The sequence below is a fragment of the Phocoena phocoena genome, chromosome 4 (genome assembly GCF_963924675.1).
Source record: "Phocoena phocoena chromosome 4, mPhoPho1.1, whole genome shotgun sequence".
NCBI lineage: Eukaryota > Metazoa > Chordata > Mammalia > Artiodactyla > Phocoenidae > Phocoena > Phocoena phocoena.
In genome coordinates this window covers 21,992,589-22,064,677 of record NC_089222.1, presented here as the reverse complement: position 1 = coordinate 22,064,677, position 72,089 = coordinate 21,992,589, and the positions used below count along the sequence as shown (strand labels likewise).

General features: G+C 39.8%; 2 protein-coding genes across 2 annotated transcripts; one reads left to right on the top strand and one right to left on the bottom strand.

Moving 5' to 3' along the window:
* The first annotated feature begins 18,598 nt into the window (after positions 1-18,598).
* COPB2 (COPI coat complex subunit beta 2) lies at positions 18,599-49,479 on the top strand. Its single transcript, XM_065876028.1, has 22 exons — positions 18,599-18,720; positions 22,853-22,990; positions 26,498-26,584; positions 26,793-26,919; positions 27,796-27,944; positions 29,812-29,958; positions 30,885-30,984; positions 31,635-31,777; positions 32,027-32,226; positions 33,546-33,656; positions 36,711-36,799; positions 36,890-36,996; positions 38,061-38,204; positions 38,846-38,976; positions 39,253-39,460; positions 45,276-45,386; positions 46,412-46,626; positions 48,021-48,113; positions 48,202-48,382; positions 48,570-48,638; positions 48,791-48,862; positions 49,115-49,479. Exons 1-22 carry the CDS (start codon positions 18,718-18,720, stop codon positions 49,211-49,213), a joined length of 2,724 nt encoding a protein of 907 aa, XP_065732100.1. The 5' UTR covers positions 18,599-18,717; the 3' UTR covers positions 49,214-49,479.
* A 612-nt stretch (positions 49,480-50,091) lies between these two features.
* MRPS22 (mitochondrial ribosomal protein S22) lies at positions 50,092-69,368 on the bottom strand. Its single transcript, XM_065876663.1, has 8 exons — positions 69,195-69,368; positions 62,583-62,746; positions 61,335-61,499; positions 59,350-59,493; positions 58,959-59,042; positions 57,294-57,439; positions 51,217-51,325; positions 50,092-50,220 (listed from the first exon to the last, which is right to left on the bottom strand). Exons 1-8 carry the CDS (start codon positions 69,364-69,366, stop codon positions 50,125-50,127), a joined length of 1,080 nt encoding a protein of 359 aa, XP_065732735.1. The 5' UTR covers positions 69,367-69,368; the 3' UTR covers positions 50,092-50,124.
* Positions 69,369-72,089: the final 2,721 nt, after the last annotated feature.

Here is a 72,089-nt window from a genome sequence, read left to right as displayed (position 1 = left end):
CTTGTATGTTTATCTTATATCCTGCAAATTTGCTAAACTCACTTATTAGTTATAGTTATATGGAGAACACTTGAGATTTTCTATGTAGACACCCATGTCATCTGTAAATAGGAACAGTTTTATTTCTTCCTTTCCAATATGCATGCTTTTTATTTTTCTTTTCTTGCCTTATTGCATGAGTTAGAACTTCTATCACTATGTTGAATAAGAGTGATGAAAGTCGACATCTTTGCCTTGTTCCTGATCTTAGGGGGAAAGTATTCAATCCTTTGCCATTAAGTATAATGTTAGCTAAAGGTTTTTATAGATGCTTTGTATCAAGTTGAGGAAGTTTCCCTCTATTCCTACTTTTCTGAGAGATTTTATCATGAATAGGTGTTACAATTTGTCACCTGCTTCTTCTGCATCAACTGATACTATCATGTGATTTTTTTGGCCCATTGATGTGGTGGATTACACTTTTTTCAAATATTGAAGCAGCCTTGCATTCCTGGTAAATAAACCCCACTTGGCCCTGGTGTATAATTATTTTTATGTATTGCTGAATTATATGTGCTAATATTTTCTGAGACTTTTCGTTTCTAAGTTCATGAGGGATATTTGTCTGTAGGGTTTTTACTTTTATTTTTGGTACTATCTCTGCCTAGTTTTGGTATTAGGGTAACACTAGTTTTATAAAATGAAGTGAAAAGTTCTCTATTTTCTTTTCTCTAGAAGAGACTGTGTAGAATTAGTGTTAACTTGTCTTTAAACATTTGGTAGAATTCTCCAGTGAAATCACTGGGGCCTGGAGAGTCTCTTTGGAGAGTTTTAAAATTATAAACTCAATTTTCTTAGTAGACATAAAGCTATTCAAATTGTCTATTTCATATTAGATGAGTTGTGGTAATTTGTGTTTCTTTTAGAAATTGACCCATTTCATCTAAGTGGTCATATTTATGTAGAGTCATTTGTAGTATTCCTTTATTATCCTTTTGATGTCTGCGCAGAGTCTGTATTCATTTCTGTTATTGGTAATTTGTGCCTCCTCTCTTTTTTGTTCCTTTGTCAGTCTTGCTAGAGATTTGTCTATTTTATTGATATTTTCAAAGAACAAGCTCTTTGCTTCATTGATTTTCTCTATTATTTTTCTGTTTTCATTTCACTGATTTCTGCTCTTATCTTTATTACAGTTGACCCCTGACCAATGCGGGGGCAGAGGGCACTGACGCTTCACACAGTAAAAAATCCCCGTATAACTTTGCAGTCGGCCCTCCATATCTGGGTTCCACATCCACAGATTCAACCAACCACAGCTCGCGCACATATTGATTGAAAAAAATCTGGACCCACGCAGTTCAAACCCATGTTGTTAAAGGGTCAACTTTTTTTTTCTTTCTGCTTAAGCGTTTTGGGTTTATTTTGCTCTTCTTCTTCTAGGTTCTTGAGACGGGAACTTAGGTAATTGATTTGAGATTTCCTCTTTGCTAATGTAGGCATTTAGTGCTATAAACGTCCCTGTCAGCACTGCCTTAGCCGTGATCCACCAATTTTGATACGTTTTATTTTCATTTTCATTCCTTTCAATGTATTTTTTTCTTTCCCTTGAGATTTCCTCTGTGATCCATTGATTATTTAGATGTGTATCATCTAGTTTTCCAGTGTTTGGAGATTTTCCTGTTATCTTTCAGTTATTGATTTCTAGTTTGATTCAATTGTCATCAGATAACACACTCTGTATTATTTAAATTCTTTAAAAAATTTTTTCTTTAGAATTTTTGTTCTATGGCCCAAGATATGGTTTATCTTGGTGTATATTCTGTGAGCATTTGGAAAGAATGTGTATTCTGATATTGTATGGTAGAATGGTCTATATATGTTGATTAGATACTGTTTGTTGATGACGTTGTTCAGTTCATAGAGTTCTCTTATGTCCTTGCTGACTTTCTGTCTAGTTGTTTTTACCAGTCATTGAGAGAGGGGTGTTGAAGTCTCCAGCTATAATTTGTTTAATTCTGTGTTCAGTTCTGTCACTTTTTGCCTTACATAGTTTGTGGCACTATTTTTGGTACATACACATTTGGGATTGTTGTGTCTTTTTTATTGCTATTATCATTATATAATTTCCCTCTCTGTCTCTGGAAATTCTTTGCTCTGAAGTCTATTTAATATAATATAGCCATCTATGCTTTCTGTTGACTAATGTTTGTATGATATACCTTATTCCATCCGTTTCCTTTCAATCTGCCTGTGTCATTATATTTGAAGTGAGCTTCCTATAGATAACACGTAATTGGGTCAGTTTTTAATCCACTCTGCCAATTCTTGTCTTTTAATTAGTGTATCGATATTCAGACCATTTACATTTAGTGTAACTATTGATCTGTCAAGACATAAGTTTGTCATTTTATTTTTTGTTTTCTATTTGCTCTGTTTTTCACTTCTGTTTCCTTTTTCCTGCCTACCTGTGGGTTACCTAAACTTTCTAAAGAATTCCATTTTAGTTTATCAATCGTTTTTTTAGCATATCTCTTTGTATAGCTTTTTTAGCAGTTGGTATAGGTATTACACTATATGCATGTAACATCAAAGTCTACTGATATTATTTTACCAGTTCGAGTGAAGTGTAGAAACTTTATCACCCTTTACATATTTTCACCCTCTCTCACCTATGATACTGATATAATTGTCTTAAATATTTCCTCCACATTCATTAGAAACATATTAGACAATGGTATACTTTTTGCCTAATTATCAAACATAGTTAGAAAACATAACAGGAAAAGGAAAGTCTATTGTATTTACCCAGATTTTGCTTTCAAGTTTTTTTTTCACTCTGATGTTTCAAATTTCCTTCTTTTATCATTTCCTTTCTGTTTAGAGAATTTCCTTTAGCCATTCTTTTAGAGCAGCAGTCCCCAACCTCTTTGGCACCAGGGACCGGTTTCGTGGAAGACAATTTTTCCATGGAGTGATGGTGGGTGGGGCGGAAATGGTTCAGGCGGTAATGCGAGTGATGGGTAATGATGAGGAGCGGCAGATGAAGCTTTGCTCGCTTGCCGGGTGTGCACCTCCTGCTGTGCAGCCAGGTTCCTAACAGGCTGAGGACCAGTAGCAGTCCATGGCCTGGGGGTTGGGGACTCCTGTTTTAGAGCAGGTTGACTGGTGACAAGTTTTCCTAGTTTTCCTTCATCTGCAAATGTCTTGAGTTTCCCCTTCAATCTTGAAGGTTAGTTCTGCTTGGTACAGTGTTCTGAGTTGACAGTGCCTTCTTTCAGCATATGAAAAATATTATGCTACTTCCTTTGCCTCCATGGTTTCTGATGAGAAATCTGCCATCCAGATGGTTTTCCCCCATAAGTTGCATTTCTCTTGCTGCTTTCAAGATTTTTTTCTTTGTCTTCAGTTTTCAAAAGTTTGACTATGATATAGTCTTGGTATGGATTTCTTTGGGTTTATCATGTTTGGCATTCTCTCAGCTTCTTGAATCTGTTGGTTTATGTCTTTTGCCAAATTTAGGAAGTTTATGGTCATTATTTCTTTGAAGATTTTTTCAGCCTCATCTTCCTTTTCCTCTCCTTCCAGGACTCTGATAACACAAATATTCTTCTTCTTATATATTTTGTTTCTTTGCTGAGACTGTCTTTTTACTTTTCATTTATTCAAGCATGTTCATAATCGCTTGTGAATCATTTTTAAGATGGCTGCTTTAAAATCCTTGTCAGATAATTCTAACAATTCTGGGATCTTGGTGTTGACATCTACTGATTATATTTTCCCCTTCAGTTTGAAATCTTCCTGGTTCTTGGTATGATGAGTGATTTTCAATTGGAATCTGGACATTTGGGGTATTATGTTTGACTCTTTACCTTATTTGAACCTTCTGTTTTAGCTGACTTCCTCTGACACTGCTCTAGTGATGGGGGGAGAAGAGGGGCATCTCATTGCCAGATACAGACAGAAGTTCAGGTTCACTATGTAGCCTCCTTTGACACGTAAAAGCAGGATGGGGGAAGCTCCCTGTTACTGTTAGGTGGAGGGAGGCCCCACTAAGCCTCCACTGATACCTCTCTATCTGGGAGGGGTAAGAGTGTCTCATTGTTTTTCCCCACGTGACCTCCACTAACATCCCAGGGGTGGGGAGGGGAAGGTGGTCACCTTACTGCTAACTCTCCACTGATATCACTCCAGCAGAATGGAGGGGTACCTCCTTACTAACAGGTAGAAGGGGAAGTCCAGGCTTCCCACATTGTCTCCACACTGTGGAGAGCTGGGCCTCCTTATCATCCAGTGGGAACGAAGGATCCAGCTCTGTGCTGGACTTCTCTGACACCACTGCAGCAAGAGGGTTGGGACACCTCATCATAGTCTGACCAGGGTGGAAGTCTAGGCTCACTACTTGGTCTTTGCTGTCATGAGTGGGGTGGGGCAGCATTTTTTTCTGCGGTGTTTGGCTAGAGTTGAGTGTTTATCATCTAAAAGCTTTCTGTCTCTCTAGACTGCCTCTTTCCTGGTCCACTGATTAGTAAGAATAGGCTCTTATTTGGGCTTTTTTGTTTGTTTGTTTGTTTGTGCCCATCAGTGTTTCCAGATTGCTGGCTTCTTCAGCTCCAATTCTGGGATGTATAGTAAATACAAAGAGAGAACCCAGGGAACTCACCATTGTGCCGTTATTTGGGTCTTGGGGTCCCTAGCTGGTGTCTTACACTTAGGGAGAAGACTAGGGAAAAATCCATCTATTTAATTTTCCTGGAAGTGGAAGTCAAGTACTGATATTTGCAAATTTTAAAATATCCAAATTGTTGAGTTCTATAGTCTATGTCCTGTGTCCTTTCTTTTCTCATCTACACCTACTCAGTGACTAAAAGGGACTTCTGTTTTTATACAGTACATCTCATCCCTGTGGTAGTAATCATAGAATAGTTGACCATGAAAAAGAGGATGGCGGTGGGGAATTTTAGCACACACACAAAAAAGGAAAAATGAGGTGCAAAATAAATGAGTTAATATTTTTAAAATGGTATCCTCATTTCAAATATATTATCTTTATAACTCTTGCAGCAATCCATGAGTTAGGTATTATTATCAGTTTACATTGAAAAGGCTAAGGTTGCTAGAGGTGGCGAACTTCCCCAAGTTAAGAGGAAGATGTGAAGAGACTGAGCCAGCTATGTCTGTCCCCTTTATTAGTAAAAGCAAAGGTTTTCCCAGAACCTTCAGAACCTGGCAGACTTCTATTTGCATATCACTGGTACAATAAATATGTAACATGGCCATTCCTCACTGCAAGGAAATCTGGAAAATCTGGTCACTGTTTCAAGTGGATGGCTCTAAGGAGAAGGTTGAGAATGGCTGTTGGATCCACCGCCCTGCAGGTTTGCCATAATCCATAACTGTTAACCAAGGGCCTCTCCCTATGCTAGCTGACCCAAATCTCCAGGGAATCTACTTTATTTCTAAAAGGCCTATTCAATATGCTTCCATATTTGGGAAGTTTTAAAATAAGTGATAGGTTTAAAGAAAATTAAACTTAACATCTTCTTCACATCCGGGAATCTGTGAAAGATGTAATGATCAATATATGGTATGGGAGAATTTTCATATTTAACCAAAGAGGGCATGAATTTAAGCAGGTTAAAAAACATGATATCAGGAAGTAAGCACTATGGGCACTATTAAGAGACACCACCTGTATTAGGGTTCTTCATGAAACAGGACAAATACATGTGTGTGTGTGTGTGTGTGTATATATATATATATATATATATATATATATATATATACATAAAATGAAATTTATTATGAGGAATACAGTTATGGAGGCTTAGAAGTCCTGTGATCTGCCATCTGCAAGCTGAAGACTCAGGTAAGACAGTGGTATAATTCAATCTGAGTCCAAAAGTCTGAGAACCAGGGAAGCCAAAGGTCTAAGTCTCAGTCCAAAAGCAGGAGAAGACTGATGTCCCAGCTCTAACAGGCAGAGAGCAAATTCTCCCTTCCTCCACTTTTTTGCCCCACACTGGGGAGGGCCATCTGCTTTACTCAGTCCAACTCAAATGCTAATTTCATCTGGAAACACCCCCGCAGACACCGCCTCCCCCCAAGATAATGTTTAGTTAAATAGCTGGGCACCCATGATCCTGTTAAGTTGACCCATGAAATTAACAATCGCATTACCCTACCCTGAAAGTTACAGGAACTCTAATAGCCGTATACAAAGATGAATTGACTGCCCTCTATGTCAGCTTCAACACACCTATTGAAAGGGGCCAGTGTGTTCTCTGGACCTGTCTAGAGTCAAGCTGCAAGTTGTCACAAATAGTTGGGTGACAGTGTCACCTGTTTCTAAGGTGCAAGGAAGATCCACAGGGGTAGGGAGAAAAGGAGACACATGCTGTAAACCATGGCCAGGGCTAAGTGCCTTGTTTGGCTTCAGGGTCACTTGGCATAGAGAATAGTGAAGCCCATGATTTGAGGAAAAGCTCTTCTACTCTACATGATTGCTAATTGTCCAAGGAGAAAATCACAGTAGAAATAACAGGCAGATACAAGACTCCGAATGTTGGTGATAACTGTATTTCACCTTTCCTAAAGGAACGTTAGAGAGGCTTTAATACTTTGGTTGGGGGAACCCCAATGTGTGAAAAAAGAAAGAGCAATTGCTGAAAAGTCACTTTCCACCCGAAGGAACCATGCCAGAATCAGTTTCTAATAGGAGGGAAGGGTAACGAGAGTGCATTGTGGATAACAGTCACATTCAACATCACGTTCTACATCTCTAAAAGCTTCTCTGGACAGACTGTAAATTACTCTGACCTTGCAGAAAATGTTCACACTAAGGCTTTGGTTTTTATGAACATTGCACCTGGACAGTCTGACCTGGCTTCCGATAAAATAAGAAACCAACCAAGAAAGCTGAGCCACACAGAGCCGAGGGTCAGGCCTGGTTTGATGGTTGATTCAGATTGTTTCCTTACCACCCATATATCTAAGAGAGAGAAGAGCATAATTTCCATAAATGATAACCAAACCCAGGGCTAATTTGGAATGGCTACTTGCTACCCCAAACTTGCTTTGGCTATTGTTAAAATCAATGTGACATCTGGGGCTTTCTTTCAGGTTTCAAAACTACGGTTGAGAGGACCATACCATCTTTTGTTTGTGGGCAGGTTATTGGACGCTGTACTACGCAGGGCTCTTTATTGGAAACAACAGACACTAACTCTAGGTTTGTATCAGATGCATATTTGCTGGGGAACAAGGCCCACCCATGATTCCACCAAGGATCTGTGTATGTAGCATAGTGCCATGGGCACTGCGTAGGCATCATGGTCCTGCATCCTGTCCATTGGTGCTACTGCAACTTATCACCCTGGACATGCCCGCTATACTGTTGGATTCCACTGTGAATTATCACCAGCTGACCAGTCTCTCAAGATTCAGCTCGGACAGGAACACTCTGACAGTCTGTACTGAGGCCACATGGCCATGCTTAAGTCCAAGCTGCCAGGGGATGGGGAAATACCCCACATGGGAAGGACATACTGAGCACACAAACATCTACTCACTGTAGATGAGTTAGAAAAAAATAAAAATGGCTACCCTCACATGATATCCAGATAGACAGATAGATAAATATATATGGTGTATTAGATATATACCATATATTTGTGTGTGTGTGTGTGTGTGTGTGTGTGTGTGTGTATTTTTTCTGGAAATCAGTCAACAAATATTTATAGATAATAGGTTTAGGTGTCCTCGTGAAGATCTTATTTTCAACTCCTTAGCAATAGAAGACCAGCTAGAAACCTTTACATGGGATTTGCACTGGGTCCTCTTCCAGCCTGCCATGCCCCAATGATTTGTACCAGTTTCCTGCCCTACACACCTCAACCCCATCCTCCAGCCCATTTTTTCTTGGTCCTTTTCTTAAACATTTACTTCTGAGCTAGATGCTGTAAAGAGACACAATATAGAAAGATGGGAAGGGAAGCCATTTTCCAAGTGCTCGTTTATTATTGAGTGTTCTGGGACCTGGTTAAGTTAACATTATCCTTATAATAGGTAGGGCTGTTACCTTACAAGACTCATCTGGATTTGAGGCCCAGCTCTTTCACATACTGTGACCTGGAGCAAGTTATTTAACCTTTGCAACCACCAGATTTCTCATCTACAAAATGGAGATACTTTCAGGATTGCTGGATGAAGCGCCAAACCCTGTGGCAGATGGCCAACTGTTGTTACTAGCCATCAGCTGAAATCTGGACTATTCTTAAGTGTCTCCTCCTCCCAGAAGCCTTCCTCAATCTCCCAAGGCAGATGGTATCCCACCCTCCTCCTTTTGTCTTTGGTTTTCACCTTCTCGGTGAAGCTCAATACAGGCAGTTAAAACTATTGAATACCAGGAATCTTCACCAAATCCCCAGCAGCACCTAACAATGCTTTGCACACAGCAGGTCTTCTATAAAAAGCCATTGAATTGAAATAGTCAAACTAAATTCTTCATGGCAAACTATCCTTTTAGCAACCTAAATGTGCTAGTTAGTTGTCTAAATTGCTCTTTCTCAACAAAAAAAGGAGATGTTTTGCACTTAGAGTCACACCAGCAAGGTTTGGATTCCACATTTAGCATATTATACAAAATCATGACAAAATAACCCTTAAACACATCCTTAGAAAGGAGCCATGCTGGAGACTGACATATGGCCTTTCCATAAATCCAGCATAGCCATTTTCCACTTTGATTACTGTCAAGTACTAGAGGACCCAGATGGATTGCATTTAAGGACAAGTGATAGGAATACCACCTGTTTTTAAACCCCAGGCTCTCATCCAGTGAGGGAACAGGTTCTCATCATGGGCGGTACAAAGGAACTGAGGTGTTTGGAAGGAAAGGCAGATTCACTTCTGGCTTGTGTTCATTCCAAGAGGAGAGAGGTACTGCTAATATCATTTAAATTATTCTTTTATTTCTGAGATCAAATAGCTGAATTTGTATAAATTTAAGTGCGTGATGCAATTTCACTATGCAGTCACAGACTAAGGAACTCACTCTGTCTTAACTCACTGGTGAATCCTACTCAGGGTTTTGTTGTACACATCAGCCTTTCAGCAAATTGCAAAGAAAATGGTAGAGAATAAGACAGAGGGAACACATTTGATCTGAAAATGTTCTAAAGCTGCATTAAGAGCCCTCTTCACTGTAATCTTGACTGTTGGAAGGTGTGGCTAAATTTCTAGTCTTTCTGCCTTCTCCCCAAATATCAAATACAAGACTGATGTTCCTCCTTGTCCAGGGCTCTTAGGGGCTGTGTACACCTTGCATTTCTCGTTGGTGTCCCATGGATGCCCTCTTACCACTGCCATTTGTCCCAGCTCCGTATGGGAACATGGCCTTCCATGTCCAGGGTACAGGGGGGAGGAGCCTCTTGTGTAAGCACTGCTGATTCCTGCAGTGTGACCACTGCACTGTGTCCTTCATTCTTTACTTCTTTAGCCATGTGGCTACAGGCCATTAAAATCTGTAGCTAGCCCGCTACTTTTTCTGCTGTAATTGGAATTTATAGTGCATCCGATCTTCCTGGGTTTGGGCAGGTTTTTTTTAAGCAGGCAAAATAATTGTATAAAGTCCTTTAAAGAGTACTCACCCTGGATATGTTTGTGAGGACAATGTTTTTATTATATTATCACAGAAAGCTCAAGCACCTTTAGGATAGGAATGGTGTCTCTTTTATCTAGATCTAGAACTCTGCATGATTCCTAGCACATAACAGGCCATCAGGAAATGTTTATTGAATTTGATTGCATTGTCTGTATCATAGTCTTGGTGCTTGGAGTTTTTACACGGTTTCCATGAAATCTTGAAACTGTATGAAAAGTACATGTATATATACCTTTTTTCCCCTTGGGAGAATATTCCACTGTAATTTGGGAATACTAGTGACTGCTGTGAACCTTTCCCTCATATTCTGACCCAGGTGAGAGAGGCGGCAGTGGTGGAAAGAATGGAGGGAGAACGTGAGACAGATGATTGAACAGAGGTTGTTGGAGAGTCAAGGCTGAGAGATGCTGGCAGAAAATAGGCACATGAAGGAACATGGGGAAAATTCTTGTCAAGTATGTCAAAATGTTTTCCTGCCACATCACCTATAGTGGGGTCAGTTTTCAGGAGTACTGTGAAGGGTTCTATCTCACCTCCTTTAAAAGCATAGAGTTAGCATATGCTCCCTGCCATTTCAGCCTAGATCTCTTTCCTCCGTTCTAAATTGGGATAATTTCTCATCGTTTTTGTTTTTCATGCCCAAAATGCCTTCATTAAGACCCAATTATAAACTCTCTCTCGAGGCTTCTGGTTTCTGTTAATAGCAAGCTGGTTTACTCAGATCAAAACTCTTGCTGAAAACAACAGTAAAAACTACTGCTAAAATAGATTTAAATAAATACCACTACCTTAAAATAATCAAAGATTTGAAAACACAATAAAGAACTTCCAGGTCAATATTTGGATGAAAGCCTGCTATAGAAATGGCGGGAAGACTATTGGATGATCAAAACCCCTAAGATCATCTGTCATTACTGCTGTGGCCACAACGGGCTAGATGGGCACAAGTAAAGGCCTGGAACCCACAGAAACTGAAGAGTCTTATAGGACATAAGTCTTATAATTTCCCCAAATTAATACACACACAGATTGAGGATAAACCAGATCTAAATCTGCCTTCCCTACCCCTCAACATCAAGGGACTGCAGGAAAGCCTGCCATGGCAATAAGCAAGGCAAAAGAATTAAAAAGAAAAGGGACAAAAAGTCTTCAAGAATTTGTAGCCACAGAATACCCTGTTGTGGGTTTGTACTGTGGGTACACTTAGCCTGGGTGGGCCAGAGGCATTTAAGCCATGAATTCGGTGTGAAGAGATCTAAATTGTTATCAGGTGCCTGGAAAAAACAAAATAAAACCTCTCTGGAGGGGGACACATTCACACTAGTCTTCAGAGTACCCCCCAAAATAATTTAAAGACAGTGACCAGTTATCCAATCAAAGATAACTAAGCATAAAGGGAACAAGAACCAGCAAAACGACAGACAGAAGAAATATACCCACAGAGACTTCTGCTGTTAGAGCCAGGTTTAAAAACCCAGGTTTCCATGTTTATGGAAATGACAACCTTGAAAAGAACTGTAAGGAGACTATGAAAAGTTACATACTATATCTGAAAAAAAGAACCAAACTAAAAATAAAGATAGTAATTGAAATTTAAAACTCAATAATCACGTTTGCAACATACTGACACTATGAGGGAGAAATAATGAACTGGAAGGTGGGGCAGAAGACCTTATACAGCATGCAGGACTGAGAGAAGAAAATGGAAAAAATACACAGAAGTGTGGAGAAGATGTGGAGAATGTGGTACAAAGTTCTAACTTTGGCATGCCAGGAAGAGACAAAAGAGGGAAAAGAGGATAGGGGTTGAGAATCTCTCAGAACTGATGAAAGATACCTATTCACAGATTTAAGACACTCAGGGGATCCCAAGCAGAATAAAACAAAACCCATGCCTCAACAACTCATAATGAAACTTCAGAAAACCAAGACAGAGAGAAAATCTTAAAGCAACCAGAGAAAAAAATTATCATCAAAGGAGGAACTGACAAAGGACTTTTAACAGCAAGTCAGAAAAGGGTAGACTGATACAGCTTTAATGTGCTCAAAGAAAATTAGTGCTAACCTAGAATTCTATATACAACCACAAAAAAAAAAACGCCATTCAAAAATGAATTTGGTCCCCTTTCCTAGAGTGTGGTCCCCTATAAAATTCTGGACACTCTGAGAGAGGCTTGAAAAACCCATGATGATTGATTACACTTTAAAGTGATGGGCTAGGTGATGAGTTTATCAGTCCGATATTTGAGAAAGTCATAGAACAAGTCCTTGTAACCACACACAGAGTTGGTGGGAAAGGGAGAAGAGGGTACCTAAAAGGTTGGAAGTAGCTGCCAAAGACCAATTACGCTTATTTGCCCTACCGTGAAGATAGCTCGTCAGTGTAAAATACCTGCTTTCTCCTTTCATTGATTCCTCAAATAGATGCATCAAGGACCAGTTCATTATCCTTACCTTACAGGCAGGGTTGATGCTCAAAATACTTAACAGTACCCAGGCACCAGCACTCATCAATCAGAAGAGTTGTGTAATATCAGACTAGATGCTGGCTGTTGCACAAGATCAGGGGCCTGGGGGCCTATTGCAGTGTAAATTGTTATCCCTTTCGTGGCCACAATAGGGAGAAACCCAGGGGAGAGACCTGATCAGCTTCAGCTAGGATGGTGGAGTCATTCAAGGTAGCAGCTATCTAATAACTTGTACATGAATACATTTGTTGACATACAAATACATACCTGCTGAACATGAGCCCTTCCAGCCCTTCCACCAGTCTCCTTAGTGGGTCTCATCCTTCCCCTGCTCCCTGATCACTGCCTCACCTTTCTCCCTTGCAACTTTAAACCTTTCAACAAAGCTGCCTTCTTGTCTAGTTTTACCAGGAACACACCTTACCAAAAAAATCCTTTCTCAAAACCCTCAAACAAGGATTGCATATTCTACCTTGGCAACTGTTCACTCCTGGATATGACCATACGATTTTGTTGCACCTCAAATGGGCTTTATAAAATGAAAATCACGATTTATGCAGAAAATAAGAGGTATTTCTTTGCTTTATAGTCAGATTCAAACTAAGCTTCCTTTAAATGAAAAGCTCCTTTGCTACATTTTATATTTGCATAAAGTAATTTATTTTCTTTATTATATATATTATAATATATATTATTATATATTATATTATATTAGATATATATTATTATAGAAAAGTTAGAAAATATAACCAAAAGCACCTGTAATCTTTTTCTACCTCCCTCAGATATTGACTTTACCTATATATGTATGTCTGTATGTCTGTATGAATGGATATATATATATGATCCAATTAACATTCACTTTATATATAAATCTTTTCAGGATAAAGTTATCTCTGTATTCATTGTCACTGTCAGATGCACCAAAGTATGGCCATATTTAGCAAAGAAAACACTTTCTTCTTCCTATATTTGGATTTTAATGACTGGATCAAGCATTATCAATATGAAGTTGCTTTGACATCAAGTGAAAAGTCCTGTAGCAGCACAGCTCAGTATAATTTGGATTATCATCTTCAGGTACAAAACCATATCATGAGTTCAGAGCTCAAGGACTTTAAAACTTGGAGCTTGAACTACATTTGAATTCAAATTCAGTAATGCCCTTAGATCAACTTGGGCTGACAAATTCTTTAGAAGACAGTGGAATAAGGCAATTTGATCGAAATTATACTGTGCAGTGCCTTGTCACTCCAGATATTTCACTTTTACATTAAATTTTTTTTCAATTAATTTAAAGGTAACTGCTATGTGCCAGATATCCAGGCTATTTGTCATTATTATTCATTTATTTATATGCAGCACTATCATTTACAAGCACATAATTCTTAAGGAAACATCATTGCTCTAAACCTCTCAATTTGCTTATATAAAACTTTGTAAAGTCTTTTCTCTGGAAAGAAAGTTAAGCATTGATTGTCAGAGAATGTCCCCCCAGGACCTCTGCATACCATGCACACTTGGGCCTCTGCCGCTGGTCCCCTCACACCCACCAGGCTCCTTGCCCTGAGTTCCAGGACCCTCAAATTTATACAGCACCGTTTCAAGCATAATAAAGCCTCAACAAACATTTGCTGATTTAAGGTGGCTTCCTGAGAAAAAGAGCAATGCATACTATAAAATATGCAGGAAGAACTACTTCACTGGCACATGAATGAAGTAAAAAATGTCTAATATATCCTGCAGCCACTCCCTTTGCCCATTTCATTTGACGAAAATATAGAATCACAGACTCAAAATTCTAAAGAAACTTGGAGTAGAAAGGGACTTTAGAGTTCATTTTTCCAACATTATCTTGTAGGTAACGAAAATGAGACCCAGAGAGTTCATTCCACAAGACAACCCTGAGTCAAAGAAGTCTCCAGAACCTGCTGGGCATGACTTAACCACAGGTTGTCTTAGCACTCCACATGTGAAGAGCTGGATATAGAATGTCCAGGGTGTGGACCATTATGGAGGTCACTAAATGACCAAGTCCCAAAACTCTGCTGCCATATTTACAATGTGTAGCAATTGCTACCTATGAAATCACTGCCTTCATTCATTCAAAGCTCACTTTAAACCCTGCCTCCTCTAAATAGGTTTATTAAAAAGACAAAGTGAATGCCATTTTTAAGAAGGTAAAATATACTCGTGTCAAAAACATGACTAACAATCTGGATATTTACACTTTCAAGTACACGAAAGTGAACATTCCCTCTATCCCAAATCCCACGTCAAACTCACACGGAGTAAATTGAACAGATTTTAAATTCTGAGGACGTAATCATACAAAGTGTACAGCACATTGTAGTTGATCAGTGCTTTTGCAATCCGTCAAAGCTTTGCCTCTGTCAGGCAAGCTTATTAAGCTTCATTCTTCTTGGAAGACAACTCAGTGGTTCTCCAATTCAATTCAGTCTCCTGCTGGTTAGTATGTGATTATGTGGTCAAAACTCCCACTTTCATTCACTTCATGCAGAAATCCAGCTGAGAACCTTAACATTTCCTTTAATAGGGAAAGTAACTGACATGGAATGATGAATCAATACTAGAGCGTGAAGATTACCCTACTTAACATTCTTCAGTGCTTCCCTAGGTCCTTCAGGGTAAAGTCCAGACTTCTTAAACTGGCAATCATGGACTTTCAAGGATCTGAGCGTCATCTATCTTTGTAGTCCCATTTCTCACTCCTCCCCCTTCTTACTCTCTGGTCCAAGCATGCCAAACTACTTTTAGTTCTCTGGAAAAATCGAACTCTCAAGTCTCTCCACTTAAAATGCCCTACATATACCCTCTTGACACTTGTCTGGCTAGTTCCTAACTCATACTGTAAAGGTCCATTCAGTTGCATGCATCCACGTGGAGTGTCATCATGAAGTAATTAACGTCAACTATACCCCAAATATAGGAGCAATCAATCCACTTTCCGTAGGACATCAACATTTGTCTTTCCATGACTAAACTTTTGGTAAAATAGTTTATACCCACCACTTCCACTTCTTTATCATCCAATCCTTTCTTAATCCCTTGCAAACCTGCTTCCCCTAGCATTACTCAACTGAAAAAAAAAATTTTTTTAAGGCTACTAGTGTCCTCATAATCATCTAATTCACTGACAATAGTTTTTTTTTTTTCTCCAAACACCAAGTTTCCTTAAGTTCTCTAAAGCCATCTACACTGCTAGTCACCCTATTATATTCTACCTCCCTTCCCTTCTGTGGCATACAGTTTTCCTTGCTGCCTTATTCAAATTGTTCCTTTACTGTGTCATTTACTGGCTCCACTTCTTCCCCTAATTAAAGATATTCCTCTGGGTTCACTATTTTCAAAACATGAGCATTAGGATGCCTCCCAATTCCCTAACTCACAAAACAAATGCAAATTATTTGTGTACCCTGTTGATTCTAGCTTCTTAGTGAGAAAGGAAGAACTCACAGTCCAGTAAAAAGAGCATTCATTTTGGAGATAAACTTGGGTTCAGATCTCAAGTATGTCACCAACTCTGGAGCAGTGTGGCATGGAGCATATTTGCTCAACTCATTTGGGCCTCAGTGTTTCATCTATAAGTTGGAGAAAATAATGGCTATCTTTCAGTATTACTATATGAATTGCAGTAGGCAAAGTGCATATTTCAATGCTGGGTACAAAACTGGGCACTCAATGAAATCTATTCAATATTATTATTTCCACACCCACTTCCTCCAAACTTGTATAGTATCTCACTGTTCCAATCTATTTCTTCATACGCATCAACAAAAGATAAATCTTATAGAGGGCATATATGAACATGTTTTTTTTCTGGCTTAATTGTTCCCGAGTGCTTACTGAATCAAAGCCCGATTCCTCCCTATTAAAGTAAATTTTCAGATTTTAGCCCCATCCTTCATTTCCAGCCTTCTCCCTCACTGCCATTCTAAATGAATACCATTTTCCAAACAAACTGGATTTTTGTGGTCCAAAGGTCCACCTCAAATTCTGCCTCCCTTATGAAAATTATCTCCCCAGCTGGTTATTTTATCCTGAGTATTTTATTGGTACTTCTTATAAATTGTAACCCTTTTGAAGGGAGAAACTAGGTTCTTATTCATTCTCCTACTCACCACTTTGCTAAGTGATGAGACATGTATATATTTTAAAAATACCAACTAGACTTTTCCTCAAGGAATTATTTTCACTTCCTCAACTTCTCATGAAAGGGTGGGAATAGAATAGGGAGGGAAGGGTGTATGTAGAGTACTGACAGAGACACTGCTGGCTGAACTTCCACTTGGAATTCTCCCAGCAGCAGCAAAAAGGCAGGGTTGAAACAGTCATCCTAGAAACTGACCAGGTAAGACTTTAAGATCTGTTGATCAATTGCACTCAAACTCTTGGGAAATCCTTTCCCAATTTGCTAAGCTTGTCCATATTTCTTTTCTTTCCCAGACTTATTTTTCTACCTTCTAGTCTTCTCTAAACTGAAGAGTAAACAAAAGATTTTATTTTAAACCCACAGTTGAACACACAGGAATATACACACATATATTTAATGTTATTTTATGTATTAGTTCATATTTGAGAATCTTATTTCTTTAAAGTGAAATTTCTTTCAACCCAAATCCAAGACTAAATTTTTACAGGTATAATCTTCAGGCAGCACCTAGTATAGTGCTTTGGATACAGTACCAATTCATTATGTAATATCTGAAAGAAGAATGAATTTATAAGGCACAGCTCCAGAACTTAATGTTGGTTAACTGCCATGGAAAAAAATGAGAAAATATATAGTCAAAGTTAGTGTGATACTACGGGACTCAGCATCTTGGGTGCCTAGCGGTGTACAAAGATTTTTTTTTTTAAGATGAGGAAAACTAAGACCCACAAAGAGGTCACATTGGCAACAAACTCCTGCTAAAGGCAAATTACTGAAGGCAAATTACCTGATGCAGAGTCCATATGTCTCCCTCTGAATATTACTTTCCACACACACACACACACACACACACACACACACACTTTTTTTTTTTTCCCTTTCTGATAATCTAGAGGTCTAAAAACTCTCCAAGGCTACTCTCAGGCTTGAGGTACACGTTTATATGTAGCAAAAGGGCAAGTGTTACTTGGCCCACGGTGTTTAAAAAATAAAATAAAATTTTAAAATAAATAAATTTATTTTAAAAAGTGGGAAGGGATTTCCCTGATGGTGCAGTGGTAGGATCTGCCTGACAATGCAGGGGACACGGGTTTGAGCCCTGGTCTGGGAAGATCCCACATGCCGCGGAGCAACTAAGCCCGTGCGCCACAACTACTGAGCCTGTGCTCTAGAGCCTGCGAGCCACAACTACTGAGCCTGCATGCCACAACTACTGAAGCCCGCGTGCCTAGAGCCCGTGCTCCGCAGCAAGAGAAGCCGCCACAGTGAGAAGCCCAAGCACCGCAACGAAGAGTAGCCCCCGCTCGCCGCAACTAGAGAAAGACAGGGTGCAGCAATGAAGACCCAACGCAGCCAAAAATAAACAAAATTTAAAAAAAATAAAAATAAAAAGGCGAGGAAAGGGTGCGGGTAGGCAAATGCTCTAGCACTTTACTTTGCAACCGCTATGGCTCAGGTCCTTATTCTAGAGTTCAACTACCTTAATGAAGATATAATTTGGTGTAATAGAGCACAGGACTTGGAGGACTTATCAGTCTGGTATCAAATCCTGACTCTACCATTTAGTGTGGCCTTGGCGGGGACCCTTAACTTCTTTGAGCCTTAGCTTCCTCATCAGTAAAATGGAGATAATTCAGATTCGTTGTGAAGATTTGAGAGGAAAGTATTCTGGCACACAGCCGAAGATCAATAAATAGTTATAAATGAATGAACAACGCGGTCGACGCTCAATAGAAGGAGATCCTGCAGGGTCGGATACTCCCATATCCTGGGGAGCTCCAGAGCTGAAGACTCTTCGCAGCCCTCAGACCACCAATGCCTGAAGCTCAGCCCAGAAACCGGCCCACATCCTTCCAGCCTCAATCAGGGCCCCGAGCAGGCCCCGCGGAGGACTCCCTGTGCCTCGTTCTCAGGTCCACCAGAGTACAGTAGGCTTAGAGCCTAGCTTCGCCTTCCCTTCTCTTCCCCGCCCTCTCCTCAGAGCCAGAATCAGAGGAAGCTTCACAGCGCTTCTCAGCCCCTGCGACACAACTCCACTATAGGGGAGTTTCTCCGGCCGTTAGCATTCGGATGAAGCATTTCGCTTTTCCTCATCTCATTTAACTCGCGGTTTTCTGATTCTCGTACAAGCTCAGCAGCCCCAGGACACTGTAGCGGATAGTGGAAGCCACACCCCCACTTCCCCAGCAGCGCCAGGTGGGCTCTAGGCCATTTAGGAGGCCCTGTTGCCTTGGAAATTGGGGCGGGGCTTGGGAAACGTCAGCCCCCCGCGCCGCGTTTGCGCAGGCGCTCGGGCCCTGGACTCGAGTTCTATCGCGAGAACTCCTCCCGGAAGTTCCACGTCAAGCAGTCGGCCGGTCGGCTGGTCGGTGGGTCTCTCCCGGACTGCTTCGTCTGCGCCGAGTAAAGGCGTCCGGGCTCGGACCAACGGAGCCATGGTAGGTCCAGGCCCTGTAGGAGGGAGTGGGGCCCCTGCGGCCAAGGCCAATTCCTGGGACTCCTGGCCTGAGGACCGTAGTCAGCAACGGCCTGGGCTCCCGCTGCGGCCGCCGCCTCAGGCCTTGCGGGGTCTTGGTCCAGTTTGAACTCTGGGAGGGAGTGGTTTGAGGAGGCAGTGCCTGGAATTGAGGGGTCCCTGACTCCTCCGGTGCTTAGGGCGTTTGCCAGAGGTCGTGCGGTCTGCAGCGGGATCCTTGGTGTAGGGAAATAGAAGAGACCGAAAACGTTGAACTCCGTAGAAGGCTTTGGAGAAACTGCCTCATTGTGCCTTTAAAACGACGACAGCTGATTTTGCAGTCATGTTGGGTTTGTTCTGGTGTAGTATGTGCTGACCGCAAACTACGAACTTAAAGAGGCAAGCCCCCCTCCCCCCAAAATAGTAAATAAAATGCATAGAGAGTCAAGAGTGGAATTTCAGATGCTTTGGGACCCCAGCTTAAGTTTCTAGGGAGAAACGAAGAGTTGGGGAGTTGTTTATAAAACTGGTTGGCGTGCTTTTCTTCATTTGCAAATACAGCGGCTGATAAGAATGACAGTCATGACAGCATTTTTTATTATCACCCCCAAATATGCTCTAAAATACTTTTGCACAAAAAGAGTTATAATAGTAAGAAAAACAGTATGATAGTGTGAGAATTTCTTTCCAAAAAGATGTAAGAAATTCAATATTTTGTATTTAAACATTTTCCTGCTTTTCTTCACTTGTTAGGAAGCACAGGTTCAAGGATTTTGGAGCTTGAAGACCGTAGGGATTAATAAGTCCAAGTTCCTCGCCTTGCTGTTAAAGGAAAAAAATAAATAAAAACTTAAAATCAAGTTAGTTTAAGGCTCATTGCTGCAGAGTTTTAACTACAACAAGTTGATTTCCTGGGGAAACTTGTGAACATTATGGATGCTTCCAGAAAAATGCATAGAGAAACACGCTGTGTTTTAGTGGGTTCACTGACAGATACCGCCCCCCCCCCCCCAGTCCTCATCCATGAACTTTATTGGGTTCCCAGGTTAAGAGCCTCTGAACAATACTGAAGTCACTTATTTATGCCACCTCGTGTTACCACCACCTGCTCTGGGGTGTGCTGTGCTTTCAGCACTGGACATTTTTGGAAACAGCCTAATTTAGTTTAGTAAACATCTGCCTAATTTAGTTTTCTTTTGCAATGTTTAAGAGTATTTTTATAATTACATATTTCATTCTTTAACACATTTAAAATCTTTTATATAACTACAAAATGTGAATTTATTTATTCACTCATTTACCATAGGGTGTTTACTATGTGCCATGGATTGTGCTAAACATTTGCCGCCTAATTCTCACAGCAGCTGGGAGAGTGAATTATAAATGCTTATGGAGTGGTTACAATAGGCCAGGCACTGTTCTGTTTAACACTGAATTTAATTCTCATTATGCTAAGCGGTAGATAATAGTCAATGGTTTTACATTTTTCAAACCTGAGAGTTAAGTAAATTTACCCACTGTTGTACGTTTGAAATGAGTAGTGGAACTGAAGTTTGAGTCCATCATGATTCTTTAGACCTCGATTATACTGTCTGTACTTAAACCTCTATACCCAAATATATAAGATGCTGTGGAGATAAACACATGAATAAGCAGTGACCCTGCCCTTAAGTAGCATCTGTTCTAGAAAGCAAAAACAGACATGTGCACAAATGTTAAATGTTAAAATTAAAACCTGTAGGATCCCGTAGGAAAGGATGCTTCTGGTAGGGTAATCTGAAAGATCATAGTAGTGGCAGTAGCATTTAAGCTGAGTCCTAAATGCATCCAGCTTTTGGGAGATATAAGGAGACATTTAGAGTTAAGGCTGCAGTATGAGTACCTTACTCGTTTTGGTATTCCACAGTGCCTAGTACAATGTCTCATTCAAAGTAGGCACTAAAATCTTGGGAGAAATACAGCAGGAGCTCTTGGCTGTACTTTTTGAACTGAGATTGGGGGTATGTAGAGTTATACTGGGGTTGCTCAGTCCCCTGGACCACCTTCCTGAAGCATCACTTTTACTCAGTAATCAAGCATTTAAAATATTTTTAATGGTAAAATATACATAGTTTATAAGTGTACAGTTTCCTCATTTACTAGAGGAAAAAGCCTCCACCGTGCTTCCTGGCATATAATAGACACATAATGTTTGCTGACTCTGAAGAGACCAGAAAAAAATAGTTAACATTTGTGATGATAATTAATGGGACAAAATTCAGAAATGGGTGAAGTAAGAGGTCCTGCTTCAGCAAGGTATGTGAAGATGATGGTTTGAAAGTAGCAAGTTTGAGATGGAGAAGAAGGTAAGACAGTGGAAACATTTTTGTGGCTATTGTAGAGAAGAGCCAGAGAACTCGGATCTTTTAAAGGGAAGTAAGAGGTGTAGGTTGTTGCCAAAAGTGAGGGAGGCCTGTATAGAAGTCAGAGCAAGGTTCGAAGCAGTCAGTGACCCAGATTTGATAGAGATCCAAAACGATGAATAAAAGCCTTGTGAGGTGTTTGCTTTGTCTCAGGAAATTATCTCTGCGGAAATAATGTAGCAGTCTTCATTTGTGTAGAAAAGTAACGTTAAATTTCTGTCCAATTCATTATCATCATGGAAGATCGCAAAAATAAAAATTGGATGATAACGCAACTTGCCAAATAAACTTTTAGGTTGTGTGTAAAACCTGTTGAAGGAGAAATATATTTTAAATCAGTCTTCCTCAGATCTGCTTCCAAGAGAGAATTAAGACTACTGCCCTAAGCCATCATTATATATGATGAGTTAACTTTTCTCCTAGAGAGGTATCCTTGGGAGAATTGAGAAAGTAGTTATTCAGATCATTTTCTTTCTGTGGTTTAGATGAGGAATCCAGGTTGAAGAAGGCTGTTTTAAACTATTAGTATTTTATGACTCGAGAGAGTATTTTAGCTTCGGTTTAAAATTGTAATTTCCGTTTGGTTCTTGTAACTTAAATACGTTAAAACATTATAAACATTACCATTTGGCTCCAAAGCCCTTCGTGGACATGGATATAACCCCTGTTGATCCCACATTACATTGCCTAGCATTTACTGATATTATTGCCAAAATAAATCTAATACTTTTCTCTGAAGAACTCAATTTTTTAAAAAAATAATTGAGGTATAATTGACATATGACATTATATTAGTTTTAGGTGTCCAATATAATGATTTGATATTTGTGTATATTGTGAAACAATCACCACAATAAGTCTAAACACCTGTCACCATACATAGTTACAAAAATGTGTTTTTTCTTGCAATGAAAACGTTTAAGATCTACTACTCTCTTAGCAGCTGTCAGATATGCAGCACTGTATTATTAACTACCGTGCTGTACATTACATCTCCATGACCTGCTTACCTTGTAACTGGGAGTTTGTACCCTTTGACCCCCTTCACCCATTTCTCCCTCTTCCACACTCCACCTCTGGGAGTTACCAATCTGTTCTCAGTATCTGTGAGCCAGGTTTTTGAGTTTTGTTTTTTTTGGGTTTTTTTCATATACATCAACCAAAACAATATATCACAACATATTGAGGGCCGAAGCAGATACGGGAAAACAAATGTCCTCTGTTAAGTCAGAATTTAGCAAAAATGTGAAACATTGCTACTCTTCTCACTAAATTTCTTTTGAAACTATAGTTAGTTTTCATAACAATATCTTACTTAAGTTAACATGTAATGGGTTTAGTTCATTTTTGAAAATGAATTAATACACAAATATTTTAATGTCTCAATTTTACTTTTTAGCATGGTAAATATTAAATATAATCTACCTAAAAAGAAGCTTTTTAGTGTCCTCGAAAATTAAGACTGTAAAGGTGTCCTAAGACCAAAAAGTTTAAGTCCTGCTACAAATTAAAAATTCTTAAATACTCATATTTTTTTGTATATATGAGTGAATAAGTAGGTGCTTTAGACTTCAAATTGTGTCTGTAATTTAGCAAAGTAAAAACTGAATTGTTTTGTAGGCATGTTAATGCACTGTTTTTAGTTAAGATCTCAAGCATGTTTTATTTGGCATAGCAATTTAATGTTAGTTTGTTTTTTATGTTTGTCCTTAGCCTCTGCGACTGGATATCAAGAGAAAGCTAACTGCTCGATCTGATCGAGTTAAGAGTGTGGATTTGCATCCTACAGAGCCGTGGATGTTGGCGAGTCTTTACAATGGCAGTGTGTGTGTTTGGAATCATGAAACACAGGTAGGAATTTTTAAAGACTTTATTAGAAATACTATCTTAATCTGTTTACAATGAAAGAGAAGAAATATAACAGAGTTCAGTAGTATATGCCTACTGCTTTCTTAAATAAAATTGGTACGAAGTATTTTTAATAAACTAACATTTATGAGGGTAGAGCTTGTGGGAAAAACTGTCTGGGCTCATTATATCCAATATTTAAGTGTTAAGTTCTGAGATAGGTAGTATTAGCTCTACTTTGAAGTTAAGGAAACTGACACCAATATAAGATCACTTGCTCTAGATGAAAGTATTTAATGGTACTTAATTTTCCATTCAGTGAGTATTCTAACCATCTTAAGAATGGGATTTTTACTTTTATTAAATTTTCCCCAAGTGCTCACTGTAATGCATGATGCAGGTAACTTCCAGTCAGCCATACAAATTATAGATTATATCAGAGAGAGATTTGTAGTCAGCTTTTCATTACACATGAGAATGTGCCTTTTACAGATTATTTCCCTTAAATGCTTTCATCTGAGTAAATAATAGGTCTTTCAGCTTAGTTTGTCTTATCTTTTCCAGTCTTTGTTGGCCATCCTTAATCTTTTTCTTTCAAAGTACAGAACATATCATAGTTTTGAGTCTATTTATACAGTAATTATCCCCAACATCCAAGGTTAAGTTCTTAAAATCCAGATAAAATTCACATTTGAGGGACTTAAGATGGCAAAAATAGGCCTTAGGGAACCAAGTTCAGGAGTAAACCTAAAAACACCCTTACAGCTTATATCACTCTAATGAAACAGTAAGGACTACACAGTCAGCCAAGTCCCACCAGTGACATTTTATTCACATTAACACTTTGATCTCTGCTGTATCCCAGTGCCTATGACATTACCTGACACACAGTAAGGGCTCAGTAATTACTTGTTGACCTAGTGAATAATAAACTTTCCTTTTATCAGTATATCACTAATTCAGAATTTCTGTCCAGCAACTTCAAATCTTTATCTTGTGAATTCCTTTTGCCTTGATGCGGAGAGTATGCTTGTTAACTGCTTTTGTGTGGGTGGGATCGGGGGGAGGATCTACTCTCTCCATGTGTTTAAAACCTTTCAGATTTTATGCTTAGCAGATACACTGGTACCTGCTCCACCGCCACCTTGCTTCCTGATGCCCCCTGGAGTCCCCTCTGTCAGCTCCATTTAACCATTTCTCAGCTCTGTCATTTCACTATAGTTGTGCTCTAACGCCCTGGTGTACTTCCCTTATCTTTCTCCAGGCTTTACTGTAACATAACTGCTTTATCTGGGTCATCTACTTTGCTTCGTTTTTCTTTCTGTACCCTTCTGTGCCCTCCTGCAGGGCCACCTACTTCCCCTTTCATAATTCATCTCATTGGTAAGTTTTTGTTTAATTTCCTTCTTTCCTTCAAAAATGGAGGTTTTATGAGGACAGGGATTATCCTAGTGTTAATTCCCGTTGTTATTCCAAGTGGGTACCTGGCAGACAGGCTCATAGTAGATACTCAGTAAGTTTTTGTTGAATGGTTGATCTATTTTTGGTTCTTCCTGCTTTTCCTCCTCTTTTTATCACCAACAGAAGTTACTTGCCACTTGTGTATTGAGAGCAAAATTCTTGAAAGAGCCAAAAAATGTTTTTGGAAGTAAATTCAAATGTACTTGAATTTCAAATAAGGAGATATTATACTCTTTGAGGTGATGGGTGCAGCAGTTAAAAAATCAGTATGTTATATATACAATGGAATATTTCTCAGTCATGAAAAGGAACGAAACTGAGTTATTTGTAGTGAGGTGGATGGACCTAGAGTCTGTTGTGTAGAGTGAAGTAAGTCAGAAAGAGAAAGACAAATACTGTACACTAACACATATATATGGAAGCTAAAAAATTGGTACTGAAGAACTTAGTGGCAGGGCAGGAATAAAGACACAGATATGGAGAATGGACTTGAGGACGCAGTGGGGGAAGGGGAAGCTGGGACGAAGTGAGAGAGTAGCATTGACATATATACCCCACCAAATGTAAAATAGACAGCTAGTGGGAAACTGCTACATAGTTTCCCTGCTAATTAAATGATGTGGGCAAGCCTTTTAACCACGTTGAGGCTCGGTTTACTTACCTAAATGAAGATGATATGTTGCCTTCTTCGCAGGATTGTCAGAAGGATTAAATCAAATTGATAAAATTGTGTAGGAGACCTATAAGGCCCCATACAAGTGTTTCTTTATTTTCTTACATTTCGCTGCTGGTTTACATGTTGAGTGTGTAGCGTTTCCTCCTGTTTAGCTTGTTTAGCTTCTGGAGTGGGAAGACCATCCCTTAGGTCATTTGTATCAGCCACAGCACTTAACGTGGACCTGAAACATGACTGTTAGTTCTGTAGCTGCTTTATTTTTTACTGCTCAGCAGATCCCTGAATTTGTTGGCTCCTCACGAGCTTTCGTGGATTTGTCTGTCATCTTATAGGTTGCATGTTCTACCTGTTTGCAGTGTCTGTATCACAGTCAGCTGCTAGTGGTCGTGCAGGTTGGAGCTTGTGTCCCCACTCATTCAGCCTTTGACTGAAGAATCTTTGAAGTCTTGCTCAGGAAGCCAGAGTGGGCTCAACAGTTCTTGTGAACCAGTCCCTATTTTTAAATTTGGTGCACATAGTTAATCAATCAGAATATGCTCTTTTCATTATTCTCTCGTACAGAAAGAGAGATTGAAAAGTGATAGTTTGATTTTCAGAATTTTAAAGAACAAAGCATCAGAGTGGGAGGACAAAGAGATGCATTCATCCCTGCTCTTTCTAGCAGAGTCTCCTAGTTTTCCACCTTTATCCTGTGTATATAATTCTATTCTGAGCAGCTTTAAGGGACATCTGAATCACTGTGTTCTCGTACTTCACTAAAAGGAAATGGCATTTGTATGGAAGCATATTGCTGAACTGTACAAAAGAGTTGTATCTTGTTTATAAATTTATTTTACAGGTTTATGGGTTTAATTTTTAAAAGGAGAAAACTAGGGGCTAATTCATTCAACAAATACTTATTACACATTCATTGTTTTTCAGCAGCTGTTCTAGACTCTAGGTATACAGTGGTGAACAAGATTCCTGCCCTCAGGGGGCTTAGCAGGAAAGATTGACATTAAACACGTAATTATGAAGGTGCTATGTTGTGAAAGTGGAGTATAAGGTCCTCTGGGTGGGTTTTCAGGCGGAGGGAACATGAGCAAAGAAGGCACTGGGAGTAGCCAAGGATGAAGCTGGAGCACAGAGGATGGGGAACTTCATCTTGTTGACATTTGCTTTCTTTTGTCATTTATAAGTATTTGCACTTTGAATATGTTAAAGAAAAGATCTTTGGTCTATTGTTTTCATTTGACTGTTGCACTTTTATATTTTAGCCTGAGAACATTTTATGATTAGTAGTGATATAAAAAATCGGATGTTTTAAATATAACAGGATAGATTTTTCAGTTATTTTCTCATGACTCAAAGTGTACTCTTGTGAAATTTTTAAGACACTGGTGAAAACATTTGAAGTATGTGATCTTCCTGTTCGAGCTGCCAAGTTTGTTGCGAGGAAGAATTGGGCTGTGACGGGGGCGGTAAGTAATTCCCTGCGCTTCTAACCCATCCGTGAACCTGTCAGTGGCTGCTTTGGCGGCGGCGAGTCAAAGAGCTTTGGCTCTTGCTTTGTTTTGTTAATTAGTGCATTGTTTTGGAACCTGGGCTTTATACCCTGAGCCTATAATATACTTTTTTGTGCAATTTACTTCATAACAGTAATGATGGTGTTAAACTTTCCATTTCCAGGATGACATGCAGATTAGAGTGTTCAACTACAACACTCTGGAGAGAGTTCATATGTTTGAAGCTCATTCAGACTACATTCGCTGTATTGCTGTTCACCCAACCCAGCCTTTCATTCTAACTAGCAGCGGTAAGAGATGACCCCTTTTGGTCATGTGCGTCTCTTTGAGTAATTCATTTTCATTCAGTGAGACATGCAATTCTTTTACTGCTGTTACAAGCAGAGTTCTAATTCCAAGCAGCCTTTAAACTATTTAAATCCATTAACGTGCTGTCAGTGCTGCTTACTTTTGTATTTTAATGAATATCAGTTCTACTTAGGATTTGTATAGCAGTTGCTCCAATTTCCGTCAGGGAAGACCTGAAGGTCTAGATGCTGAAAAGTCTGCTGAACAGAAAGCTAATTTACATGCTGATTGAGTGAGTTTTTGGCAGATTGCCATATACCCTAGTCAATTTTATCTTTATACTCAGACTAGTTTGCTCCTTGGTATTATGTATAAAACAGTGGCGCTTTTGGAAGGCATTTAAAACCAGTTGCACTGAACTGGTAATAGCTCTTTGAAACATTTTAATTTAGAGATTGAGAAGTAACTCAGAACCTTTTTTTTTTTTTTTTAACCAATCTTGTATTAAAAGAGAAATGCTTATTTCTGAAATAGTCACTGCCATCATTATTCGTTCATACTTAGACTCTAATCAGACTTGTTCCTCTTTCATCATCTGTAAAGCCCATTGAGTCTGTCCTAAATTTTTTTCCATGAAATTTGTATATTTGCTATTAGTAATCTCTCTCTTTTATCTCCACTCTTTAGAGAGTTAAATTTATTCTTAGAATAAATAAGCATATTGAAAAATCTGTTCAATTCCGATTCTGTTTCTTTAAGACATGGAATATGTGCTTTGTGTTAGATTGGCTGCCTTAAAAGGCACAGAGACTCTGCACCTTAGTTCTGAATGAAAGAAATAGAAATTGCAACTAACTGGAGACTTTCTTTTGGTCTAGATGACATGCTTATTAAACTCTGGGACTGGGATAAAAAATGGTCTTGCTCACAAGTGTTTGAAGGACACACCCATTATGTTATGCAGATTGTGATCAACCCCAAAGATAACAATCAGTTTGCCAGCGCTTCTTTGGACAGGACTATCAAGGTAGGATGTCTGCTGTTGGTGTCAGTTATGATTGTTGGTGACATATAGTTGTGTCAGGTATTTTACTACTGGCTGCCCAGAAAGTTATTCCTGAGAAGTTTCTCTCAAAAGCTCATTTTGAAGCAAAATAGGACTTCTCATTTTGAACCAGAAGGGCATATTCTGTTGAGAAGAACAGTGTGGCAGCTCAGTGTCCTTAATGAAGGAGTGTTTTTCCACGTGGAAGCAATATGGTGTAAGATTTCTTAAACCTCTGCACACCCAGAATAAGAAAATGCCTGTATCTTCTCGAGGTCACTGTTTCCTCTCCTTTAGTATATTTGTTGTTGACTTCTGCTGATTATTAATCTGTTTTATATTTAAATGTCATCTGCCTCCATTCTTTTTCTTACTTCATTTCTCCATACTGCTTCCAGTTATCTTTCTAAAACATGGATTCCATCTTGTCAGTTCCCGGTCTAAGGATAAAGTCCAAATGCCTTGGTGTGGAATACAAGCGTTTCCAGGACTAGCCTTAGCTAATGTTATGAGATATCTCCAGTAACACTGGTCTACTCACCATTTTCTAGAGAAGCCCTGAATGTTCACAGAACCTTACCTAATTCAGCTGGTCCTTCTGCCTGCAGTATTCTTTATTCTGCCATTTTGATTTCTTTTCCTCTGGATAATTAATTACTGATCTTTCAAGGCTTAGCACAGTTATTTACTCTGAGAAGCTCTCTTCAGACATACATTTCACCTCTAGACAGAGCCAGTCATTTTCATCCCGTTCCTTCCATCGCTTTTTTGCCTCTATTATGACCTTCATGTTGAATAACAATGAACGTGTCTCTGGAAATTTTTATCCCTGAAATGTTGACGTTTGGGGCAGGAACTGTGTGTTACCCCCTCCCCCAAACAGACACACGTTAGCAAGCAGCACAGTGCCTTGCCTATACTAGATGCTTAATACATGTTGCAGTGAGTGTAAATACGTTTCTTTTCCCACTGTAGTATTTAAATTATTTCTGTATGCATAGATTTAAAATATACATTACATAAACTTTTGTTTGCATGTATAGGCTTACATCTATATAACATTTTTATTAGTTTTCCTTTAACTTTTATAAAATGTTATATGCTGTTTGTCTGACAATTTATTATTAAATGTTATATGTTGAATATCTTAGGACTTCGGCTTACTTTATTTTTTTTCCTTTCACTGGATTGTCCTTGCTTTTGACATAGGTTGAAACTTTGAAATTAGTTTTAAACTTTCTTCACTAAATTAGGTATGTCTTGAAGACAAAAATTATCCTATCTTTGGCTCTAGTAAAGTTTGTTTACACATCTTTATACTCCCCACGGGGCCTCCCATGTAGTAGGCATACAAAATAAATATTTGTAAAGGTAAAGCTCAATACCAGTGCTGTAGTAATATTTGACTACTTTTCCATACTTTTAATTTTTTGACTAAGCAGTAGTTTTCTCCTTTTAATACGTCCTACTAAGTCCACTTTCATTAGCTTTATATTAAATCTCTCATGAAGTCATTTCCTGCCCTTAAAGTAGTGTTTCTCAAAGTCAAGACACCTGGGGTGTCTGTTAAAAAAACCTAGATTCCTGGACTTCATTGTAGATCCATTGAGTCATAATCTCTGGGGATAAAGCCTGGAAATCGGCATTTTTCAGAGAATGCTATAGTGATTCTGCCCCCTGGAAATTCAAGGAAAGTGAGAAAAAACAAAAACAAGTGGGTGAAAAAATGAGCTTTCTTCAGCCCCGTCCCCCAGCTTTGGCATTTATATGACCTGTCGGGGGTGTGGTGGAGCTGCCTTCTGAAAAGCAAAGCCCCATATTGACTGGCAGATGCTGTTGCTCTCTGAAGGTGTGGCAGCTGGGCTCCTCGTCACCAAACTTCACTCTGGAGGGACATGAAAAAGGTGTGAACTGCATTGATTACTACAGTGGGGGCGACAAACCATACCTCATTTCAGGTGCAGATGACCGTCTTGTGAAAATATGGGACTATCAGGTACAGTTTTTTCATAACTTACTTGCCATATGTTAGATATGCTTCTTACTGTTTCTTACAGGACAGTTCAAACTTGGGTTGTTGAACTCTGTTATAGTGTAATAAGGCATCAGAATTTGCACCTAAAATGTGGTCTCAGACTTTCATTTATATTTGAAAACTAGCAGACAAATGAATAATGTCATGACATCACCATGGTACAATCATTTTGCCACAAAGACTCTTGTAAACCTAGGTATGTTACTATACTTTTTTTTTTTTTTTTGCGGTACACGGGCCTTTTTTTTTTTTTGCGGTACGCGGGCCTGTCACTGTTGTGGCCTCTCCCGTTGCGGAGCACAGGCTCCGGACGCGCAGGCTCGGTGGCCATGGCTCACGGGCCCAGCCGCTCCGCGGCATGTGGGATCCTCCCGGACCGGGGCACGAACCCGTGTCCCCTGCATCGGCAGGCGGACTCTCAACCACTGCACCACGAGGGAAGCCCTGTTACTACACTTTTTATCTCCAAGAGTATGTTAAATTTTTATTTTTTTGTTTCTCACATCAAAATTTCAATAAACAGTTAATAAAATGAGGCCTAGAAACCAGTTGTACTGAGATACTCAGATTTGTGTTTAAATACAGGATAAAAATATTAAAGACATTATCTTAGGAATTTGAGGGAATGACACTTAGATGAAGACCACATCTTTCAGGGGTGTGTTGTGTTTTCTTCTTTAAATGTGATAGTTACATTTACATTTGCCTGTACTATCAAATAGAGAAAATGTGTACACGGTAAGGTGGTTCTATTCCAAAAATCTCTGTATTGAATACTGTTAAGATGTCATAACCACTCTTATTTATTATGTATCTGTGCACTGGGAAAATTAAGGATGAGTTATTGTTTGCCACTAATAAAAGTGTTTTCTGTGTACTGATTACAGAATAAAACATGTGTACAGACACTGGAGGGACACGCCCAAAATGTGTCTTGTGCCAGTTTTCATCCTGAGCTGCCAATTATCATCACAGGTTCAGAAGATGGTAAGTTAGAAATGAATATTTATTCCTGTGTTTAATATCATTACTAAGTGGATATTTAAGCTGGCTAGTGCCCTGCATTTTCATTGGTAGTTTCAAAGGATTTTGATATTTTTATTAGAGTAGAGACTACTTAAGCTATAAAAGAGTAAAGGGGCATTATTATCAGCATCATTCTAATGTGTTTTGACTCTGTTACTTAAATAAGAGGACACCCAGGAGTGCTAGAGAAAAGCTGAAAAAGCCTGTGCTTTGGAGTCTAAAAGCCCGGGGTCAAATTCAGCCTCTGCCACTTCATAGATGTATGGTTTGGGTACATTATGAAATGGGCATAGATATATCTGCCTCATAGGATTACAGTGAAAGGATGTGAAGAAATCATGTATAGAAAGCATCTGGCACATAGTGGGCACTGTACCCAGGAATCCTGTCATTATTTCACACTTAAGATCACATTTCTTAGTTTTAGTTTCTTATAAATTTTCTATTATTTATTTATGTTGCTTTATAAAATCACAGACTATAGATCAAGAAATTAAGCTGTCAGGAAGTGTGTTCTGCTTGAATATAAAGACTTCCATGTGGCTGGTTCACCTCACAGTTCATTCTTGGATGTTCAAATCAAAAGGGCATATTCACATGGTTCTTTTCAGGAACCGTGCGTATTTGGCATTCAAGCACCTATCGCCTTGAGAGCACGTTGAATTATGGCATGGAGAGGGTATGGTGTGTGGCCAGCCTGCGAGGGTCCAACAACGTTGCTTTGGGCTATGATGAAGGGAGCATCATTGTGAAGGTAATCTCTCATTACACTGTCTCTGAATAGATGGACGTAGGGGAAGCAGTTATCTTCCAAGTCACCAGTTTTGTTAAACTGGCATTTCTGTCATTAAGCTCAAGAGATTAGCACCGGAGATTTTAAGTGGAAGAAAGGAGCCCTCCATTAAATGAAAATAGAAAATGTTTATTTTGTCGTGGTTTTATTTTGTTGTGGTTTTATTTTGTTTTCCTTTTCATTGCTAAGAGTCATTTGTCATTCCTCCAGCTTGGTCGGGAGGAACCTGCCATGTCCATGGATGCCAATGGAAAGATAATTTGGGCCAAACATTCAGAAGTCCAGCAGGCCAACCTAAAAGCAATGGGAGATGCTGAAATTAAAGATGGAGAAAGATTGCCACTGGCAGTAAAGGATATGGGCAGTTGTGAAATATACCCTCAGACTATCCAGCACAATCCTAATGGGCGGTAAGCCACCACCAAAATCTCTCTCTGGGCTTCTGTGTATGTTTGCATATCCACAGCATATCCCACCCCTGCCCTTTGGTGGGCATTCCTCATTGAGCTTTTGCCGTGGCCTCACAGTCCTCAACACAGCAGCAGACAGCCATGCTTCTGATTGGGTTGGCATGCAAGGTGAAGTATAGTTGCCTTCCTGGCCTTATCCCACCACGCAGTTTTGAACAGTTGAATAGTTTTGTGTTGACTCTTTATTTCAGATGTGTTGGTATGTGTCCTTCCGCTCCTTCAAGGCATAGAATCATGTCTTATCCTGAGACTTAGTAGGTGCTCTCTAAATACTTGCTGACTCATTGGTCTTAAGAAGAAGAGTTGTGAGGTCTTTGTCTTTTGAAAACATTTGGGGACCGCTAATAATTCTGCTTCTTCTCTGTAATTTGAATCGTCCGCTCTGTTTCTCCCTTAAGATTTGTAAAGCACTGAACATCTTGTGAGAGGAGAGTTTCTAGTACAATAAGTTAAACCTGTGAGTTTTAAAAATTATTTTACAATAGATCTTGGCATTTTATAATGCTGTCCTGAGTATTAAAAAAGACAGAGTATATAAACCAAGTGTGCTGCCTAGTTCAGTAAATGGTATCCATAATTACTTGTAATAAAATTTTCTTATGAAGATTAAGAACGCATTGCATTTTTTCCCCTTAATATCATAAAATGTTTCTTGCTGAAGTTTTACATTTCACCTTTGGCAATCTAATAACAGCCAATATGTCTATTGAGAAAATTTTGACTATGGAACATTCTTTTTTTCTTATATTTAAATGTTAAAATATCCTGTTTGTTTTGATAAATTTAACAGTCATTAAAAACCGGGGTAAGATATCTTTATTCATTTGAATGATCAGCTTTAAAATGAAGATAGTCTTGCAACAAGGTAGTGCCTTCCTATGGTGTAAATGTAATGAGCAAACTGCCAAGCATCTTGGTGCTCAACAGGTGCTCGTTGAATTAGGGGAATCTTCCCCTGTGTGCCTCCACCCTTTCTCATCTTCCTGACCCTTTGTTTGTAAGAGAGGCCACTGCAGTAACATTTTCAGTAGTAACCCCCTCTTCATAATCTGCTTTTGATTTGTTGGGTGGAATATTTATGTCTAGCTCCATATTCAGAGAAATATATAACTTTAAAAGGTAATAGGTTCATTTGTAACAGTCAACTGAAATAACGTTTGTTATTAGAAATATTTCACCATAAAGATGAATCATTGTTACTTAAATTTTACATGTCATTGGTCCTTTGTACTTCCCTCCCTGGGTTCTATAATTTCTAGGTTTGTTGTGGTGTGTGGTGATGGCGAGTATATCATCTACACAGCAATGGCACTGAGAAACAAGAGCTTTGGGTCTGCCCAGGAGTTTGCGTGGGCCCACGATTCTTCAGAGTAAGTTTTGGCTGTGTCATATCCAGCTTGCCCTGATTGCCAATGTGTGTTCTCTGTGCAGCTGTATTAAAGAGGTTTGCAAGGCTCAGTGTAGGCTATTCTTCACCATGTTAAAGAACAGTTCTCACCAGAGCTGTGTTGGAAGATTGGTCAGGGGCAGCTATGCAGCCTGAGCTGCCTCTGCCTTTTCTGTGTTCAGTGTTGAGCGGGCACTCAATCTGATATAATAATCACATTAAACCGGGGACCCAGCACCTATTTCCTTGGTGGAGCCCATGGCAGGGCCTGGTACTTACGGGCTGAAGGCAAAGTAGGCCCTCAAATCAAGACCATGGCAGGCCCTCCCCAGCACCTGGCATCCTGAGCTGCAGCTGCCCTTTTCTGAGCTACTGGGGAGAGATGCTAAATTCTGATGTAATCTTGATGAAAACCTCAATGAATCTTTTTTTTTTTAATATCTTTATTGGAGTATAACTGATATACAATGTTGTGTTGGTTTCTACTGTACAACAAAGTGAATCAGCTATATGTATACATATATCTCCATATCCCCTCCCTCTTGAGCCTCCCTCCCACCCTCCCTGTCACACCCCTCTAGGTGGTCACAAAGCATCAAACTGAATCCCTGTGCTATGCAGCAGCTTCCCACTGGCCATCCATTTTACATTTGGTAGTGTATATATGTCAGTGCTACTCGCTCACTTCATCCCAGCTTCCCCTCCCCGCCGTGTCCTCAAGTCAGTTCTCTACGTCTGCGTCTTTATTCCTGCCCTGCCATTGCAGGTCTGTTTACAATAGCCAGGACATGGAAGCAACCTGAGTGTCCATCGACAGATGAATGGATAAAGAAGATGTGGCACATATATACAATGGAATATTACTCAGCCATAAAAAGAAACGAAATTGAGTTATTTGTAGTGAGGTGGATGGACCTATAGAGTCTGTCATACAGGGTGAAGTACGTCAGAAAGAGAAAAACAAATACTGTTGCTAACACATATATATGGTATCTAAGGAAAAAAAAAGTTCATGAAGAACCTAGGGGTAAGACGGGAATAAAGACACAGACCTACTGGAGAATGGACTTGAGGATATGGGGAGGGGGAAGGGTAAGCTGTGACAAAGTGAGAGAGTGGCATGGACATATATACACTACCAAACGTAAAATAGATAGCTAGTGGGAAGCAGCTGCATAGCACAGGGAGATCAGCTCCGTGCTTTGTGACCACCTAGAGGGGTGGGATAGGGAGGGTGGGAGGGAGATGCAAGAGGGAGGGGATAGGGGGATATACGTATGCATATAGCTGATTCACTTTGTTTTACGGCAGAAACTAACACAACATTGTAAAGCAATTATATTCCAATAAAGATGTTAAAAAAAACACCTCATTTTCTGTAATGTTACCTCCCATTCTTTTTTTTTTTTTTTTAACAATCTTAGGATCCATTTAATTTTATTTAAATATATCATCAACCTCCTTGAGAATCTAAATCAAGGACTTGGGATCCTAATTTGAAAATGAAACAGAACAACAAAGAGGAACCTGTTTCCTCAAAACAGTAATGGGCTTACAGAATGCCTTCTAGGAACTTTACCTAATTAAGTCTGTTCATTCCTTGCATAAACTTTAAGAATCCTCAAATTTTATACATCTCTAAATAAAGTGGAGAAAAGGGGAAAAACCACATTTAGCTGCGTAATTCAAATAAAAGTATTTCTTTACTCACGTCCCATTCTTAACAAATACTGTCAGAATTCAAAATGTTCATAAAATAGTCTCATTAAAAACAGGAAAAATTTACGTCTCAATTATTATAGTCACTGATCGGTTCCATTTTGATTCCTGTTTGGTGCATGTCATAAACTTCGGGGCTTACACGTTTTTTTCAGACACTGAATTACATCTTTACAGTTTTCTTAGTTTTGTTTTCCCCATATTTTGTGTTGCCTCTTCTGCCAGCAGTGGGTAACGTAAGCCTCAGTGTTGCGTAGTAAGATGCATGCTTTTTATTTTTTAACAAAAAGGTTACTGAAAGGTAAGATCTTTTCATAAATTTCCTAAATAAACTCATTCATGCACAGTTCCATATACTGAAAGGTACTTTGTAGGTACTTAGTTACCATCTTAAGCATGGTCACCTTACCTCTCTCAACATACCTCTCTCTCTGTTTTGACAGTTTCCTCTTTTCAGCTTTATCCAGCCCAGACCCTGTTCAGCATCTTTCCCGTCTTGAGCAAAGCACTTGTCAGATCACTTCCTCATATACTCCCAAGTATCCAACCACAGCCCCTTTTCAAGGCAGAGGCCTGAGTATATATGATTTATTAAGTTGTTGCCAAACATGGCTGACTAATGAGCCCCTTTATAATAAAAGTTTTATTTTTTAAGTTACTTTTATTGAGGAATCATTTATGCCAAATAAAATGCACTGTTTTAAATGTATATTTCAGTGAATTTGGACAAATGGATATAATCCGTAACCACCAGCACAATCAAGATATATAGAACATTTCTGTCATCTCAAAAACAATCCCCTTGTGTCCCTTAGCAGTCAGCACCCCAGCCCCTACTCCCCAGTAGATTAGATTTGTCTTCTTTAGGGTTTCATGTCAGTGGAGTTGTGTGGTGTGCACTCTTAGTCTGGCTTGTTTTGCTCAGCATTCATGTTTTTGAGACTCATCCATGTCGTTGCATGGATGGGTAATTGGTTCCCTTTTTTGCAGAGTAGTGTTCCATTGTAGGAACAGACCACAGTTGGTTTAGTTATTCACCTGTTGAGGAACATTTGGATCTTTTCAGCTTCTAAAATAGTTTGTAAGCCCTAGTAATTTGTGTAATAGACCTTGTGAAACCCATTCATTATTTGTCCAACTGTAAGCAGGTCACTGATCTCTCAGGAAAAAATATAATATTGAATTTTCAACTATTTAATATTTTTGCATAATTCACTACTCACATATATTTGAAGATATTTGTAACATTTGGTGGAATTGCTGTTTAGTATATACATAATATGCTATGTTTGCTTTCCTTTTTTTTCCCACCCCCCAGATATGCAATAAGAGAGAGCAACAGTGTTGTAAAGATATTTAAGAACTTTAAGGAAAAAAAATCATTTAAACCAGATTTTGGAGCTGAAAGTGAGTGCTGTTTATATATGATACAATTTTAGAAGCTTTGTAATGGCTCAAAAACATCTAAAGATCTAAATTTTTTTTTGTTCTTTTTAGGTATCTATGGAGGCTTCTTACTGGGAGTCAGATCTGTAAATGGCTTAGCTTTCTATGACTGGGACAATACAGAACTCATACGCAGAATTGAAATTCAGCCCAAACACGTGAGCTCCCTCCATTGCTGTTTTTGGAGTGTACATCTTTGTGACAAGCTCTGAGTCCCTGAGGCCAAAAAACATCCTTATACCCTGCTGTCCCTGTTCCATTGTGCTGGACACAGTGCCATGTACCTCAGGATTGCTTAGAAAAGGAGAGTCGTGGTATTTGAGTGAGGCAGTAGATGTTGGGCTTTTTGAAAAGTATAAAAAGTTATACAAAAGCCAAGTGCTGTTCATATTTTAAATGGCTTTAATGCTTTGAAGATAAGTAGCCAGGGAGTTCTTGACCTGGAAGGGCCTACAACTCTCCCACTCAGTTCAGAAAGCCTTTTCATACTTTACCTGATAATGGCTGTTTAAAATTTAGGTAGCCGTTCTCCAGTGACAAAGTTTTCAACCTTTAGATCTGCCTGCTTCTTTGACAGCTTTAACTGTCAGGAAATTATCTGTGGAGGCAAATCCACCTCCCCAGGGTCCTGGTTCTGTCTTCTAGAGCATGCATTTTCAGCAGGGGGACGTCGTCCCCTAGGGGGAAGAAATTGCCTCCTGAAACCAATTGATGAAAAAAAGTACTCTCTTTATCTACAAAGCATAGATGCTCATATGTTCATACACATTATGTGTTTGTGTACCTTATGTATATGTTTATGTATTAATATATGTATAAACATATAGTATCTGTGATACTAAAACTTCAGGGGAAGATGATTGGGAAAAAAATGCCTAAAAGAAGTTTGGGGTGGGGGTCATAATGGGAAAAAAAAAAAGAGTGAGAAACACTATTCTAGAGCAATAGGGAACAGGCTTGTGCTCCTCTGAATCTCAGCACACCTGGCACTGCCAGCGCTCCTTGCTGCCTCCCTTAGGTCTTTCCATTTCTATGAATGGAACAGTAGTGCCCTGTCCACCCTCCCAAATATGTGTGTATATACATGACAGAATTGTTAAGTGTATACTTAGTATCTTAATGTAGGAAGATAAATCTTGTAGGAAACAAAGTGTATGCAGTTTGTCATACCCACTTAGAAATCCGAAATCATTTATCTGTGTTTTTGTTTGTCATGTTGCAGATTTTCTGGTCTGACTCTGGAGAGCTAGTCTGTATTGCCACTGAAGAGTCATTTTTTATCCTTAAATATCTGTCGGAAAAAGTTTTGGCTGCACAGGAAACACATGAGGGAGTTACTGAAGATGGCATTGAAGATGGCTTTGAAGTAATTGCATCAGCACAACTTCAGCTTTGTTTTTAAATGATTTATATTCTTATAGCAGAACTTCACTCATTGTAACATTTTACTATAAAGTAGGTTTGGGGAGACTAATAAGCGTTTAAGGAGTTACGGTAAAATGTGAAAATTAAAATCTTGGCTCAGAGCTCAGGGTCTGAAAGCATTTGTTCAAAAGAAATTTGTGCTTTGATTTTAGGAAACCTTTAGACTAACTTTGATTATCTTTCAGTAAGGAAATTAGGAGGTGTTTTGGTCTTAAGATAGTTTAGCCAGAGTTATTTGAAATGAGCTCTCAAATGTAAAGATAAATCGTCCATTGTGGAGGTGTCTTGGAAGACATTTTGAAATACTTATTATGCCAGTCTCATGTATGTTAGGAGTTTAGATCAACACATTCTTAGATTACAGCTTTGACGCAACAGTGAGATTTTACAGTACAGATACTCATCCAGGAATCTGTTCTTAAATGAAGAAAGTAGAAATTCCAAGGAAAGATTTTCTTTCTTGAAATAGGATTCTTTCTTTGCATTTCTTATTTTACGTATCACCCCTAATTCAGTTTTTTGTCATTGACAGGATTCCTGTTGCTGAATAAGATAATAATAGACTTTATTTTTTTCCTGCAGGTTCTTGGTGAGATTCAGGAAATCGTGAAAACCGGGCTCTGGGTAGGCGACTGCTTCATTTACACAAGTTCTGTGAACAGATTAAATTATTATGTCGGAGGAGAAATAGTCACCATTGCCCACTTGGACAGGTAGCTGAGTATCGTTTTGCTTTTGTCTTTAGCATCCTAAATTTAAAAGCATACTTTTTAAACATAAACAAAACCAATTGCTGGCTTTTAACAATGATAGGCCTGATTTTTCAGTGTTATCGTTTTAATAGATGGCAATTGCTAACCAAAATTGCATCAATCAAATGGAAAGATTTTGAGCAAGAGGCAGAGTGAGTGAGTGACTGCAAGAGAGAGAGAGTGTGTGTATGTACTGACTTGGGCTTAGTTCTAAATTAGTTTCCGTTTCTCTTACAGGACGATGTATCTCCTGGGCTATATTCCTAAAGACAACAGGCTTTATCTGGGGGATAAGGAACTCAACATCGTTAGCTACTCCCTGCTGGTTTCAGTGCTGGAATACCAGACAGCTGTCATGCGGAGAGACTTCAGCATGGCTGATAAAGTCCTTCCGACCATTCCCAAAGAGCAGAGGACCAGAGTTGCTCACTTCTTGGAAAAGCAGGTAAGGGGGTGGAGGTTGTTTGTTTGTTTTGTGTGTGTTTTTGAAAACCAGCAATTTGAAAGAATGTTAATACAAATTTGAAGAACTTTATTTCTTACCTGCCACTGATTTCCTTATGGCAGTGGAATTTCTCTTGTAAATTTAAGTCACTTGTTACACTCCTCCTCCTCCTTTCTCATTGCCCTTCACATCCTCTTTAAATGTTGGAGGTGATTACTAGTCTTCCCTTTTTGTAGACTTCTTTTCCATTCTATCAATATTTTCATTTCTATGCTGCATTTTTCTCTATCTTAGCTGGCTTCTCTCTCTCTCTCTCTGTCTCTCTCTCTTTGTAAAATATACATAAAATTTACGATTACTGATAAGCCTATTCCTTAATGTAGCACTTTTTAGTATAAATTCAAAGTTATATGTGCACAAAGTACGTTTTGCAAGGCTTAGGAAAAAAACAGCCCTCCCTCTCTCATTTCTCCTCCCTAGCGGTAATCACTTGTAATTCTTCTAGCTGAGTCTGTTGGCATTTATTTCCACATGTCTAACATGCTTATATTGCTGTTTCTCAGCTTTAGGCATTTCTTGGGACTTTCCACTCTATACAAGATGAGGAATTTACCTTTCACTCCCCCTGCTTCTACTACATACATGCCACATTCCTATTCCTTATCCTCCCAATATAGTTACATCATAATTTTGATTAAATTGGTATCCATTGTTTATATTATTGTGGCTGTGTAAACACTGTTCATAGCTGAGCCATGTGATATAGCAATAGCTTTCTCTTCTTGCAGTTGTTTGTTTTCCCTGGAGTTAATAATTGTTTCTTTTTTTAAAACTTTGCTTATTTTTCTATGTGCTTAGGCTTATTCTCCCTACTCTGATGGTTCTCCAGATTTCCTTGAAATCTCCTTTCAGTATGTTCAGTCTGCTTCAGGCGAAACTGGTTTCTGCCCTCATCATGGATATGGATATCCCCTCACCATCGTGTTGAGGCTTCCCTTTGGCTCTCTTGAGTTGGATCTGTTGTTTCCTATATTCCCTATCTTTCCTGGTTTACTCCCTCATTTTGATGGACTATGTCCTTCAGTAGTTTCCTGAGAAAAGGGTTATTTATTAATAGCAAGTAAATTTTTTTGTGACCTTGATTATCTGAAAGTGCCATTGTTCTACCTTAAAACATATTTGGCTATTTAACTGGATATAGAATTCTAGGTTGGAGATGATTTTCTCTCAGAATTTTGAAGGCGAAACTCTTATTTTGCCTTCTGCCTTCTAGCTTCTAGTTGTTGAGGTCTAAAGCCATTTACATGCCTGATTCTTGGTACCTGATCTGTTTATTTCTCTTCGGAAGTTTTTTGGATCTTGTCCCTGTTGTTCTGTAATGTTATCATGATGGTGGGCCTTGGTGTAGGGGTCAGTTGTTCATTCTGCTGGGTATTAGATGAGCTCTCTTAATTGGAAACTCATTCCTTCATTTTTTTTTTTTAATTCTGATACAGTGCCTGTGAAGTTGGCACTATTTTAATTTATTTTTTATTTTTTTAACATCTTTATTGGAGAATAATTGCTTTACAATGGTGTGTTAGTTTCTGCTTTACAACAAAATGAATCAGTTATATATATACATATGTTCCCATATCTCTTCCCTCTTGCGTCTCCCTCCCTCCCACACTCCCTATCCCACCCCTCCAGGCGGTCACAAAGCACCGAGCTGATCTCCCTGTGCTGTGCGGCTGCTTCCCACTAGCTATCCACCTTACGTTTGGTAGTTTATATATGTCCATGCCTCTCTCTCACTTTGTCACACCTTACCTTTCCCCCTCCCCATATCCTCAAGTCCATTCTCTAGTAGGTCTGTGTCTTTATTCCTGTCTTACCCCTAGGTTCTTCATGACATTTTTCCCTTAAATTCCATATATATGTGTTAGCGTACGGTATTTGTCTCTCTCTTTCTGACTGACTTCACTCTGTATGACAGACTCTAGGTCTATCCACCTCATTACAAATAGCTCAATTTCATTTCTTTTTATGGCTGAGTAATACTCCATTGTATATATGTGCCACATCTTCTTTATCCATTCATCCGATGGTGGACACTTAGGTTGTTTCCATTTCCGGGCTATTGTAAATAGAGCTGCAATGAACATTTTGGTACATGACTCTTTTTGAATTATGGTTTTCTCAGGGTATATGACCAATAGTGGGATTGCTGGGTCATATGGTAGTTCTATTTGTAGTTTTTTAAGGAACCCCCATACTGTTCTCCACAGTGGCTGTATCAATTTACATTTCCACCAACAGTGCAAGAGGGTTCCCATTTCTCCACACCCTCTCCAGCATTTATTGTTTGTAGATTTTTTGATGATGGCCATTCTGACTGGTGTGAGATGATATCTCATTGTAGTTTTGGTTTGCATTTCTCTAATGATTAGTGATGTTGAGCATTCTTTCATGTGTTTATTGACAGTCTGTATATCTTCTTTGGAGAAATGTCTATTTAGGTCTTCTGCCCATTTTTGGATTGGGTTGTTTGTTTTTTTGTTATTAAGCTGCATGAGCTGCTTATAAATTTTGGAGATTAATCCTTTGTCAGTTGCTTCATTTGCATATATTTTCTCCCATTCTGAGGGTTGTCTTTTGGTCTTGTTTATGGTTTCCTTTGCTGTGCAAACTTTGAAGTTTCATTAGGTCCCATTTGTTTATTTTTGGTTTTATTTCCATTTCTCTAGAAGGTGGGTCAAAAAGGATCTTGCTGTGATTTATGTCATAGAGTGTTCTGCCTATGTTTTCCTCTAAGAGTTTGATAGTTTCTGGCCTTACATTTAGGTCTTTAATCCATTTTGAGCTTATTTTTGTGTATGGTGTTAGGGAGTGATCTAATCTCATACTTTTACATGTACCTGTCCAGTTTTCCCAGCACCACTTATTGAAGAGGCTGTCCTTTCTCCACTGTACATTCCTGCCTCCTTTATCAAAGATAAGGTGACCATATGTGTGTGGGTTTACCTCTGGCCTTTCTATCCTGTTCCATTGATCTGTCTTTCTGTTTTTGTACCAGTACCATACTGTCTTGATTACTGTAGCTTTGTAGTATAGTCTGAAGTCAGGGAGCCTGATTCCTCCAGCTCCGTTTTTCGTTCTCAAGATTGCTTTGGCTGTTTGGGGTCTTTTGTGTTTCCATACAATTGGTGAAATTTTTTGTTCTAGTTCTGTGAAAAATGCCAGTGGTAGTTTGATAGGGATTGCATTGAATCTGTAGATTGCTTTCGGTAGTAGAGTCATTTTCACAATGTTGATTCTTCCAATCCAAGAACGTGATATATCTCTCCATCTGTTTGTATCATCTTAATTTCTTTCATCAGTGTCTTATAATTTTCTGCATACAGGTCTTTTGTCTCCTTAGGTAGGTTTATTCCTAGATATTTTATTCTTTTTGTTGCAATGGTAAATGGGAGTGTTTTCTTGATTTCACTTTCAGATTTTTCATCATTAGTGTATAGGTCATTCCTTCATTTTTGAGAGATTTTCTTGAATCATTTCTCTGTTGATTTCCTTCCTTTGTTTTCTATATTGTCTCTGTGCAACTGTTATTCAGATGTTGGACCTCTTGCACTGGTTTTCTCATTTTGTTATTCTTGGACTTTTAAAATCTTGTTTATGGACCAGAGTTTGTCTTCATACCCTCTGTAAGGGTATGAATGATAGTTTTGTTGCGTTTTCTTTTCCCCTTATGTGGTATGCTTTCTTCAGATTGCTGTTATTGGTTCATTTTGATCTCTGTCTTTCCTTTTAAAGATTTTCCTCCGGTATCTGATGATCTTTGGGCACTCATTTAAGAGTGGAGGTCTAAGAAGCAGGTCAAAAGATCTGAGTTTATGAGTGAATTTATTGGCTGGACTAAAAATATGTGATGTGGCTGGGCCTTTTGATTGGGGAGCCTCAATCAGTATCAGTATCTTCATCTAATGAATTTAATGACTCTTCACTTATTCATTTAGTGAATTTAATGAGCACTTAGTATTGTACCAGGCACTGTTCAGGCTGGCATATGGCCCTCGTTGACATTTTAGTATTTTTAAGTCTTACCCCTTTGACTGGTTAGTTTACAGGGAAGCTCCCCAATCACCATCCTTGTGCGGGCTGAGCAGAGTATGGCTTGGTGTCTCAGTATTTAGTATTTCAGATATTTAGTCTCAACATCTATTCTTATAATCTCCTGTTTTCCTTTTGCCACTGAGCACCCCTTCTGGGTGTGCAGGGATCCCTCAGACTGTAGACCCTCTAGTTTACCCTCTCCAAAGAACAAGATTCCTGTCTTCTGTGTGTGTCGAGAGGTCGGGGCAGGGAGACGAGTGGGGACCTGGGGTATCTAACTGCTTCTTATGTAGACTTTCAGGCAGTTTTGTTTATTTGCTGGTTTTAGCACTACCCTTCACGGGACACCTCTGGGGATTCTGAGGTGTGAATCAGGTTGTTTCTCTGCTGTCTTCACTCCTGATTTAGGGATTAGTCCTCTCTCGTGTTTTAACTTGAATGTTTGTACTCCTCCACCAGCTTTCAAGCTTCCAAAATTGTTACTAATGTCTCTGCTGCCTTTCTGTGTGTCCTTGGGAGTTTATGCTTTTAAAAAAGAACCGCCTAAGTGTCATTTCAGTGGGGATTTGCAGGAAAGCAAAAGTAAGTGTATATAGCCCACCTCATTTCATCTGCTTTGCCCTCACCTATATCTGACTAGTTCTATAGATCTTCCATCCTCCACTCTTGGATTTTATATTGTCTACATCAGTGCTAGGGAAGAAAGGGAGTAATGCAGATTATTCAGAATGCCTTGTTACATTGTACTCCTGGGAGAATGGAGGGAGGGGCAGCTTGTATAGTCTGGGAAGTTATTTTAAACAGTGATACAGCAGTACTGAATATCTACCCAGACAGAACTCAGACAGCTGTCCAACTTCTCCATCCTGACCACCCCTAACAGAGCATTCACTCTCAGTCTGAGGAAGTCTTCTGTAGCCTGAGCTTTTTGTCTCATATACCACATCCCTGGAGCTGAAGAACTTGCCCATAGGGCAGACCCCATCAGCCCTGTTTGTCTTGAGGGAGAGGCTAATATAGTCATTACAGTAGTTGGTTTAAAAGCTTGTTGCTGATGACTGGAGCATGGGAAGGCAGTTTTAGACTTCTGTGCTCTGGAATACTTGCTCATGAGTAAACTGGACATGAGACCAACAGTAAAGGCATAGGTAATGACACCAGATCAATATCAGGACCTGAAAGCAAAATGTTTGCTAAATGACCTGCAGATGATAGAAAATTGGAAGGTTTTACATTCGACTTCCTTTTCTCTGAGGCACTGGACTAGATCTCTAAGGCCCAGCTCAGGAGATTACGGACAGCTAGGTTTACACCACTGTGTCTGTCTTTCTCTTTTTGAAGTGGCTCTTGTTCAGTCAACTTTCCAAAATCCTTTTCTTTTTGACATTCGTTTACTTTTACATTTCTAAATTTTACTGGTGGTTGTTTTACTTGAGTTTATCAAGCATTGGTCAGCTCCCACTGTTTAGAAAACAGTAGATGTTGTGTGACTGAATTTTGTCTGCCCTGTTTTTTACCAGTTAATTTAACAACCCCTTAATTTTTCTGTCTTCTAATTGAAGAGTATTTTTTATTTGTTACTTTGTTTAAGTAATGGGGCTTCCAATGTCAGCAGCCTATTTAGTTTGAGAGAGCAATGGATTGTTTGCCATGTGTGTGCACTGTATATGTAGACTACACACACAGGTTTTTCTGTACATAAACACGTATTTTATCTGTTTAGGGCTTCAAGCAGCAAGCTCTTACAGTATCCACAGACCCTGAGCATCGCTTTGAACTTGCTCTTCAGCTTGGAGAACTAAAAATTGCGTACCAATTAGCAGTGGAAGCAGAGGTATGTACTAATTTATGATTTTTTGTAACTGATGGAAGGGTCAGTAGGTACTTAACATGTGTTTACTATAAGTTGTGTTTTAAAGTTTTCTGAAATGCAAATTAGTGACTCATTTTGGTGAGGTTGTTGCCTTCCTTCGGTCTTCTTAAAAAATGAATTACGTTCATCTTTGCATATATTAAATGGATTATATTGGAGATATATATTATTATATTCTTATTAATATATTCTTAGCATTCTAATTTAAGAAAAAGTGTGGTTTTTTTTAATCTTACATGAGATCTGTTTTGGAAGAGAAGGAAAGCTAGAAGATAGCAGATAAAGGAGTCTGGAACTCTAAAAGGATGCAGACACAGCAGTAATTTGCCAATATCCCAAACTAGTGAGGAAGATGTTGGTTTTAAAGAAGGGTTCTGACATTTTGAGACAGTTTGATGACATTTTTATGGATCGTTGTATATTTTGTATACGGAGGGCTCCCAGTTGTGGTTTAAGTCTAGCATTTACTGGTAAATTCATTTCAGATGCACTAAATAAATTTTAGCTATGTTAAGATCATCCAAATGAGCAGCATTTTATTTGATTTCTGAGAAGCTCCAAATGACAGAAATAATATTTATTATTAAATATTTAAGGACATAAAAAGTTTTTTCTGCTTTCAAAAAATGGTATTAAATCATTCCTTAAAATAGTCTGATTACCTTGAAACTCGTTAGTTTCACTGTGTAATTACAAAATAAAAGCATCATGGGCTGGTGATTATTCATATGCATTAAATCTGTGTTTGAATTAATCTTATGTACGTGAATAATTTCAGTTTCCTCATTATACATTTTGTCATTCCGTTCTTAATTCGATAGAACCTACTTAAGCACAGCTCAGTATACATAAAATATGTATTTTATAATTATAGAAAATATAAAATTGTTATTACAGTAATGTTCAGACTAACAGAATAATGTTGCTGTTGGAAATTCAAATGTTTATTTAAAAGATATTTTAATGTGGAATCTCTTTTCTTACAGTCAGAACAGAAGTGGAAACAACTTGCTGAACTTGCCATTAGTAAATGCCAGTTTGGCCTAGCCCAGGAGTGCCTGCACCATGCACAGGATTATGGGGGTCTGTTGCTTTTGGCCACTGCCTCTGGAAATGCTACTATGGTGAACAAGCTAGCAGAGGGTGCGGAGAGAGACGGCAAGAATAATGTGGCATTCATGAGCTACTTTTTACAGGGCAAGTAAGTATTAACCCAGGGTCTAAAAGAGGCGGGCACAGTAATAAAGCACTGACTTCAGGGGTGGTCTTTGGAGAGGAACATGAAGAAGGAACCCTGGAGAGAGCGCTGATGCCTGGCCAAGTGGTGCTGCTGACGGGAGCAGGCAGGGGGACAGTGCTGCTTTGGAAGAACGCAAAGGATGCTCTTCAGCAAAGGATGCTCTTACCACTAACATTAGGGCTGATGTTTGAGCAAAATGAGCTGCTCAGGGAGGCTCAACCGGGAGAAACGTTAAACCCCTTTCTCAACAGCCCTGCCACTTACTGGCGAAGGTATTTTATTTAATGAAGGCAGGAGGCTGTTGGGCTGCTTGCTTCATTTGGTACCTGAGTGGCAGTTCATTTTACCCAAGTTGAATAATTCTGATCTGCTTACAACAAAAATAAGGCAGATGAGGATGTCAGTTACTTTTAGATTTGATTTCAACTATAAAGCATAAAAATGTCGTGTATTAAAAAGTCTAGCAGTTAGTGCATATCAGATCATTAGTTGACCATATGATGAAATGAAACACAAAAGTATTCATTAACTTTGCCCTACATACTTTTTAAACCTCGCACTTAATCATAGAAACTTTGAATGTGTTTTTTATAACATATGTATAAGTTTATATACCTGTAAGAATAGGTCCACTATTTCTTATCAATAACTCAAAAACCCAAAAACATTCTGAGAATATTTTATTTGGTGGCAAAACTTGGCCTAAACGCTTAAGTATTATTATTAGTTGCTTTTATGCCACTTGGTTTGTTTTTATTGCATTTAGTATTCATGTGTTATAGCAGAATATTGATGTTTGTGACTCTGATGCTGAGGGTATTATGTAACGTATGGTATATGTACTTTCTAAAATCCAAAAGGTATTTTTAAAATCCAAAAAATTCTGAGTTCTAAAGCATGTTATCCACTTTATCAGACTTACCCAGGAAAAAGTTAAAATTAAAAAAAGAAAATGGACACCTGGATATTTTCCTACTGGGCACCACTGAATTGTCCAGCACCGTCCATGTTAGAGATGCTGCCCTCAGAACTGTATTTGTGAAACCGAGTTTCTGCTCTTCATATTCTGAAGCCCTTAAATGTGCTCATCTAAGCTTCCTTGTTTAAAAAAGCCCCTTTAGATTCTTCTTAGCGAAGTTAAGGAGATTGAAAAATCTCTCACACTCCTGGAGTCCGTTATGTAACACACTGGTGATGACAAGTTAGTGGCTCAGTGACAGAAAAGAGGTGTATGTGTGAGAGTTGGAGAGGGAGTGCTGACTTGCCAGCACTAAACCCACATTTCTTTAATGTGTTAAGTGCCATTATTACAGCGTTTATTCTTGGTAACGGTGCCTCTCCTTTTTAATCTTTAGGCTTGATGCTTGCCTGGAGCTCTTGATTAGAACTGGACGACTGCCAGAAGCTGCCTTCCTGGCACGGACTTACTTACCCAGTCAGGTTTCAAGGTACAGACTTTTCATTTTAGGAAGAAATGTTTCAGATAAAAACAGAGCCCCTAACAGTCTCCCAATGGTTCTATGATATCTGTAATAGGGTGGTGAAACTCTGGAGAGAAAATCTCTCAAAAGTCAATCAGAAAGCAGCAGAATCCCTTGCTGATCCAACAGAATATGAAAACCTTTTTCCTGGATTAAAAGAAGCCTTCGTTGTAGAAGAATGGGTGAAGGAAACACATGCTGACCTGTGGCCGGCCAAACAATACCCACTTGTCCCGGTGAGTGCGTGGGGTGCCTTCATCCCGTGTGACTACGGGGTGGAAAGGCATTCACGACTTAAGGTTTTGAACTGCACCACACACATTATGGTTTGATTAGGAGCTAGTATCTGGGATTTAGGCCAAGTTTATAGATGAATTATGCTTTCAGAATATCTCATTTCATCATTGCTTTATTCTCTGATAGCCAAATGAAGAAAGAAATGTTATGGAAGAGGCAAAAGGCTTTCAGCCCTCAAGATCTGTATCTCAGCAGGTCAGTCAGACATGAGGAAGTCTGGTTGAGATTTGGTGATTTTAAGTACCATTTCCCACTTCCTAATCGTCGTCTGCCTTCCCTTCGGGAAAAATTTCAAAGTCCTAAACAGATTCCTTTGTTTTTATGTGTGTTTCTACTTGGGTTTTCAGGAACTTGATGGGAAACCTGCTTCTCCTACTCCTGTTATTGCGGCCCCTCCCACAGACAACAAAGAAGAAAAGGTACGGACATCACACCCAACTTCCTATTGGACCCCAGCCTCACCCTCCCTCCTCACAAATGTCTGCAGGATGTGCAGGCCTCTGCGTTTTAAGTGATGTATCAGTTTCAGAGCAGGGGTTCTGAAATGAGAAAATGCCCCCTTTTGACTGTTGTTTTAGTTCTCTTTGGTTCATGAATCACAGATAACTCTTCTTTAATAACTTTGCTTTAACACAGTACTATATAAGTCACCCTCTTCCTTTTCTTTGCAGAGTTTACTTGAACTGGAAGTAGATTTGGATAATTTGGAATTATTAGAAGATATTGATACAACAGATATCAACCTGGATGAAGATATTTTGGATGACTGAATAATGTTTCCCATTTACTCAACTAAACAGATCATTATTATGGACAGGTATTGATCATCACCCTGACCACAGTGCTTTGGACTCTGAGAAACTCCTTAGATTTTTATATGCAGATGCTGTGGCCCACTGGGAGCACAATGCCCTCATCTTCGGAGGAGTTTATGTGCAGCATCTAAATCACAATGTTTCCTTGTTAACTAAGACTGCTGTGGGCTTTGATTTTTTTCATACTGTCATTAAGACCATATCTCATAAAATCTTTTGAATTAATGAAGATACTTCAAAGTTTCCTTTCTGCATAATGAAAATAGGATTCTAGTTTTAGAAGGCTGAGCCAAAACTACACCTCACCTAGGGATCAGCCCGCATTCTCTTTTCTTTGAATAAGTATTTTCAAATACCATCAATCACATTTTTCTTAGAACTGAATATCCATGCTAAACCATCTTCCTTGACCTCATGGCATTATTCCTCTCTATGTAGCTTTCTTATGCCTTGCCCTGACTTTGTCTGGTAGGTACCCGTTTCTGGAATCAGGGTCTGAGACTCCAGCTCGTCTGACCTCATTAAGCTGGGCTCTAGTTAAGTTGCCAACGACTGGCCCATCTGGTAACACAGAGGCATAGTACTTTCTTCCTTTCTTGTTATACTGTCCTCATCTGACATGATTAGAAACTCCATCGCCAGGCACTGAGATGTACTTCTCAGTCATCCCCTTGTAGCCTAGGAAGGTGAGCAGGGTGACAAGTTTTTCTTTGCATTTCTGATAGAGGCACTACTTGGAATTTAAAAAACAAAAGAAGTAATTTTATAGGGAGGGAACTCCCAATTTTGACATTTTTAAACCACTCAGTATTAACAGAGAAAACTAGCCAGTATTTAGTAAAACGAAATTTATTTAAAAAGTATTTTTAGGAAGCTGCAGAATTGCTAATGAATGCATCTTGATAAGCTTGCAGTGTTAATTCTATATATGCTCCCTTCTGTGCTTCTGTTTCTGCAAAGACCTGTTTAAAAAAAAAGTTTGAAAATAATAGAGCATATACTATTGATAGTTTTTAGTTCTGAGACATCACTAACATTTCTGTAGTAGCAAAGGAAAGTCCCAGTTTAAAAAGCCTTCCACATTTCCAGTATTTTTCTGATTACCAAACAATAAGCATACTACATGGACAGAAAACAGTATCACAGTTAAAGCAATACTAATTCTAAACACGAGAGGTATCCAAATATGGATGCCATCTTTCAGAAAAAAATTAAGAAACCTGACATTGCTGGATCAAAATAAAAACCATTAGGTTCAAGAGAAATCTGGAGGATAAGAGTTAGCAAACTGATTTTTCACTTTAAAGAATGGTTTTTTTTCTACCCCACCTATGATGTCATCATCACTGGTTGTTTTTATCCTTAGTAAGCTTTGTAACTGCTTTGAAGTATGCATGAAGTAATATTGGGATAGAAGCCAGATCCACAAATACATGTCTATCCTGAGCATTAGAATCTAGAGATGAAAATTATACAATGGTCTCCCCTTCCCTTCCTGAAAAAAAATCGTCTCTCAACATTTACAGAGACATCTATGTTAGCCCATAGTTTTGAGAGGTATGCAATTCCAAAATGATAGCACAACTAAGGCTTGGTATTATACAAGCACTACCCTCCCAGCTTCTGGACACTTGGAACAGGAATGTGACCGAACTGGAGGACAGGAAGCTGCGCTGGGGATGTGTACTACCCAGCAGTCCTCCACCACGCCCTGCTGGTGACCTGACCACTTAGTTGCCAGTACTGAAAAAAACAAGGGGGCTACTGCCCCACTGTGTGAACTTCTTGGACTCCAGCAGCAGCTCTGTTTCTACTGTCCAGGCTAAAGAAATATGGTAGCTCTGATCACTCTGGTTCAAGGCCACAAATCTGTTTAGTTACCATTAAATATGACCCACTTAAAAATTCTTTCCAACTCAGTCACCACCCAGTAGCTAATGTGAAAAAAGCCCCTTTACCTTAACTAAATGTAATCCCTCAGCAGCCTGCTCTTTGGCCTCTTGAGCTGACTGGCCATCTGGATGGAGGATGTGATAGAGCTGGACCAAGCTGGTGGCATCATCGACTCTAGAGGGAAAGGGTTTACTGTTAAAAAGGTTTATTGTTTTCTTCTTTTTTAATTTTTGTTTGTACTGTTTTTCTTTTGCTTCACAGTCCTATAAAATGTGCCAAACTTTAAATTACATTTCAAACTTCCCTTGGGCCAGAAAAATTTTTTTATGGCCTTCAGTTTCATATTTTCAAAGGCACTTTAAGGAATACTGTCTAATTTAGGCTTCATTTGAACTCTGAGATAGGTAGGGCAGGAATCAATACAGGCAGGGCCCAATTTATGACAGTGAATGTATTCTAAATGTGGCTGTATCCTTTTTGGAAGCAGAACATCATTTCTTGTAGAGACAGCATTCTAATGGTAGATGATTTCCAAGCCAGCCCACATCATCAGCAGATAACATAATCCAACTTCATCCTACATAAGCCAGAGGCTGGTGGTCATGGGGATTGCTCAGTGCCACCATTGCAGTGACATCTGCTAACAAATTTTCATTGAGACAGATGCCTCTGTATGAAGCATTTTAGGAGTCCAAGGCAAGACTCCCAGGCCTCCTGTATTCACAGGAACCCATCAGTTAAAAATCAGCATCCTAGGGAAGCAAATGTGCAATTATGCATACCAAACAAAAGGAAAGTCAGGTTCTACCTCAGCAACCTATCTAGTGTCACACAACTATCTATGATGAAGCCATAACAAAAAAGCTCAATTCTTACAGTCTGTACTTATCTTTTGTGAAACCTATAAACAATTATCAACCTTAAAACTTACCTAGCCTTCCCCAAACTAAATAATCTCTGTGCTCTCACATAGTCAATACCTTCCTACCATTTGCCACCTCAAAGCTGAGAGGATATATAAAAATAACCCTTCTCTTGGCTTCACAGGCAAATTCTATCAAACATTTAGAGAAGAGCTAACACCTATCCTTCTCAAACTCTTCCAAAATATAGCAGAGGGAGGAACACTCACAAACTCATTCTAAGAGGCCACCATCACCCTGATACCAAAACCAGACAAAGATGTCACAAAGAAAGAAAACTACAGGCCAATATCACTGATGAATATAGATGCAAAAATCCTCAACAAAATACTAGCAAACAGAATCCAACAGCACGTTAAAAGGATCATACACCATGATCAAGTGTGGTTTATCCCAGGAATGCAAGGATTCTTCAATATAGGCAAGTCAATCAATGTGATACACCATATTAACAAGTTGAAGAATACAAACCATATGATCATCTCAATAGATGCAGAAAGAGCTTTTGACAAAATTTAAACCCATTTATGATAAAAACCTGCAAGAAAGTAGGCATAGAGGGAACTTACCACAACATAATAAAGGCCATATATGACAAACCCACAGCCAACACCGTTCTCAGTGGTAAGAAACTGAAACCATTTCCACTAAGATCAGGAAGAAGACAAGGTTGCCCACTCTCACCACTATTATTCAACATAGGTTGGAAGTGTTAGCCACAGCAATCAGAGAAGAAAAAGAAATAAAAGGAATCCAAATCAGAAAAGTAAAACTGTCACTGTCTGCAGATGACATGATACTATACATAGAGAATTCTAAAGATGCTACCAGAAAACTTCTAGAGCTAATCAAGGAATTTGGTAGAGTAGCAGGATACAAAATGCAGAAATCTCTTGCATTCCTATATGCTAAAGATGAAAAATCTGAAAGAGAAATTAAGGAAACACTCCCATTTACCACTGCAACAGAAAGAATAAAATAGAAACCTACCTAAGGAGACAAAAGACCTGTATGCAGAAAACTGTAAGACACTGATGAAAGAAATTAAAGATACAAACAGATGGAGAGATATACCATGTTCTTGGATTGGAAGAATCAACATTGTGAAAATGACTCTACTACCCAAAGCAATCTACAGATTCAATGCAATCCCTATCAAACTACCACTGGCATTTTTCACAGAACTAGAACAAAAAGTTTCACAATTTGTATGGAAACACAAAAGACCCCAAATAGCCAAAGCAATCTTGAGAAAGAAAAATGGAGCTAGAGGAGTCAGGCTCCCGGACTTTATACTACAAAGCTACAGTAATCAAGACAGTATGGCACTGGCACAAAAATAGAAATATAGATCAATGGAACAGGATAGAAAGCCCAGAGATAAACCCACGCACACATGGTCACCTTATCTTTGATAAAGGAGGCAAGAAAATACAATGGAGAAAAGACAGCCTCTTCAATAAGTGGTGCTGGGAAAACTGGACAGCTACATGTAAAAGAATGAAATTAGAACACTCCCTAACACCTATACAAAAATAAACTCAAAATGGATTAAAGACCTAAATAAGTCCAGACACTATAAAACTTTTAGAGGAAAACATAGGCAGAACACTCTGACATAAATAAAAGCAACATCTTTTTTGACCCACCTCCTAGAGAAATAGAAATTAAAACAAAAATAAATGAATGGGACCTAATTAAACTTAAAAGCTTTTGCACAGCAAAGGAGACCATAAACAAGATGAAAAAACAACTCTCAGAATGGGAGAAAATATTTGCTAATGAAGCAACTGACAGAGGATTAACCTCCAAAATATACAAGAAGCTCATGCAGCTCAATATCAAAAAAACAAACAACCCAAGCCAGAAATGGGCAGAAGACCTAAGTAGTCATTTCTCCAAGAAGAAATAAATATGGCCAAAAAGCACATGAAAAGATGCTCAACATTGCTAATCATTAGAGAAATGCAAATTAAAGCTACAATGAGCTATCACCTCACACCGGTCAGAATGGCCATCATCAAAAAATCTACAAACAATAAATGCTGGAGAGGGTGTGGAGAAAAGGGAACCCTCTTGCACTGTTGGTGGGAAGGTAAACTGATACAGCCACTATGGAGAACAGTATGGAGGTGCCTTAAAAAACTAAAAGTATAACTACCATACAACCCAGCAATCCCACTATTGGGCATATACCCTGAGAAAACCATCATTCAAAAAGAGACATGTACCACAATGTTCTTTGCAGCTCTATTTACAATACCCAGGACATGGAAGCAACCTAAGTGTCCGCTGACAGACGAATGGATAAAGAAGATGTGGCACATATATACAATGGAATATCAGCCATAATAAGAAACGAAATTGAGTTATTTGTAGTGAGGTGGATGGACCTAGAGTCAGTCATACAGAGTGAAGTAAGTCAGAAAGAGAAAAACAAATACTGTATGCTAACACATATATATGGAATCTAAAAAAATAAATTGGTTATGAAGAACCTAGGGGCAGGACAGGAATAAAGACACACACGTGGAGAATGGTCTTGAGGACACAGGGAGGGAGAAGGGTAAGCTGGGACGAAGTGAGAGAGTGGCATCGACATATATACACTACCAAATGTGAAATAGATAGCTAGTGGGAAGCAGCCGCATAGCACGGAGATCAGCTCGGTGCTTTGCGACCACCTTAGAGGGGTGGGATAGGGAGGATGGGAGGGTGATGCCAGAGGGAGGGGATATAGGGATATATGTATCCATATAGCTGATTCACTTTGTTATAGAGCAGAAACTAACACAACATTGTAAAGCAATTATACTCCAATAAAGATGTTAAAGGAAAAATAAAAACCCTTCTAGAGTGGGGTAAAGAATTTCTCAAGACATGGTGACCTTTGAGAGATGCTCTGGGCTCATTCCAAGGCCCATCCACCCTAAAGGCCATGTCTTGGTAGAACTGAGAAGCCAGAAGTGAGAAAGTAAAACTTTCCAGAGGAAAAATATTTTTTAAATGTTCAGTATAAATCTGTTGTGTTTGTTGTAATCTAATAGTCCAATAAACGTGACAACAAAAGATAACAGCAGTTCTCTTTAGAGCATAACCATGTGAACCCATAAAGAGCTTAAATGGGTTTCTATATCTTAGTCATGCTTAGGGCTTCTTTACGTTCATGCTACGGTACGATGCCTGTGTCTCACAGGATAATCTAGCTTCACACCCAGCCCATATTTGAAATTAAAAAAAAATAAATTTACATGTAAAGATTTTAAAGGCATCTCAATTCAAAACCAACAGTGGAACTTCAGTTTGAAATAAATGTGCAGAATCTCAATTCTGGCCTGGGCTCCGTTCACTGAGGACATGCACCCTCTACTGTTTAGCCTGGGATTTGCAGCAAACTGTCCTGTTCAGCATTCCCACAGGAAGTTTTACTTAAGCAGATCAGGAAATTCAGGGAACTCAAAATTCCCTCCCAGTATGCAAATGAACTGCTTCAGAGGTAAAGCTTATGTGTGATGAGTATTACTATAATATCGCTTATTAGTACTCCTCGATAAAGAACCTTAATTTTCAAAGAAATATATATTTTTTTAAATTTATTCCTTTTTGGCTGTTGGGCCTCCATTGCTGTGCATGGGCTTTCTCCAGTTGCGGTGAATAGGGGCTACTCTTCACAGCGGTGCGCAGGCTTACTGCGGTGGCTTCTCGTTGCAGAGCTCGGGCTCTAGGCAAGTGGGCGCAGTAGTTGGGGCTCGCAGGCTCGAGTGCAGGCTTGTGATGCACGGGCTTAGTTGCTCCTCGGCATGTGGGATCTTCCTGGACCAGGGATAGAACCCGTGTCCCCTGAATTGGCAGGTGGATTCTTAACCACTGTGCCACCAGGGAAGTCCAGAAGTACATTTCTGTGTTGCTCTAATTTCTTATAAAAAATGTTAAATTCGGGCTTCCCTGGTGGCGCAGTGGTTAAGAGTCCGCCTGCCGATGCAAAGGACGCGGGTTCGTGCCCCGGTCCGTGAAGATCCCACATGCCGCGGAGCGGCTGGGCCCGTGAGCCATGGCCGCTGAGCCTGTGCCTCCGGAGCCTGTGCTCCGCAACAGGAGAGGCCACAGCAGTGAGAGGCCCGTGTACCGCAAACAATTAAAAAAAGTTAAATTCTTTGTATAATAAAATAATTTCAGAATATTTACATTTGAGAAGCTTTATAAGAAAATTCATTCACAGGAGATGTCACTGCTAATGCACCTAAAGGCAAGTCATTTTTGAGCATCCTCATGACCACCAGCAGCCTCTTGCTTATGTGGGATGAAGGTATGTTTCTGCCCTCTCAATTGGATTACACTACATATGCTGGAGAAGAGGGCTAGCCTGGAAATCACTTACCATTAGGAATGATGTTTCTATGAGAGATGACACTGTTTCCACATGGGCTGTAATTCTCAGACAATATGGAACCTTCTAGTTCCAAATGCCTTACCTTTGTGTGAACGGTTCAGATTACACGGAGGATAGTCTGAGTCAAAACTCCTTACATTCAAGATGGCAATAATCACTAAGCTCTCTGGTGACTTTCTTACTACAGTACAGCCGTGTTGGTTTCTTTTCCTTGTTATTTTGGTCTTTCTCTAACTCAACCAATGGAAAGATACTCGAAAATAATCTTCTCCTCAGTTCATCACAAGTTGTAAAGTATTATTTCAGCTAGAAGGCTGGGTGCACACCAGTTGAATGCTAAAATACAACAGACATTCTTTGTTTCACGCAACTTTGAAAAAAACCTGTAACCTTTTTAATGCCTTAAAAATCTTGCAAAAACAAGGAGGATCAAAAGCAAGAGTATTTTCATAAATTAAATGACTTTTACTGAAAAGCACCCATCAGAGCTTATGTCTACTTCTTTACATTTCCTATTTAATCCCCTTTAAGTATATGGAAAATTCACTGGTATCCAGGAGCACCAGTAAGGCCAGGAATAAGTCAATATCTAGGGTATACAGTACAGATCCAAAGCCATTTACTCTTTCAAAGAATCCAGCCCTGTTTACACAACACAGAAGCAAAGACTGAGAAAACCGGATTATACTGGAAAAACAAACCCCTAAACAAACTGAGTTAAGTGAAATCTATCACTGGACAGTACATTGTTATCACTGGAAAAATAACATAGATTAAATACAAGTTTAATGATAATAAGAATTTCTTTACTTACTAAGATCATACTTACAAATCTCTCTGAATCTGGTCAATCAGTAAACCATCAATCTTTTTCTTATTTACAAAATACCAAGCCATTCCACCGAAGTGTCTTGTTGAACGCAAAAGGTCATACTTTCCATATTTATCTATATCTTCGTAGGTCTGATGATGAATCTATCCACACAAAATGCAACTTTTCAGAAATATGAAAATAAATAGAAGTGAGCAGCATTACTGGGTATACATCTACTAGCATGTGAGCTGCCTAAGAAAGTATCAGTAAACGAGGTCTACTTATACCGGCCTCCACTATCACTAACCAGCAGGTATGATTTAGACCAGCCCTCTACTGTAAAAGTATATAGGGCCTGGAACAAGTCTGCCAAACATTTATAGCCAGATCAATTACTCTTCAGCAGCCACGCACTATTTTTTTTTTTTTTTTTTTTGCGGTATGTGGGTCTCTCACTGTTGCGGCCTCTTCCCTTGCGGAGCAGAGGCTCCAGGTGCGTAGGCTCAGCGGCCATGGCTCAAGGACCCAGCCGCTCCGCGGCATGCGGGATCCTCCCGGACCAGGGCACGAACCCGTGTGTCCCCCGCATTCGCAGGCGGACTCTCAACAACTGCGCCACCAGGGAAGCCCAGCCACGCACTATTTATGAAGCTCCTATTACATATATATATATATATATATATATATATATATATATATATATGGACCACTGGAAATAATGGGCCACCACTCCCTTTTTTCCCTATCCAATCAACTACCCCACACTAACTTATTAACTAATGTTCCTTCAGTTCTTCTAGAGTGATCTTCCTAAATGAGGACTTTGATGAGGGCATTCTTGTGTTCAAAAGGCTGCTGACTGAAGTCCAGATTCATCAGCCTAGCATCTGAGGTCACCTGTGATATGGCCCCATCTACCTTTCTAGCTTAATCTTGAACCACTCCCCTACCTATACACTGCATGTACAAGCAAACCAGATGACTGGCCATTTCTCAAGTATACTTTGTTTCCTGCCTGTTGTTCATACTTTCCCCTCTACCTGAAACACCTCTCCTCACCCAACTCCACCAGCCATAATGTTCCCTGCCCTTCTAGAACCCTCTTCAAGAGCCCTGTGACGCCTGAGAGCACGTTGTAACCTTCTCTTAGCACCTAACATCTTAGACCTACAGTGCTAATTATCTGTATACTTAACTAGCACTCTTCCCCACAATCATTTGTGGACCTTGACAGGGCTCCCTATCCTAGTTCATGCCATAACCTACACCTCCACAACAATACCTTATACATGGAAGGTACTATATGATTATTTATTAAACTGAACTGGAAGATACATACACTGCATTCTGGCAAATTTCCGTGAACAACTGTTTTCCTGTGTGATTAACTGAAAAAAGAATAGTCTTTGCCGTCAAGTTTGGGTCTTAACTCTACCACTGACTAGCTGTGCAACTTTCAACAAGTTACTTAACTCTCTTAAATTCTCTCATCCTTCAGTCAAGGGTTGTGAGGATGAAAATATCTATCTGGTGTACATCAGGCACTTGATAGGTGTTCAGGCATTTCCCTTCTCTTCCCCCTGTATCAAAGCTTATAACCGAACTCATTGTGCTGGATTAAAAAATCATACTCATAATCATACTTCAGCCCATACTTTAGAAACTGTAGAATATACTCACTTTGATATATTCAGCAGAATCTGGCTCAAACTGGGCAACGCAGAGATTGAGGACATCAGCATGCCGGTCCTGGCTGTACATGGTCTAAACCAACACACACAGAATTACATGAGAAGAACATGAGAGTGCAACACCTGTCCTGACGCCATGCTGGACCTGCCCATCCACGCACAGGCCACATCTGTGCCCAGCAAGAGGGATGCAGAAACAACACAGGCTTCGTAACTGTCACACCTGGATTCAAATCCTACCTAAGCCAATTACAAGATAAATAACCCTCCTTATCATTAGAAATGTCTGTTTATCAAAGCAAAATGCCCAGCAGCACCAGAGCCAACTGTTCAACAAAGAAACCATCAGCACTACCTCTATGAAACCAAAATCACCTTACCTGAAGATTTTCTTCCTTGAAAATTACTGGTGTTAAAACTCTACGACCTTCTTTTGGGAAATAAACTTGAATCATCCGGTCCCTTTCTTCCCAAGAGGCTTTGCGTAGTGTGCCACTTGGTTCTCTGACGACAATAAAACGCTCCTGAAATAGAAAACGTAGTCAAGGATGAATCCGTGAGGACTTAATTTTTAGTTCCAGTGTCTCACTAAGCACCATTATAAGAATAACTTGCAATCAACAATATAAAATGCAACCGGGAAACATAAGATGCAATCATCTGTATGATTTCAATGATAACTGTAAGCCTCAAAGACCTGGTGAGATTTGATACTCCCTTCACTAATCACTGCCGTGCCTCTGACAAGCAGAAACCTAAATCAAAGTATGTACTAAATGTGATCTATAGCCTTCAAGTGGGTTCAATACATAAAACGGTTCAACTAAAAAAAGGTGACCTGAGATTCATCTAAATCCATTTCAGAAGAAAGAAGTGCTATAAAACCTTTCTGAATTATTTCATTTCCCCATCCTAAAGTCTCACACAGACAGACTTTACTACTTTATGATTTATGTTTAAAGTCCCAGGGATTGAAGGAACAAACCCAAAGGTGTGGAGTCTTAATCCCACACCTCTGCGATGCCTCATACTCGAGACAAAAGTGTCAGAGACTGGCTGGTCCGCCTGCCAAATCCCAGGCCACAGGACTGCTTCCTCTACTGAATTCCACCCACTGTGTGTACCACCCAACTGGCAATTTATCACGTGCAGGATTCTTAACACCTCTCAGATATTGTTAATATTGTTACAGAACTGGAAGAGGTCAGGAACTGTGGATTACAATTCTTTGCAACACCCAGAGTGACTTACACAGAGCTTTGCACATAGCAGATAAATGAGACCCATCTGATTAATGTTTAAATTAACCAGATGGTACTGACACTCAACTCTTCAGAGATGTTAAGAGTCTCTGAATGTATTCTGAGGATAATATAATTAAAACTTTCATCAAGCACTGCAAATAGAAAAAAAAATAGCAGATGGCAAAGTAACACAGTTGTTCCTCAAAAGGATTTTGGTAATTTGAATTCCAAGTTCCTTTCTCCCTCTCAGGTTATAGAATGCTCTCACAACCAGCCTGCACAGCACTGCAAACATATATAAAAGCAAAAACTCTAATTAAAAATGAAACTGATCCCTGTTCATTATGTCAGATATACAGGTGATTGATGTACAGACATGGACATTGCTCAAATCATGTCTTCTAACCAAAATCACATATGATAAAAAGATTAGTACAGGGTGGCCCTTTCCCCAGCCCTATCACTATGCAATATTCTACTGCATCTTGTGGGCTGAACTGTAAATTACTCTTTTACTCTTTACTTGAAAAGGCTCAAACAACAACTAATATATTTTGTAAGTGCCAGAGTGTTCTTTTGGAACTGGCAATCAGAGGAAGAGGAGCTAGACAATAAAAACTACAACAGATGAAGTGGTGCCTGAAAATTATCTGGGGAAACCCAGCATTTTTACTGCAAATTCTGAACAGTGAAAATCCTTCAGGAAGTCTGAGCTTTTTGGGCATCAGCAAGAATTTCCATCTTAAAAAGCTTCAGCTACGGAAATCAGTCTAACTTGAGCAGAATCTCCCTTCTCCTATATTGCCTTGAAGATACTTTCCTATTTGTGGTTTGAGGGTAGGTTTCTGTCTTGTTCTGTCTCAGCACACCTGTCTCTTTTTCTGCAGTCAATCTGGAAATACTGTGTCCATAATCTGTAAGGAAATGGTGACATGATGATGTGGTGCTGGTTTGCATTTTTCTTCTTTATGCTGTATCTGCCAGGTCTCACTCAGTCGCAGAAATTCTGGTTTGGAAGATTCAGAGACAGCTGGGTCACACGATGTTGACCCTCGTCCCTCAGGCCCATCTCTACACAGTATTTCAAATAAAAATCATTTTGCAATTAGACATACACTTACCCGGTGTGGTATGCAATATGATATATCAGTAAACACGTATTTGGCTGTTTCTGTTCCTTCCAAAATCTTATCTTCAGCTAACACGTCATTTATTGGCGCTCGCTCTTCCAGAACTGGTGGCATTTTTAATCGGACTTTAGCCGCCTCGACTGCCTGTCTTGTAGCCTAATGAAATAAAATATTTCTTGGGAAAGCCGCAAGGTTACAGACCAAAAGGATCACCTGACAAAAGCAGATACTAATGAAAAATGCTAAAGACTTCAAAGAGAAGAAGCTGTAGCCATGAATAAGTGAGTAAAAAGCCAAACTTGGGCTCCTGGGCCCTGGTCCTTGCCTCTGTGGTGTGGCTGAGAGCAGTAGCTACAGGCTTAACCACTCTCAAAACAGCAAAGGGATGCTCAAAGACAGAGCCAGGCCACAAAAGCTGCCTGAAATACGACAAAGGATTTCACTTATTGGGTGCTTACTATATGTTTAAATATTTTGTATTATATTTGGCTCATTTAATGCCCACAACTACCTTATGAGCTAAGTGCTACTGTTATGTCATTTTATGAGAGAGAAAATAGAGGCACACAAATGTTAAGTAAATCACTAAGAAGCTGCAGCACTAGGATTTGAACCCAGGCAACTTAACTCCAGAGCCCCTGCCCTTAACCACTGAGCACACTGCTCCATGCCATACTGTTAACGGTGGTTACCTCTGAGAGGTGAAAGGGGCCCTTCGTGTGATACGCTATTGGGTATTTGAATTTTTTGCTACGACTCTTAATTATTCTTGAATTAGAAAGAAGAGCTATTGCTCTTCACATATTCATACACCAAAGCATTTTCCACAAAGCACTCAATACCCACGACTCCAGGAGGACCCTTGCCTGGAGTTGGACGCTGTCCAGAAGGATCTCATAATCTCACCAAAGCCTCAGCCTCAAAGTACTCACAACAAATGTTCCTCTAGGAGGGAAGCTGGAACAGGCAGCACAAAGGGAGGCTGATCAAGCTGGTTCTGGAGCAGAGGCGGCTCTGCCGGACAGCCAGGCCTGGACCACACGCCCAGTCTGCCTAATTTTGGCCACACCCCCTGCTCCTCTCTGCCTGCTGCTCACATTACTTTTCTCACTTCTGTGCCTGCAACTCCCCCTCACTAGCACCTGTGGAAGAGCAGCTACCAGCGTCTGAAGGGGTCCTGGAAATCTTGTTTAATCCTTTAAAGGAAGGTATTACACCAATATTCTTACATTCACATACCTCTTCCAACTGTGCTTGGGTCATTAGCTTATAAGTTGGTGGCTTCACTTCTTGTATAGCTGGCTTAAAAATCTTCTTCAGATCTAAGCCTGTCATCTTGATGAGTATGCTTTGGACTTCCTCATCCATAAAGGTAGGTTTCTTGATCTTTGAGCTACCAGATTCTGTTAAAATGAATTTTTAGTAAATAAGATGTCAAAAATGACAAACCAACAAGACCTCTAAATGGAAAAGTCAACAATAAAAATTATTAACACAAGGTGTACCTCAGTATGCATAATACTAATACCTACAAGATTCCTTCATTCATTCATTTAAAATTACTGAGCATTCACTATGATAAAGATACAGTTTCTGCCAAAAAGGCACTGTAAGTCTAGTGAAGAAAGCAACATGAAAAAAGTAGCTAATGCAACATTAACAACAATCATGGTTACTACCATCTACAGAGTTGTCTCCTATATGCCACGCATTACATACATTTTCAGGAATGCTTACAACAACCCACAAAATACTGATATCCCAGTTTTGTAGATGAGGATATCGGATATTGGAGTCTTCCTAAAGACAACTAGCTATTAAATGATAGAGCCAGGATTTAAACTGCAGTTTATCTGATGCCAGAGCCTAGATCAATTCCACTCTTCCATTACATTCCTTAGAGCAAGTGCTACATACAAGGAAGGTACAGGGGGTTGTGTGATTACAGAGGCAGAAACTAAACATAGCCTGGGAGCAGAGAAGGGCATGGTAGGGTCCAAGAAGGCTTCCCAGGCGCCTGAATAGAGCAGAGAAAAAGGGAAGGAAATTCTAGGCTGAGGGGATCCAGCTAGGAAAAAGAGGCCTGGGTCACTGGACATGACACTGAAGAGGTCATGTGGCATCATGGAAGAAAGCTGGACAGAAGAGGAGGAGACTCAGATCTCAGCTCTGCCTTATGCAGCTTGCCTATCCCTTTGCCCAACCTCCATTTCCATTAGAAAAAAAAAGCCATTCCTTCCCAACCACCTCTTCCTCTGCTAGTCCTATAAATGCTGGCGTCCTGGTGTCCCTCAGGATTCTGAACTACATTCTTCTTTTCTCCCTTCTCACATTCTTGATGGATGATCTCCTAACCTCCTATAATTACTTGTATATGCTGGAGACTCTAAAATCTGAATCTCCAGCCAAGATCATCTTCCATCCAACTACCCAATGGATATCTCACATGCAGTTCAATACTGCCAAAGCAGAACCCATAACTTCTCTCCTGTCACAAACCTGCTTTTCCTATTATCCTTAGCACCATCCAATAGGTCACGTGGGCCAGAAGCCTACAGTCATTCTTGATTCCTCCTTTACCCTCCACATCTAGCCAACAGCAGGAGTAATGTTAGCAGCTGACACTTGTTAGGTATTTACTATGTGCCGGTACTAACTACTTTACATACTTGGCACGTTTAATCCTCCTAACAGCCCCACAAATACTACGATTATCCCCATTTTACAAAAAAGGATACTGACACAAAACATACCACCTGTTACACCTCATAAATCGGTCTTTAATCCTCCATTTCCCACTGCCACTACTCTAGTCAAGGCCATCCTATCTCTTGCCTTAGCCTCCTAACCTATCCCCCTGCCTCCATTCTGACCGTTCTCCACAGAACAATCACAGTCATCTCTTAAAAATGTAATCCAAACAACAGAAAAGATTAACAAAGAGTTCGTTCATTGAAAAGATAAGCAAAATTGACAAACCTTTAGCTAGACCAAGGAAGAAAGAGGACCCAAACCAACAAAACTGTAACTGAAAAACACATTACAACCGATACTACAGAATTTCAAAGGATCATAAGAGGCACGAACAACTATATGCCAACAAACTGGACAACCTACAAGAAATGGAAAAACTCTTAGAAATATACAATCTACCGAGACAAAATCGGGAAGAAATAGAAAATCAAAACAGACCAATTACTAGTAAGAAGACTGAATCAGTAATAAAAAAATTCTCCCAATGAAGAAAGGCCCAGGACCAGATGGCTTCACAGATGAATTTTACCAAACATTTAAACAATTAATGCCCATCCTTCTCAAACTCTTCCAAAAAATCGAAGAGGAGTGAACACTCCCAAACTCATTTTATGAGGTCAGCATTAACCAAAGCCAGTAAAGGATACTAACAGAAAACTACAGGCCAGGACTTACCTGGTGGTGCAGTGGTTAAGAATCCGCCTGCCAATGCAGGGGATATGGGTTCAAGCCCTGGTCCAGGAAGATCCCACGAGTCGCGAAGCAACTAAGCCCGTGCACCAGAACTACTGAGCCTGTGCTCTAGGGGCTGCGCATTGTGACTACCGAGCCCACATGCTGCAACTACTGAAGCCCATGAGCCTAGAGCTCAGGCTCCGCAACAAGAGAAGCCACCACAATGAGAAGCCCACACACCACAACGAAAAGTAGCCCCCGCTCGCTGCAACTAGAGAAAGCCCACGCACAGCAACAAAGACCCAACAATAAATAAATAAATAAATAAAAACTACAGGTCAAACATTCTCAATAAAATACTAGCAAACTGATTCAGCATAACATTAAAAAGATCATTCACCATGGTCAAATGGGATTTATTTCTTGGGCTGCAAAGACGATTCAACATACTCAGGTCAATCAATCAATATTCATAGAATGAAAGGAAAAAAACATGATTACTTTGACAGATGCAGAAAAAGCATTTGACAAAATTCACGATTAAAAACTTCTAACAAATTAAGTACAAGAGGATCACACCTCAACATAATAAAGGCCATATATGACAAACCCACAGCTAACAATCTACTCAACGGTGAAAGGTTGAAAGCCTCTCCTCCAAGATCAGGAACAAGACCGGGCTGTCCAATCTCATCATTCCTATTCAACACAGTACTGGAAGTTCTAGCCAGAGTACTCAGGCAAGAAAAAGAAATAAAATGCAACAGAATTGAAAAGGAAACTGTCTCTATTTGCAGATGACATGATTTTATCTATAAAAATATCCTAAAGACTCCATCAATAAACCATTAGATCTAATCAACAAATTCAGTAAAGTTGCAGGACACAAAATTAATGTACCAAAACCAATACCATTTCTGTACACTAACAACAAATTATCTGAAAAAGAAAGCATCAAAAACAATACAATATTTATGGCTACCCTGGTGGCACAGTGGTTGAGAGTCCGCCTGCCGATGCAGGGGACACGGGTTCGTGTCCCGGTCCGGGAAGATCCCACATGCCGCGGAGCGGCTGGGCCCGTGAGCCATGGCCTATGAGCCGGCGTGTCCGGAGCCTGTGCTCCGCAACGGGAGAGGCCACAACAGTGAGAGGCCCGCGTACCGCAAAAAAAAAATAATTAAAAAAATACAATATTTAGTAATAAATTTAACCAAGGAGGTGAAAGATTGCTATACTGAAAACCACAAAACACTGCTGAAAAGAAATCAAAGAAGACACAAATAAATGGAAAGGTATCCTGTGTTCATGGATTAGAAGAATTAATATTGTTAAAATGTCCATACTACCCAACATCATCTATAGATTCAATGCAACCCCTATCGAGGGTCCAATGGCATTTTTTTACAGAGGCAGAAAAAACAAACCTAAAATTTGTATGGAACCACAAAAGACCCTGAATAGCCAAAGTAATCCTAAGAAAGACAACAAAGCGGGAGGCATCACACTTCCTGATTTCAAGCTATATAATCAAAACAGTATGGTACTGGCATAAAAACAGACACATAGACCAAGGGAACAGAAATGAGAGTGCATAAATAAACTCATGCATATAGAGCCAACTAACATTTGATAAAGAAACCAAGAATACTCAAAGGAGAAAAGACAGTCTCTTCAATAAACGGTGCTGGGAAAACTGGATATTCACATGTAAAAGAATGAAACTAGACCCCTAGCTTACACCATTCACAAAAATTAACTCGAAGTGAATTAAAGACTTAAATGTAAGACCAGAAACCATAAAACTCCCAGAAGAAAACACAGGAAAACAGCTCCTTGACATTCGTCTTGGCAATGATTTTTTGTATATGACACCTAAAGCACAAGCAACAAGATTAAAAATAAACAAGTGGGACTACATCAAACTAAAAAGCTGCTGCACAGCAAAAGAAACAACCGACAAATGAAAAGACAACCTACAAAACGCAAAAAAAATAGCAAACCATATATCTGATGAGGAATTAATATCCAAAATATATAAAGAATTCATACAACTCAATAACAAAAAACCAAATAATCCAGCTAAAAAATGGGCAAAGGACCTGAACAGACATTTCTCCAAAGAAGATGTATGAAAGGTACATGTAAAGTACTCAACATCACTAGTCATTAAAGAAATGCAAATTAAAACCACAATGAGATATCATCTCATACCTGTTAGAATGGCTATCATCAAAAAGACAAGAGATAACAAATGCTGGTGTGGATGTGCAGAAAAAAGGAACCCCTCTGCACTGTTGGTGGGAATGTAAACTGGTACAGCCACTATGGAAACAGTATGGAGGTTCCTAAAAAAAAAAAAACTACCATATGACCCAGCAATTCCACTTCTGGGAATATATCTGAAGGAAATGAAAACACTATGTTGAAGAGATACCTGCATCCCCATGTTAATAGCAGTATTATTTACAATAGCCAAGACACAGAAACAACCTAAGTACCGATTGATAAACGATACATATTTACATACATACATATTTACATACATACGTATATGTTTATGTGTACACAAGAGTGAGATATGTTATATACCTCACATCTTTATATACACATAAACACATATACATACACACGTGTATGTAAAATAGATATATGTAAAATATAGTGAATAACATATAATTTTGTTACAGATACTTCTGAATTTTTCCAGAAAGATAGTTTAAAAACATGTAAAAGGTGGTTCTGTTAGAGTAGGCACTCCTGATGGCATCCCGTCTTTACAGTTACTAAGAAAGAATATTAGTGAGAAGAAAAGCATCCCAAAGATCACGTCCTAGTAGAAAATCATGGCTGTCAGAGAAGTTTAAAATTTAATATGTAAAATAATACACACACACAGAATATTTTTCAGCCACAAAAAATGAGGAAATCCTGCCATTTGTGACAACATGGATGGACCCTGAGGGCATTACACTAAGATAAGTCAGGCAGAGAAAGACAAATACCGTATGACCTTTGTGAAGTGCAAGGTGCTGGGGGGGCGGGGCGGTCAAAAGGTATAAACTTTCAGTTTTAAGATAAATAAATTCTAGGAATGCTGTATGGTATACATGAAAGTTGTTGAGAGTAAATCCTAAAAATTCTCATCATGAGAAAAAAAACCTTTTTCTTCCTTTTTTTGGATCTGTATGAGAAGATGGATGTTAACTTACTGGGGTAACGATTTCACGATATATGTAAATCAAATTATGTTGTACACCTTGAAGTTATACACTGCTGTATATCAAATATATCTCAATAAAACTGGAAAAAAACTTTTATCTCAACTGTAATCAAGGTCACTCCCATACTTAAAATTCACTAATGGCTTTCAACACCATTTAGAAAAAAACTTAAGGCGATCTGCTTACTGCACCGTGTCCCCACTAGACTCTGTGTTCTCCCAAGGCCACAATCCTGTTTTGTACTGGTCTCTGGCACCCAGGGTCTCTTACAGTGCCTGGCACACAGTCGTGCTCAGCACTACTCTCCCCTCAGACAGTCCCTCCCATTCCGCCAGCTTCGGTTAACATTTTTACTCCAGTACTTCTCAATGTCTATGTAACTGCATACCCAACACCTCCACTTTGAATCTCAAAGGCACCTCAAATTTAATGCGTCCAAAACAGACGTTTAACTTTGCTTCCCTTCCCATCTCCTTACCTCATCTACTCCTGCCTTTTCTCCCCCATTTCTCCTCCTCTCATTCCCCTCTAAAAAACTGCCCTATAATTAATCTTCTCTGTCTTGGTGTAAATGGGACTACTCTCCACTCAACTGCTCAAGCCAGAAACTTGAGAAGTAACATTGATTTCTCCTTTGATATCCAGATTCGAAGTCATAACCAGCCTCATCAATCCTGCCTCCAAAGTGGGTTCCCAAACTACCTGTGTTCAGTCTCATTTCTGGACTTTTGCTTATGATGTTTCCTCCGCGTGGAATGCTTCTTGTTTTCTCCCTGGCACGATTAACCAGGTCTCAGCTTTGGCCGTATTTTCCAGGAATCCTTCCTTGCCTTTTCAACCTAGTCTGAGTGCCACTCTTCTCTGCGACCCCTATCACAACCCGGGTCACACTGTACTGCCATTCCCCACTGCGCCGCCAGTTAGCTCAGGGCAAAACCCATGTCAGTCCTAGTCCACCGTATCCCCTAAACGTAGCTCTCTGCTTTACAAAGAGCGGAGCCCAGGCACTGACGCTTAAGTGACGGAATTAATGAACAAACGCGGTAGACTACAGACCCCGCGGTTACAGGAGAGAGCCGACTGGGTCTAAGGTCGCGCTGCAGGAAGAGCCGGGGCCCCCGTGTGGGTCTCGCCAGCCTGAAGCAGGCTCTAGATATCCCAGGAGAACGTCCAAGAGGACGCCCCGCAGGTCACTTACCCGCCTCGGAGCCGAGCCCACGGCACGGCGTGCCAGCCCCGCAGACCCCGGGCAGAGACTGGAACAGGGAACCGGGCCGGGGCCGAGTGCGGGCCCGGAAACAGACCCGCCAGGTGACCCGAGAACCTGCCTGCGGGGTGAAGAGCGACACAAACGCTCTGAGGAGCGCCATACTTATCCGGGCCACTTACGCCGGAAGCGTCTGAGAGCGATCCCGGGTCTCGCGCGGTTCTTAGGGCATTCTGGGAAATGTAGTGTGGAAGAGGGAGGAGGCTGCAGGAAGCTACGCAATTTCTATTTATAAAACAATAAATTTCTGCTTATGAAGCAATTGATTGTTTCTTGTAAACCGCTTGTTCACAAGTAGAAGGTGTTTATGTGCTCTTTTTCCTAGACCTTTCCTTCGTTTCCATGGCTCTCAATAACAAATTTCCTGCCCAAACCTTTTCTCCCAGCCCCAGGTTTAAATCCAACTGCCCATTCGACTTCTCCGTTCAGACTTCTCACGGGGCCCCACCCCACCAACCCCGCCAAATAACACCTGATTCCAAGCTCTGATTGCCACCACCATTCCCCATCAACTCACGCACCGTTTGCTGTCTTGGAATCCTACGTCTCTTCTGTAGTAGCTCTTTTCTCAATTTGTGCTCAATTAATTTGCTCATTTATCTGCTTGCTTATTTTTCTCATGCCACGGAGACAATGACTTTATACACTGTATTATAATATCACCTAGCCTGGTACATATGTACACAGCAAACATTTGTTGAATAAATGACTAACTGAACAATGAAAGGATCCCGTTAAGTTCTTCCCAGCTGTCCAGGATGTGCAGGTTTTGCCCTCCACCAGACTACAGGCTGGTGCCTGTACTAACTTGTCCCAACACCTGGCTAAAGAAGGGTGTTAAGTAAACGATTGTTTGAATTAGCTAGACAGATAGACTCATCTTCTAACCTCACCTCACCCACTGCCCAGTAAGAGCTCTGTTTATGAACTCATTCCCTATTCAGGCAGGGAAGGAGAGAGCCCTAGGCTTGGTGATGCATTCAGGCATGACTGCTGCCCAGTGTGTCCCAACACTTCCTCTCACACCTATCGGATAACAGGTGTCAGGGAGTGGTAGTGGGATGCATGCAAGTGTCTCCCAGCTATGTCCTTTCTCTGAGAATATACCAACTACTTTCCCAGAGGATAGGCCTCTGTGGTTGTTCATTTAACATCCCCCTGGATATAACTGATTGGACAATGAGTGGACACCTAACGCAGGAGAAGTGAATCCACTGGCTGCTGTATTAGTTCCCTGTAGCTTCTGTAGCAAATCATAACAAATTTGGTTACTTTAAACAACAGAAATTTATTCTCCCACAGTTCTGGTTGCCAGTAATCTAAAATCAGTAGTACTGGACTCAGGTCAAAGTATTAGCAGAGCTGTGCTCCCTTCAGAGGCTGTAGGGGAGAATCTGTCTCTTCCAGATTCTTGTGACTGCAAACATTCCTTGGTTTATGGCTGCATCACTCCAATCTCTGCTTCATATCACCTTCTCTTCTGTCTGTGCCCAATCTCTCTTTGCCTCAATCTGTAAGGTTATACATACGATTGCATTTAGGGCCCACCCAGATAAACCAGGGTAATTTCTCCATCTTCAAATCCTTAACACTTCTACAAAGACCCTGTTTCCATATAACATTCACAGGTTCCAGGGATTAGGAAATAAATATCTTTTCAGGAGAGTGGACATTTTTCAGCTGACCCCAGCTGTCCAGGTACCAAGCAGATTTTATCTCAGTATTTCAAACTAAGAAACACAGAAACTATAGTTGATGGTAGAAGCTTGAAGTGAGTAACTATTTAGAGTTAGGTTTGGAACAGCCTTTTTCAGCAATGTGCTCACTAATAACTGAGCAGAGAAAGCCAGTCTACAGAGAAAGGCAGGAAAACGGAGCAGAAGCAGAAATGGCAGAGTAGGAGGCCTGAGAAAGAGAGAGATGGAGGAAGGTGCTATCTTGGCCAGAGATGCTCCCACTTTCCTTCTGTTAACCTCCTTTTCTTGGGCTACACTAAATTTTACTAATAGGATGACCAAGTTTCCTGGTCCCAGCTTTAATCCTCAGCAGATGCCCACATCTTTCAGAGCCTCAGTCTCTCACCTGAAAAATGGGTATGATGATAGTACTTATCTTGCAGACTCTGAGGATAAAGTACTTTCAGGATCTAATGCCTGGTGCTTCCAAAGAGGGTACAAGAAGGTCATGTGGTAGCCAAGTCGGTGGCTTTCTGAAGATCTTCAGAGGGAGAGCTTTACAGAGGTATATGCTTATCAGTTAAGATTCTCTGGTTACAAGCAACTGAAATCTTTCCTATAAAGCAGAGATGGAAGAGATGGTAAGGATGCTTAATATCTTACAGAGTTAAAGGGGAAGCTGAACAGCCAAGCTTCAAGAAGGACTTGAAGGATGGAAGCTCCAGGCAAGAACTGAAGAGAAATCTCTCCAGGAGGCTGCTGTCAGAATGACATGGTTCCAACTACAGTTGGCCCTTTGAATCCACACATTACACATCCACGACATTTTTTTTTTTTTGTCTGCGTTGGGTCTTCGTTGCTGCATGCAGGCTTTTCTCTAGTTGTGATGAGCGGGGGCTACTCTTCGCTGCAGTGTGTGGGCTTCTCATTGGGTGGCTTCTCTTGTTGTGGAGCACGGGCTCTAGGTGCGCGGGCTTCAGTAGTTGTGGCTCGCGGGCTTTAGAGCGCAGGCTCAGTAGTTGTGGCGCAAGGGCTTAGTTGCTCCACAGCACGTGGGATCCTCCCGGGCCAGGGCTCAAATCCGTGTCCCCTGCATTGGCAGACGGATTCTCAACCACTGTGCCACTGGGGAAGTCCCCATATCCACGAC

What these genes read in the sequence shown, in the direction of transcription:
- COPB2 (XM_065876028.1), top strand. An exon ending in ATTGGGCTGTGACGGGGGCG is followed by an intron (nt 26,585 to 26,792) that starts GTAAGTAATTCC and finishes TTCCATTTCCAG; the next exon opens with GATGACATGCAGATTAGAGT. An exon ending in TTTCATTCTAACTAGCAGCG is followed by an intron (nt 26,920 to 27,795) that starts GTAAGAGATGAC and finishes CTTTTGGTCTAG; the next exon opens with ATGACATGCTTATTAAACTC.
- MRPS22 (XM_065876663.1), bottom strand. Translation starts at nt 69,366, where the DNA reads ATGGCGCTCCTCAGAGCGTTTGTGTCGCTCTTCACCCCGCAGGCAGGT. An exon ending in CCCAAGCACAGTTGGAAGAG is followed by an intron (nt 61,500 to 62,582) that starts GTATGTGAATGT and finishes TTATTTCATTAG; the next exon opens with GCTACAAGACAGGCAGTCGA. An exon ending in TCAAGGAAGAAAATCTTCAG is followed by an intron (nt 59,043 to 59,349) that starts GTAAGGTGATTT and finishes GTGTTGGTTTAG; the next exon opens with ACCATGTACAGCCAGGACCG.